The sequence below is a fragment of the Trachemys scripta genome, chromosome 2, assembly GCF_013100865.1.
Source record: "Trachemys scripta elegans isolate TJP31775 chromosome 2, CAS_Tse_1.0, whole genome shotgun sequence".
Classification (NCBI taxonomy): Eukaryota; Metazoa; Chordata; order Testudines; family Emydidae; genus Trachemys; species Trachemys scripta.
This window is the reverse complement of record NC_048299.1, coordinates 197311529-197383617: the sequence shown is the minus strand read 5'-3', so window position 1 is coordinate 197383617 and position 72089 is coordinate 197311529. Positions and strand designations below refer to the sequence as shown.

The window sequence follows — 72089 nt, the reverse complement described above, 5'->3', positions numbered from 1 at the left end:
ACCAATGTGATATATGCCATCATGTGCCAGCAATGCCCCTCTGCCATGTACATTGGCCAAACCGGACAGTCTCTACGCAAAAGAATTAATGGACACAAATCTGACATCAGGAATCAAAATACTCAAAAACCAGTGGGAGAACACTTTAACCTGTCTGGTCATTCAGTGACAGACCTGCGGGTGGCTATATTACAACAGAAAAACTTCAAAAACAGACTCCAAAGAGAGACTGCAGAGCTAGAATTGATATGCAAACTAGACACAATCAACTCCGGTTTGAATAAGGACTGGGAATGGCTGAGCCATTACAAACGTTGACTCTATCTCCCCTTGTAAGTACTCTCACACTTCTTATCACACTGTCTGTACTCGGCTAGCTTGATTATCACTTCAAAAGTTTTTTTTCTCTTAATTAATTGGCCTCTCAGAGTTGGTAAGACAACTCCCACCTGTTCATGCTCTCTGTATGTGTGTATATATATCTCCTCATTATATGTTCCATTCTATATGCATCCGAAGAAGTGGGCTGTAGTCCACAAAAGCTTATGCTCTAATAAATTTGTTAGTCTCTAAGGTGCCACAAGTACTCCTGTTCTTCTTTTTGCGGATACAGACTAACACGGCTGTTACTCTGAAACTTGTCATTATTTCCTGAGCACTCAGGAAAGAGGGGCAGTTGAGGACATCTGATGATGAATCAAAATGGCATTTTGACCTTGGTATTTTACACCTTGATCTGAACACCATCAAGATGGAGCTTGCCAAATCTCTTCTGGAAAGGGGTTACCGCAGTCCCAACGTCCAGTATGATTGGTTCCCTGTGCCTGATAATCAGAACCTGGACCTGTCCAGCTGCATCGTCTCTGTGAAGCTGAATTGTCCCTGTGGACTATCCCTGTGCCACTGAAATCATCACCAAGATTAACTGTGTGTTACATTCTTCAGTTACAATTTGACATGTCTTGATGAAACTTCTCAGCTGTAAAAATATAAACCCTCATGGATAAAGCTGGGTCTTCAGTGCTACATCAGCTGCCTAGAAACATAACCTCTACCACGTGGAAAAAAATGCCACCTCTCCTAGTTGATCAGTGGTGCAACATCATGCTAGAAACAGCTAGAAATATTTGCTTTGACAATCCATGCATACATACATAACCAAGTATACAGCCTTTTGGTGAGGTGTATATGGATTAATAACATTGCTCCACCGACATGAAGTACATTGGCTGTTGCTTTGATGCCTTGAGAACATTATTCACTACTCGTATACTGAATAGGGGCTTGACTATATGGGGACATTTAGGAAAATTAATCTGAATTAACTAAAGCTGTAAATTTGAAGTGGATTTTTCAAACCACATTAAATCTCGGTGTGAGTGCTGTTATTCAGAATTAAAGTGGCCTTAATTTGGTTTAGTTTAATTTAAAGTGAATTAAGCTAAACCAAATTAAGGCCACTTTACTTCTGAATGAGGATATTCATGCAGGGTTTTAATGCAGTTTTACTAATCCCCTTCAAATTCACATCTTTAGCTATTTAGGATTAAATTTCCTGGATGCCACCATGAAGACAAGCCCTCAGTCAATAGAAAAGACCAAAAAAGTACATTTTTTTAAAATCAAACATATCATCTCTGTAAGCAATGGAATGCATATAGGGTGACCAGACAGCAAGTGTGAAAAATTGGGACAGGGGGTGGGAGGGATTTTGGCACCTATGTAAGACAAATCCCCAAATATCAGGACTGTCCCTATAAAATCAGGACATCTGGTCACCCTAAATGCATATATTGTTTTATTTCCTGCGCTCTCATCTTGTGATATTAAATGTTGTATCTTTTTTGTGTCATTTCCATATAGAATAATGGCCAATCATTAGTGCTTTATAATCAAATTAAGTTAAGAATATCAATGATGAATCCATGTAAATTACAAATCTCATGATATGTTGATATGTCTGGATCCCTAGAAAGGCACTCCTATTGGTTTATTTTAATTCATGTGATATTATTATTATTATTATTTATTTTAATTCACTAAAATTACTAATTTTTGAGCACCTCCAATTTGTATTGTAATATTGCTGTTCACTTTGTATTATTATTTATTATTATTTTGTGATTCATTCAATCACAAATCAATCTATAAAAGATACCGGTCCTCTAATTTGACCTGCAAAGATTTGGGCAGCATAACCTAGCATGCGATCATTACACCTGTACTATGCACTAACCTCTTCCAACAGCCTCATTGACATACCAGATATAATGAAAACTTGGCAGTCCAGAAACATCTCTCCCTTAAGGGGAAATTAGTGGATTAATATGCTGACTGGACAATTCAGGCTATACAGATTTAAGTGTAAATATATGTTGTCCAATATTGTAGCAAATATTATTTTATTTACATAATGGAAACCTTTGTTATTCTCCTTGAAAATTAAATGTGGTATTTACAGTCCAGTAGCAAGAACTTGTGCACCCTGAGATGCACAGTTTGTAGTTTGCTGTGCAGGGAGATGGGGTGGTATTTCTATAGAAATGTGTGTCTATTAGCTTTTACCCTAGGGAAATTTTTCAACAACCTCCCACTCTTACCAACACACTGGTTCAGCTCCATTGGCAGTTGCATTGTTGAGAGCTTTAGTGTTGACAGGCCACCAGTGTTTAAGCACTATGTCAATCAGACCTGCTCTGAGCAGAGTTCAGTGACACACTAGCAGCAGTCCTTATACACTAGAGCTCCCCATTGGAGCTGACCAAGTATTAGCAGTAAAATTTTTGTAAAATTAGACAAAGCTTTTGCACATATTGCTACTTAGGTTAGGAAGGAGCACTGTATTGAGCCCAAAACCTTCTAGCATGCAGGTATTGTTGTGTCCTCTCCTGAGATTGCTGCTGCCAAGGAATGACCATAAGGAGGAGCTGGTGCCAGCGACAACAGTGCTTATCATGGGGTGTGGGTGAAAAGAGAAACAGTCCCATCTCCTTATCTTCACACTCAAAATGGGGTCTAATGGAAAGGAACTTGCACAGGCTAAAGAATCCCACTCATCTTCTGAATGTGTGGTGAAACTATTTCAGCAGGCACAAGGTTCTAGGTGCAGGGGTCACCCCAGTATGAGGTTGCACTGACAGCCATGGGACCTGTTGAGAAGGAAGTAGACAGAACCTATCACCTGATTTCTTACAGGCTACCAAACAGCCAACAGGTAGTTACAAATATCAGGCATTACCTACCTGATGGCAAATGTCTGTAACCTCAGTTTCATGATTCTATATCTTTAACATAAATAATTTACAGTAATCAGAGATACGCCCAAACCAAAACACCTGATCCAAACACCCTAAATTTTGGAGAAATCCAAATCCAAACGTTTTGCAGCTTCTCCACTAGAAGTGAGAAGACCAGTTATAAATCTGAGTCTAAGGCAATGATCCTCTTGTGTAGTCCATTACCAGTAATATGAGCCATTAAGAGTGGTGTACATTAGATCAATGGCTCCCAAGAAATGACTGCACAGTTCTAATGATGAGGAACTAAAATCTGAAAACTGACGTATGCTTTTAAACTTTGATACAGGTATTTCCCCGGAAATGCTGAGCCCTGTTGTCATGCTACTTGCTAATAATCTGTTAGGTGAAGGACTAAAGATGTTTTGGAAAGTTAAAAAGTTTGTGATTAATCCCCAGAATGTCTAATGCACGCCTCTTGAGAGACCACCTTTATTTAATTGGGAAAGCAGAAGCAGGGCCTATTGAACATGTACTGTGGACCACATTTTTATTGGGCTTATTTTGTGCACATGCAAATTCTATCCCCACACTTATGCACGCATGCGAAACCTGCATTTGTGCGTGTAAATCTGGACGTTAAGCACAAACTAATAGATTTCCATGCATGAGTGTGGGTTTGGAACGTGCTTATAGTTCTTCCAACCTGAAAGTATAGAACAAGAAATATATAAACAAAATCTGGAAGTTAAGGACATAATTAACAGATTTCTGTGCACAAATGTGGGTTTGGAACATGCCAAAGTTCCTTTCAAACTTGTAGTAGATAGCAAGAAATGTATAAACAAGGAGCAATTACTCAATAGCTTCTTGACATTTACTGGATACAGATTACTCCAGAACGCTGGTTTGGCTATAAATTTCAGAAAGAGTCACTTATAGTATCACTCTGCAATTTAAACAAAATTCATATAACATGTCCTGTAAAGTACAGGTAGCTGTGACTAGTTAATGTTGCACCTTTATAAGGAACTGTTTTACATTCTAGTTTCTCCCTTAACTAGGGTGACCAGACAGCAAGTGTAAAAAATCGGGATGGGGATGGGGAAGGTAATAGGTGCCTATATAAGAAAAAGCCCCCAAAATCATGACTGTCCCTCTAAAATCGGGACATCTGGTCACCCTACTCTTAATGTAGTAGCATTATCCAGTGATATACCTGGTACTATGAAGATATCTGAGATGAGTCAAATTCTCTTCAGTTCCAACAGCACCACGTGCTGGTCTCTGTGTGAACTATTTCCAACTACATTTTTCAGTGACTTATTTTATCAGCTATAGAACTAACTGCACCAGTATATTTGTTGTTAGAGAGCCATCTTGTGGTACAATATGTTCATACACATCATTAAAGTACAAAGCTGCTGCTCAATAATTGCAGGTTTATCAATGGGGCTCTGGTCTCTATATCCTATATATAGGTGTTCTTCACAAAGCCCCTTGAAAAATTGAGTTTTAAACAGAACACCAAGACACATCTCAGAATTCCAGCTGATTATGGAGATCACTGGAGCTTTATGATAGCTGGAATTTTTAAAATGTGTTTAAAATAAGTCCCATGAGTAACATGAGTTTTTGTCAGCAGAACAATTCAGGCAGTAGTATTATTTATCTGGGACAGATTTCCCTTCCCAAAAAGCATGAATCCATATTGCAGTAAAAATACATAAATAACACACAGTGTAAAATCTTCACAGCCTTTGGAGGTCTGGTTTCTAGAGGAAAAACAAATCTTTTTCATAAACCAAGATGAATCTTCATCTTTAAATATTTTTTTCCCTAAAGGTTAAAATAATCCCCTAATATTTTTTTCTTCAACATGCATATTACCATTCTCCTGTCCTTTTCTAAGCTATAATTATCTATTGTCCTTTTATTGAAAAGAAAAAGAACAGCATGTAGCCAAAGGATCATAATTGATCCATTCTCTGCCATCAGTTGAGTCAGAGAATATGAAAATGTAATTATAGGGGGTCCTTAGAGAAGCATATAATAATTAACATCTTTTCTTAAAAGTTCAGTTTTATATTTAAAATCATTTTATTTTTCAGCACAGTGTTATCCAAGTGAGTTCTGCTGGACTCGCGAGGTAAATTGTAGCTTGTCTTTCTTACCTGAGATTTGCTCTATAGAATCATAGAATATCAGGGTTGGAAGGGACCTCAGGAGGTCATCTAGTCCAACCCCCTGCTTAAAGCAGGACCAATCCCCAACTAAATTATCCCAGCCAGGGCTTTGTCAAGCCTGACCTTAAAAACCTCTAAGGAAAGAGATTCCACCACCTCCCTAGGTAACCCATTCCAGTGCTTCACCACCCTTCTAGTGAAATAGTGTTTCCTAATATCCAACCTAAACCTCCCGCACTGCAACTTGAGACCATTACTCCTTGTTCTGTCATCTGCTACCACTGAGAACAGTCTAGATCCATCATCTTTAGAACCCCCTTTCAGGTAGTTGAAAGCAGCTATCAAATCCCCCCTCATTCTTCTCTTCTGCAGACTAAACAATCCCAGTTCCCTCAGCCTCTCCTCATAAGTCATGTGTTCCAGCCCCCTAATCATTTTTGTTGCCCTCTGCTGGACTCTTTCCAATTTTTCCACATCCTTCTTGTAGTGTGGGGCCCAAAACTGAACACAGTACTCCAGATGAGGCCTCACCAATGTCGAATAGAGGGGAATGATCATGTCCCTCGATCTGCTGGCAATGCCCCTACTTATACAGCCCAAAATGCTGTTAGCCTTCTTGGCAAGAAGGGCAAACTGTCGACTCATATCCAGCTTCCCATCCACTGTAACCCTAGGTCCTTTTCTGCAGAACTGCTGCCTAGTCATTCGGTCCCTAGTCTGTAGCAGTGCATGGGATTCTTCTGTCCTTAGTGCAGGACTCTGCACTTGTCCTTGTTGAACCTCATCAGATTTCTTTTGGCCCAATCCTCTAATTTGTCTAGGTCCCTCTGTATCCTATCTCTACACTCCAGCGTATCTACCACTCCTCCCAGTTTAGTGTCATCTGCAAACTTGCTGAGGGTACAGTCCATGCCATCCTAGATGGACAATAGGTTTTCATAACAAGAAAAGGGAGAGGATGCAGAGTTGCATATTGGGACCAGGTTTAAACCAACTGGGCAATGATTAAGATGGAAAAAAGACGAAGGAGGGGAAAGGGGAACTGTAGGAAGATGAGAAAAACTGTAGCGGAAGTAGAAAAACACTAGGACACAATGTGGGAGAATCAAATGATTTGCCAAAAATCGAAAACACTGCACAGAATTGGCTAATAAACTACTGCTGAATATTTTTAGCATAGATTTGTCCTAACCAGGTAATAAATTGTCCATCCTGAGGGGAGCCAGGATCACTAGTCAGTGCTCCTATTTTTATGCTGCCTGGCTTGAGCCACAACTAGTCAGGCATTATTCTCCTTTCCTCCATCCTCTGGGGAAGACAATAACCCAGGCATACATCTTGTGGCCCTCCTCACCACGAGGGCCGGCTCTAACTTTTTTGCTGCCCCAAGCAGCAAAAAAAAGTGCCGCCCCGCCGAGCCCCCCCTCCACACCCCCCGCCGAGCGCCGCACCACCGGAACCCCCCCCCAGGAGCGCTGCGCCCCGCACCGCCCCCCCGCCGAGCGCTGCGCTGCCGGAGCCCGCCCCCCCTGCCAAGCGCTGCGCCGCCGGAGCGCCCCCCGCTGAGCGCCGCGCCGCCGGAGCACCCCCCGCGGAATGCCGCGCCGTGCCACGCTGCCCCCCGCCACCCCAAGATTGGCCGCCCCTTACCAGGTGCCGCCCCAAGCATGTGCTTGGTTGCCTGGTGCCTGGAGCCGGCCCTGCTCATCACCAGAGCTTTAGGTGGTAATAGCACCCAAAACCCACATAAGAGCTGGGGGAAGAAGCAGCTGGCTTGGCTGGGAAGGCCTCTGAGCCTCTAAATGGGAGACCCTGGAGGAATAAGGGAGCTGGCTAGATGCTGACAGTATCAAACACTAGAGGATTTATCATCCTCCTCCTCCTCAAGGAGACAACTAAAAAGAAGGAGGAAAATCAAGGAACTGATGAGGGAAGAGAGGTCTTGTAGAGAGGGAGTAGTCTTTCAGGATGGATGATATTTGTATTTGTGGTTTTGAATAGCCAAATACAGTGATCCCCAAATACAGACATTACCGCAATCTGAATGCTGAGATATTTGTCCAGCATTACAAAGGGACTATTTGGGCCAAGAAAGAAGCTGTGAGGAAGTGGGGGATGTATGAAAAAATCTATGTATGAGCTACCTTTCTGGACAGCTTAGCAATGGCACAGGGCTAAGACCCTTCAGTAAGGAGCCTTTCTCCAGAAACAGAAATGGTGAGATTCCTGAGACAACTACCTTTCATTTGAGCTCAGGCACCACCCAGGACCTGCCATCAGCACAAGGAATATCAGAGTAAACCAAATTCAAGCAGTTCCCTGCCTCAGACTTCTACCATTCATACATGATCAGCTTAATGGTCAGAGGGTGGGGGTCTACTACATGAGCCATAAACAGGCACTTTGGTTTGGAAAAAAATTCTATTTCTTTGATTTGTTCAACTGTTCACACAGCTCATTTTTTTGTCTTAAGTGAAGCTCGGTGTATTAAAAACACCTTCACATGAAGGTACTCATAAACTCATAACCACAGATGGTACTTTGATGGGGTAATATAATAGCGCATATAGATTTTTCACCACAGGGTGATAGAAAAGAGCTTAACTCTTTCCTTCCGGCTAAGGGAACCATTACAGTTGCCTGCCCTCAGGGCAGGGATTAGCAGATTGCATAGCTGGACAAAAGGAATAAATTCATTTTCAATAGCAAAGGAATAGTGTTGGAGGGATTTGGGGATTGACCCTGGCAGACTGGAACCAGGGAAGAAGTCTGGAGTTGAGAGATGAACCAGGATGTTTTCCTCTTCCTCTGGAAATAGATTGAGTGAGTTTCAATTTAGAACACTGCTTTGTACTTGGCGGGAGCATGCCACCTTTTAAGAGCCTGAGCTCTTCGCTGGCCTCCATAGAGTGACAGGGAAGCTGGTCAGATGTGGAATTAGAGCACATAGTACTGATCCTCAGCCAGTGGAATGACCCCTCTGGGGCTGCTGCAGCTGGCATAATTTAGAGCAGAAGTTACACTGGCAGTCATTTTGGTCCCTGACAGCCCAAGCATCAGGACGTAGAGTTCCTTCCTTCATCCTCATTCAGCTGTCCCAGCTATATGAAGTGTGACCAGCTAAGTTCTATGAGCCTGCCAAGTGTGGCTATCTGCTGCCCTGATTTTTATATCAAGGCAAAGTATTTGAAGACTACAGCCCTACATACAATGTTCTATCATCACTTCAATAAAAGCAAGTCAGCTCAAGACGGAGCATTGCACATTAACATTTTGTCATCTCCTCAAATTGTACCTTCAGTAAGAGGTGGGTGCCTGCAATTTTGCTCCATTTTAATGCAAACTAAATGTAGCCCGGAGATTCCTGGGATGTTGTCAGTACAGTCCTCAGTTAGACAAAGTCTGGGCACCTTTGACATTGTGAAGCCTGTGTCTGAGGTTTAAGAAAAGAATGAATCAATCATGGTATGAGTGATTATGTGCGCTGTGTGTGTGTGTGTGTATGTGTGTGTGTGTGTGAGAGAGAGAGAGAGAGAGACATGGCTAGAAAGGGTTAAACATCCTGCAAAATAAATAACCCTCATAAGACATGTGGGGAGATAATGTTTGTGTATTTTGTGTATGAATAGGGTGGACAATGTAATCAACAGTCCCTGTCTGTGCTGTATTCTGATAATTCAGATGTCAAAAGAACATCCTAGCATTTAAATGAATTGTAAACACGGGATATCCTTCGGGATTGGTAGAACCTTTTTTTTTAATCTGTTGAAATAAGATTTACAGAAATTTTCATCATATTTGACATGGGTACCTGGATGGAGGCCTGAGGCTGGATCACTTTAAGGGAACTGTGTTGTTTGGACTTCTGAGTAACCAGTAAGGTAATAAAGAAGCTGTTTTATGCTGACTTGGTGAATCAAAGTATTGGAATATCCACCAGCTTTATGGGGATTGTCTGACCCATTCTTTGCAGTTCACCCTAATTGACTGACCATGGTTGGCTCCCCACTGGGACCCCAGTCACAGTGGCATAGTCGTGCTTGGATACACATTACCACAGGTTAATTGGGGTTTTGGATCAGAACCACATGCTTGTCAAAAAATTAATTTTGATATTGGAGAGTTTAAGGGTTAAAAATCAGTTACAGTGAGTGACCCATAATCAAGATCCTGACAGAAAAAGCCTGGAAGAATTGTGTTCACAGAAGGGGTTGTCTTTTAAGAAAAAGGCCCCAGAGCAGGAACTGAAAAATCTGTTAATTGCCAGTGATAAGGAAGCAAAATGCTTGCAGTAAGAAACTTGCAGCAGTCTGAACATGAACAAAAAATAGCTGATATGGAAAGAGAAGCCACTGAAAGAGAATGCCTGTGTTTTGAACATGAACAAAGAATGGCATATATTTGATTGCAGGAACTAGAAGCTAAGGCAAAAGTGGATAGACTTAAGCTCCAACTCAAAAGAATAAAGGAACAACAGGAAATGTATCATCCTGAAAAGCCAGCTTCATTGAACAGCAAGGATGGGGATAAAATCTATTCAGTTTGTAACAATGTTGGTATGTTGTTTGACTCTAAGCAGTTGTCTGTGTGTAACCAAATTTACCCCAACACTGCCACCTTTTATGTAAATGCTTTTACTGTAAGCTCGGATGAAGGTAACCCCATAACTTGTGCAGAGAATGAAAAAGTCAATGGTAAAACCTGTTTAGGGCAAATTACAGCTTCTAACATCACTCTTGTTAAAGCAGATCTTGTCAAAGAGGAAGATTATTTACCAGATAAGAGTGTGAATATTGTAATCCTCTATGAGTTTACTGTAAGTGTGCCTTTAGCCAGAATCAATCTTGAATGGAACGGTGTTAAACATGAAGTTATAGCTGGTGTAAGGAAACTATTGCCTAAGGATCTTTTGATTCGGGATGATATTAAAGCTTTGTTCAGTCAGGTTGACATAAATCAGTCACAGGAAAGAAATAATCCTGAACCTGTGTCTACTAGGGGCAAGGATTTGCCTGTGGAGGGTCTCTCCAAATATTTGTCTGAGGAAGATAGCTGTTTATCTGTGCAAAGAAGCAGTGAATATGTGTAAGAAATTTCTGAGTGTCTGTCTGGTATCTCAGAAGTGAATCTGGTATTAGATAGGGCTCAGGGAAATGTTTCTCTAGAGCAAATTAAAGTTGGTGATCAGTTTGAAGCCCTAATTGAGGAAGAAAAGGGTAGATTTTTTATGGGTGATTAATTGTTGGCAAGTAAAGTTTGTGAACGTAAGCCTGAAAAAAGTAGAAATGATTTGTTTAAAGCAGCTCAGTGTAGTGAGGCACTATTTGTGGAAAGCAACAGTTTATCTGTTGAAGGAAAAACTGTTTCCAATTGTTTGCTGCAAATAGCAGTGTGCCTAATGAAGGAGAATGTACTTCCAGTCTTTTGTCTGCGGAGCAGACAGAAAGCGCTTCTCAGTTTATGCTACTTAAGAATTTGTAGCAGAGTTGGTTCTGGATAAACTAAGGCCCAGGAAAGGAATGTTCCTAATTTTGTGTCTGCTAGGAATGATGACATTGCAACTAGGTTGCGTCCAGTTGATGTCATAAATAGCTCCCAGAGACCCAGCAATTCTGGTGCTTCTATTTTGCCTGTTGCTAGTGTGTTGCTGGGTAAAGATATGACAACCTTGTCTGATCAGGTTGACGTAGCCAGGGCACAAGGAAAGCATGAAGGTGATTTGACTATGTTACCTGCTGACAGTGAGGGAACCAGAAACATTTTCTTCCTTGTTACAAATCTTTTGATTATGAAGTCTAGCAATATACCTGAAAGGCGGTTGTGTAAAAATTCTCCTGTTGGACCAGGGGTGATTCTGGATGTAACTGTAAGTGAAACTCAGAAGAAGTTTGGTGATTTGTCTGTTGTGCCAAAGTCTGTTCTGGACATAAATAAAGCTCAGAAAGAATCTGTTGCGGTGCAGGATATTGCAAAGGAAAGGAATTTCTTGGTGAAGTCTTGAAAGTCTGTGAGAAGGAATTGTTTCCATTGACTCTTCCATTGTTGATAGTAAACTGTCTCTCTTCTGAGGAAAGTGTGTTGGTGCCTAATGGCCAAAGTCTTTCAAATGTGTATGAATCCACTGGCCTTGGTTTAGAAAGACCCAGTGTGGATAGCTTTGAAAAGATTTCAGATGAAAAAAAATTGTTAGCGAGTTTAAACAGACCTATAAGCTTAACCAGCTTGTTGGGGAGACAACGTTGTTGGAACATTAATGTCTCCATGTTGATTCTTTAAGTAAGCAGTCTGTGACTCAGGTACTGTGGAAAGATCAGGTTACTGGTTTTTCAGACAGAACAACCTTATAACTCAACCCACAAGAATACAGGGGAGAGCAGGCAAACTCTCATCTCTAGATATTTTGGATATAACTTGTAGTCTCTTAGTGGACTTGACATCTGATTCCATGTGGAAGCAGAGGTTGGTAGAAGGACAAAAGAACCTTGAGACTAACATGCTAGTGAAAACGGATGGTATCTCTTTAAGACAGAGTCCAGCCTTGGAATTGGTAAAGCTTGAGGATCTGAAAACTAGTAAACAAGCTAGTGTCTGTGTTGATGCAAATTACCTGACTGGGGAGAAACAGACTTGCCTGTAGCTGTCAGCAGAAAGGCCACACCCAGCCAATCAATGGATTCTGTTAAGCAAAAGAGCTCGGATTTTGACTGTCCAGAACAGGAAGGAAGGGAATAAGTTTATTATGCTAATGGAAGCTACAGGTTAACCCTAAAATACCAAAACACCAAGAAAGTGGTTAAACTAAAATCCTATGTTAAGGAAGACCCTAAGGTCAAGAAAAAGCTATAAAGGTTCAAAAGGGGTATTGAACAAGCTGATCTAAAGAATGTTTTATCTCAGGGGTCGGCAACCTTTCAGAAGTTGTGTGCCGAGTCTTCATTTATTCACTCTAATTTAAGGTTTTGCGTGCCAGTCATACATTTTAACGTTTTTAGACGGTCTCTTTCTATAAGTCTATAATATATAACTAAACTATTGTTGTATGTAAAGTAAATAAGGTTTTTAAAATGTTTAAGAAGCTTCATTTAAAATTAAATTAAAATGCAAAGCTCCCCGGACCAGTGGCCAGGACCCGGGCAGTGTGAGTGCCACTGAAAATCAGCTCGGGTGCTACCTTTGGCATGCGTACCATAGGTTGCTTACCCCTGTTTTATCTAAACCAAACACTTGGCATGACAAAAATGATTGTAAGTGTACACTTGTGATAAAACTGATGCTATTGCTAATGATTGTAACTAACGTTGCTGATACCAAAAACTGTAAAAATGTACAATATGCATGGTCTTTTGGAAAAGCCCTTGAACATGTTAAAAGTGGTACATAATAGAAACCCTTCTGATTATTCAACAAGAACACACTTTGTGTTAAAAAACCTAATAATGTTAACGTTTCATAGCTAATGCATAGACACATTTCTAAAACTTTCCATAGCAGAAAAACCACTACAAGCTTTAACTGCTGTGCAAAAGGGGAAACTGAGGTACAACACCTCACAGCCTTCATGGCTGAACGCCAGAATAAGTGCTCTTTGAAGAACGTTAATGGCTATGTTAAGTCAACACATAGCCCAAACCCTGGAATCACTAAAGTGTTTCACAAAGTATGGACTAAATTTCTGGCTGGGACCAAAGCCTGCATCAATAATTTGGCCTTACAAAGAATTCCACATAAACAGAGCTCATATCAATGTTGGAAGGTCCTAAAGGTGTATCCAGGAGCTCTAATTTTGCCCTTCGACGCCAGTTTCACGTTGAGGGTGGGACGCATGGCTAGAAAGGGTTAAATATCCTGCAAAATAAATAACCCTCATAAGACATGTGGGGAGATAATGTTTGTGTTGTTGTTTATTTACATATGTATGAGTAGAGTGGACAATGTAATCAACAGTCCCTGTCTATGCTATATTCTGATAATTCAGAGGTCAAAAGAACATCCTAGCATTTAAATGAATTGTAAACACGGGATATCTTGGTATTTATCTCTCTTTGAAATGTACTATGAATGGTGGAGGAACAAGCAAATTGCCTTATGTTAATTCTATAGCTAAAGTACCGGTGATGGACCTCCTTCAAAGTCATGCTAATTACCTTTTGAACTCCCAACTTGTCAAAATACATGAAATTGTATAAAAGATCCTTGGGTCCTGATTCTGTCATCTCAGATCTGCTTAGGCTTCATCAGGGGAAGTTTGAGTCACAAGACTGAGGTCCCAGTTATGCTGGTACGCCCTGAATAGGATATCTGGACATTGAACTATAATCTATGAACTATTTCTGAAAGAACTCTTTGCAACTGCCAAGCTCACCATCTCTGCTATGAATCTGAACCTCAATGAATTGAACTCTGTCTGTATGTATATTGATCTTTTAACCATACTCTCTCTCTTTTGTTTTTTAATAAATTTTAGTTTAGTTAATAAGAATTGACTGTAGCATGTATTTGGGCGAGATCTGAAATATGCATTAACCTGGGAGGTAATGTGTCCGATACTTTGGGATTGGTAGAACCTTTTCTTTTCTTTTACAGAAATTTTCATCATATTTGATGTGGGTACCTGGATGGAGGCCTGAGACTGGATCACTTTAAGGGAACTGGACTTTTAAGTGACCAGTAAGTTAATAAAGAAGCTGTTTTATGCTGGCTTGGTGAATCTAAGTATTGGAATATCCACCAGCTTTATGGGCATTGTCTGCCCCACTCTTTGCAGTTCACCCTAATTGAGTGACTATAACTGGCTCCCCATTAGGACCTGGTCACGGTGTGAAATAAGGAATTGTAGAACTTCTGTTTTGCTTCAAGAAAAAAGAAGAACAGGAGTACTTGTGGCACCTTAGAGACTAACAAATTTATTAGAGCATAAGCTTTCGTGGACTACAGCCCACTTCTTCGGATGCATCCGAAGAAGTGGGCTGTAGTCCACGAAAGCTTATGCTCTAATAAATTTGTTAGTCTCTAAGGTGCCACAAGTACTCCTGTTCTTCTTTTTTCTTGAAGCAAAACAGAAGTTCTACAATTCCTTATTTCACACCGTGACCAGGTCCTAATGGGGAGCCAGTTATAGTCACTCAATTAGGGTGAACTGCAAAGAGTGGGGCAGACAATGCCCATAAAGCTGGTGGATATTCCAATACTTAGATTCACCAAGCCAGCATAAAACAGCTTCTTTATTAACTTACTGGTCACTTAAAAGTCCAGTTCCCTTANCAGGTTTCAGAGTAGCAGCTGTGTTAGTCTGTATCCGCAAAAAGAAGAACAGGAGTACTTGTGGCACCTTAGAGACTAACAAATTTATTAGAGCATAAGCTTTCGTGGACTACAGCCCACTTCTTCGGATGCATCCGAAGAAGTGGGCTGTAGTCCACGAAAGCTTATGCTCTAATAAATTTGTTAGTCTCTAAGGTGCCACAAGTACTCCTGTTCTTCTTTTTGCGGATACAGACTAACACAGCTGCTACTCTGAAACCTGTTTTGCTTCAGTGACCTATTAGAGGCACAGATCGTAAGCTAGTGAGGCAGCCATAATTCAATGAAAAACTGAAAACGTGAAAGCAAGTAGAAAGTATAAACAATGTTTTTCAGCAAAAGCAAATTAAATAATTCACAGAGTTATCTAAATTATTAGATGGGTTGCTTGTCCTTTTGCATGCTAAATTGGAACTTTTCTCCAGATCTGTAACCATTCTCGCTTTCCTTCATCATGATAAGTAGGTTTCATGCACCATTAGTTATCAGGCTTATTTCTCAGAGAATGAATATAGAATTAATATGGGTACAGTGATTCCACACTGATATTTTAAATAATTAATTTTCTAAAATGCAACCAAAATGGAGAAGAAAATTTCATTTACAAATGGGATAGTTTAAAAAAACTAAGCATTTTCCTCAGCATACTAATCTCATGTGTGAGCTAACTGCACTGGAACAGGGCCCAACCCTTCTCCACTGAAAAGAATGGGCGCAGATCCAAGCACAACATTTGAAATTAAAGTGGTCATTTCTAAGCCTGCTGCCAATGCAGGCCACCTGGCACTTGGACACGCCCACCAAGCAGGTCCTGCTGTCGAACAAACTCCAATGAGTAATTGAAAAAAAATCATTCTATAGGTATAACCAAGATGCTTTCAAGCATTTGGAATTCTAGGTTTCCCGTCTGGCAGAAAATTTTCACTGCTAGCCACAACCAGATAATATCATTATTCAATGCATCCTCTGGGCAGCCTCTGTCACCAGGGCTCCTAGGTATGGTTTAAAGTTGTCTTTCCTGGTGTAAAAGCTGGAGAGGGCGGTGGTGCAGATAATTCTTGCCCTCCCCAAAGCATGAATTCCTTTTAATAATAAGCTGCCCCCACTGGTGATAGAAGTGGCTATTTGCACATCTCTGTGTATTTGGGGCAGGGGTGAACAGACCATTGTGTTAACTTGCCACCTTGGTTACTACACATCCAACATATGCCATTATCTGTTAGTCCACGTTTGTATAAATGTTGGAGGATCCAGTAGACCTGAGTGTTGGGATCTATTGCTCAAGCCCTGCACAGGGTGGGTACATCTGCAATGAGACCATGATAGGTGTGTGGTCCCTAGCCTGCCCCTAATTGTAGATAACAAATCTAAGAAACCAAAAGTTTCAGAAACACTAATATGAATGCTATGCTTGTTCCACATAACAGATACTTGCCATTGTTAACCACACAGCAATGAAACTGAAGGGACAGCTCACAGAGGCTGTGGTTAAATCCTGGACCCATGGAAATCAATGTCAAAGCTCTCAACAGCTTTAATGGAGTCAAGATTTCACACTGTAAGTGCCAACATGGCATGCTTTATTTTGAGTCAAGTGTCTTTCTCAGTTTGGATCATAGCCTCTTTTTTGGTATGTGTAAACTCCATGGCTTCCATCTTCTTGCTAAAGATGAGGGAGGCTGAAAGCTATATTGAATGCTTCAGTGGGCTGCATATAGACTCTGGTAACCATTGCTTTAGGGTTATACAAGGGCAGTTACTTACAAGAGAATATATCTCTTAAAGAGTTCCACCTTCCATACAGCCTTACTAGACTGATTTTTCCATGTCTGATTATCTCTACATGAAGACTACTAACCAACGTATTTTATCATTTGCTTCAATAGTTTTTAACATTTTAAGACAATATAGGGCCAGATTCTCCCCTTATGTAACTCCATGACATGGAATTACCCTGCAGATGAATTTGGTCCATTTGTTTTATAAAGATGTTTGACTGTGGATCCAGTGGGCTTAATTCTTAGTCAAAGTAAATGGGCTAAATTCTATTGAAGGCAATGGAGTCGTGCCCATTTACACTAGCAGATAGTTTGATCCAGAATCCAGGGAGAGAGATCGGAATTATAAATGTCTAAACTTTACTGTACAACCTCTCCTTCTGGATTGCAGTTTAATTTCTGTTTTTCCTGCAAATAGAAGCAAAGCATTGTTTCAATGCCTCCTTTAGCCAAACATTCTGTTGGTATAATCATGGGCTATACCATTAAAACCAGATTTACAAATGTATTTAGGTGCCTAAAGATTCAAATAGGTGACTATTGGGATTTACAAAAGCTCCCAAGCAAGTTAGGCCACCAACTCCCATTGATATTCGATGGACGATAGATGCCTAAATCTGAAGGGCCTAGTAGGATTTTAACAAGTGCCTAGCTGTATCTTCAGGTGTCTAAATATATCTGTAAATGTGGCCATTTGGTTCTCCATGTATAGAAGAGAGAGCTCAACTGTTTATGTCTAGATAATACACACCACACTGGGAATTTAATTAACTTGCAGATTGTTTTCAGACAACGTTTTTGTCAGAATAACAAGTCAGTTCTTCCTTACAAATAGGGCAAAAAAGTGGCATCAGAACAATCTTCAAATGCACCTAACAGTGGGAATGTTCCTCTGCTTATGCCACATTTTATTTTAATAACAGTTTTATTTATATCATACTACTACTACCACATTAGCTATATTCTGTGCTTCTAATATTGCCTGCCTGATTTCCATGCTTATCCTGCTCCATCTTTGAGGAAACAATAATACTGATTTGTCAATGGCATCACAACATCACAATTACCAAAAATGTCAACCCATTAAGAATAAGTTCTGCATTTCTGATGGTCTGTGGCTAGCTTATTTGCATGCAACATTTACTATTGGCATCTCTCTGCTGGGCACAGCTTACAACCGCTAAAGACAGACTTGTTTAAATCCGCATTTTTAATTGCTTCTTTCTATTGTAATCATGCAGAAGAATTTCTTCTTCCATTCCTGCTAGTCTTAATCTTTAGCTGCATGCACAGAATTAGCAGGTAATGAAATGTATTAAGAAGGGCTGAGTATTTAAGGTTCCAATTTCACTTGTTATTTAAAAAGCAATGAATGGCACATTTAAGATAATGATGAATGGGAAAGCTAAAGCTAGATTAAAAACTATCTTTTAAGTGACCCTTAATTTGATTTTTCAATTTTTGGTAATCACCCAACAATAAATCCCTTATATGACACTCAGACCAGGATATTATAAGTTATTTCTGTTTTTCTCTCTTTAAAATTGGAAGGGCTATTTGCAGAAGTTTGACTGATACCCTTTTTATTCTTTGTGTGAGTTGTTAAGGCCAAGCTGATAGGGTGACCAGATAGCAAGTGTGAAAAATCGGGACGGGGGTGGGGGGTAATAGGAGCCTTTGTAAGAAAAAGCCCCAAATATTGGGACTGTCCCTATAAAATCAGGCCATCTGGTCACCCTACAAGCTGATGTAGGAAACATTTCACCCAGTCACACAACTAAGTCCTCTATAATACTTTTAATTTTACTCCAAGTTCCTAACAAGTTGCATAAGGAGGCAAAGACTCCAAAAGTTAGCCTAGGATCTCTGAATATTTTCAGTCAATCTACTGCACAAATTCTACATGAGGCAGCACCTATGTTTCCCCTAGTGGCCATCCATTACCATTGTTTGGATCCTCACATAAAACAAAAAACTAAAAACACATACCAGATTTCATACCACAAAAGATATTTTTAAGTTCTTCATTTCTTGTTTTCTTCATCTCTACATATTAATGGGGCATTTAGAGAATGTGTCATTTAATATTTCTCAGTTATCTGTACAAAGTGCGGGAAAAAACCTTATGTTTTAAAGGCGGTTGATTACAATTGAGCAGAAAAATATAGCCATTCCAGATTTTATAAAAGGTCCATCACTTTTTGTTGGGGGAAAATAGTATGAATGCCAGCATCTAATTATGGTCCTAGATTTTTAAAATCGATAATAGTTGGTAATATTGCTTGTCAAAGCTTAGACCAGCTCTGGATATATTTGTTGAAATAGACTGCTCGGTCTAGCCACCCATGACCCAACCATGACAATGCATCTAGGAACAAGGAATGTATGCCATACTTACAGGATGAGGAAACTCTTCCCTGGGAAGTAGTGGTTCTGAAAAAGATTTGGGGGTTGTCATGGATAATCAGCTGAACATGAACTCCCAGTGCTATGCTGTAGCCAAAATGTCTAATGCAGTGGTTCTCAAACTTTTTATCGGTGACCCCTTTCACAGCAAGCCTCTGAGTACAACACCCCCTTATAAATTAAAACCACATTTTTTATATTAAATACTATTATAAATGCTGGAGGTAAAGCAGGGTTTGGGGGTGGAGGCTGACAGCTCGCAACCCCCACATAATAACCTCATGACCCCCTAAGGGGTCACGACCCCCAGTTTGAGAACCCCTGGTCTAATGCGATCCTTGGATGCATACACAAGGGAATCTCGAATAGGAGTTGAGAAGTTATTTTACCTCTGTATATGGCACTGGCACAACTGCTGCTGGAATACATTGTACAGTTCTGGTGTCAACAATTAAAGAAGGATGTTGTTAAATTGGAGAGAGTTCAGAGAAGAACCACAAGACCAATTAAAAGATTAGAAAACATACCTGAAAGTGATAGACTCAAGGAGCTCAATCTATTTAGCTTAACAAAGAGAAGGCGAAGGGGTGACTTGATTACAGTGTATAAATACTTACATGGGGAACTTATATTTGACAATGGGCTCTTTAGTCTAGAAGGGAAAGATATAACAGGACCCAATAGCTGGAAAATGAGTCTAGACAAACTGAGACTGGAAATAAGGCATACATTTTTAACACTGAGGGTAATTAAACTTTCGAACAATTTTCCAAGGGTTGTGGTGGATTCTCCATCACTGACAATTTCAAAATGAAGATTGGATATTTTTCTAAAAGGTAAACTCTAGGAATTATTTTGGGGAAGTTCTATGGCCTGTGCTGTACAGGAAGTCAGACTAGATGATCACAATGGTCCCTCCTGTTCTTGAAATCTATGAATCTATAAATCGATAAATAAACCTAACTGTTGTATACCTTTAAGATACTGCTACCCCTTTTTGACCAGAGAGGCTAGTCAAAATAATTTGGGGCCCCTCAGGTGTTCCAGTTGGGAGTAGAAATTGATGATGGAGTCTGCTATTTTTGTTGACGCAGTTCAATTATTTACAAGGAATGTACAAAGTCCTCCTCCAAATGCAGGAGGAATCAAAACCAGGGAATAACGTCTTTGCTTATAGCCCCAAATCTCTTTTGACAGCACCTGACCCAGAAGCTTTATCTCCAGCTTCTTCCAGAGTCACACACTGTGCTTGAGATGTACGTCTGTCTCTCCCAGTCTGCTTTCCTCCAGCTTGTCCTCTCTCTCTCTCTCTCTCTCTCTCTCTCTATCTCTCCAGTTCCACCAATCCAAGACCCAGCCCCTGTATTTTAGAACCCTTGAGTTACGTGATTTAGCTTCCACTCTGTGTTTCCAAGTGTCTGTGTCTTTGGGTGCTACTGCCATTGTTTCAGACACCTAAGTATAATGGCTTATTTCCATTTATTCTGAATGAAGGGTGACAGCCACACCTGATCCATAAGAACATTTAGCCCAACCCATACCAACATGAATGATGTTTCATCAAATAAATGTAGTCAAAGATTGTATGATAATTAGTTTTAATATTCTTTCAAGAATTTGCTTGCAGATCCATTTGTTTTGGGGATGTTTTCCCCCTCTGATCCCAATAGGAAAGAGGTTATTTCTGAGTCTATTTCAAACTCTGCTAGAAATAGGATTGAGGCAAATATGGTTACATCAACAAAATCGCTCTTTAGAGTATTTAGTGCTTTTCTATCTGTTATAGGGCTCAGATCCAGACTCAACAATAGCTTGGGCCAGATTCTGATCTCAGTTACACCAGTATAAATCCAGGCTGACTCCACTGATGCCATTGGCAAGTGTTTCTATGCTATCCCACATAGGCTAGCATGAAAGGCCATGATATGGATGGCCCAGGAAAGGGCCATGAGATCCACATTTAAAGCTGGTACATACAAAATTGGAAAGTTCAGTTTAAAGCATGACTACAGAGTTAAGGCACCAGATCTGGCCCAATTCTGATCTCATTTATACCAGTGTAAATGTGAAACAATTCCCTTACATTAATGGAAGGGTAAAGTGTGCTCCTACATGCTAACATCTGCACAGAGGATTCAGCAAAATCCCCTTCAAAGAGATCCCTCTTGGTCCATTCATTAAGAGGCACAGTTAGTGCCCCCACCAAAGCAAGTAGAGCTCCAGCACACAGCTCCTTTGAGCTCCAGGGATCTTTTGTGCATATGGAGTTATCTGCATCTCTAGACCTCCTGCAGCTCTTCCCAACCTCCCTGGAAGAGTATCTCCAATGGAGGCGGCCTGCCAGGGCTTGTTTGTAGGAAGGAAGATAAGGCGTTCCCCAGCATGCAGGCAGCTATTGTGTTTGTGCTTGAATTGGCGGGGGAAGGAGGGAGACACACAATATGCAGGGCTGGCTCTAGGTTTTTTGCAGCCCCAAGCAAAACAAAAAACAAAAAACTCAGAGAGCGCAACCGCCGAAGCAAAAAAATGCCGGAATGCCGCTCCTGGAATTGTGCCGCCCCAAGCACGTACTTGGTTTGCTGGTACCTAGAGCCGATCCTGACAATATGTGTGTCCGTTTCCCCTCTTGCTGTAGCTTGGCCTACTCAATCCCCTTCCCCAGCCCGCCTGCTCTTTACTCATGGATCCCTGAATGCATGGAAATCCCTCCATGGTCACAGGGAAGGTGTGGAATGCTGCCATGTTGGCTGCTGATCTCCCCCCACCTTCTACATAATGAAAGTGTTTTATACACAAGGTCTGTTTTGCATACGGATCTGCAAGATGTGATGTGGCCAAAGGTACAGGTGTGACTGAGATCAGAATATGGGGCACTCCCTCACACACCAACAGCATTGATAAAGGGCTCCTACTCATTTCATTGTATTTGCACACTTTTTTAAAAAGTGCAGTGAAGGAGCCACCTCTTGGCATCAATTTTTTAAGCAGAACTCCCCACTGAAATCAATGAGGAATTGTGCTTAAAAATCAATAGCCTATTTTAAAAAGTCTGTTTTCTAATTTTTTGTTTTTTTATTTAATCCTACTTGATCTGACATGTTACAATTGGATGATGAATGTTCCATATGTGTACAGAAATGTGAACATAATGTTAGTATTGGATTTGAAAAAGAAAAAAGATATTAAAAACAAATATGATGGTTTGATATAATCCAAGATTATTATCCCTTCAGGTCTGGATATGGGAGCTGCTGATGCTACTGGCTCAGGAAACTAGTTCTTTCTGATACAATAAGCAAAATATTCATGTCTGGAAACAAACCAATTAAAGTTGTGGTTTTATTGCTCAGAATAAACACCAGTCAGAAAAAAACAGTCTCAAATTTACAAGGAAACAGTATTTAATAACTGCAAAAGAAGAAAAAATATAGTATTAATGCAGCAGATGAAACAGATATTTGTTTGTCCAGTGTATCCACCCAAGTACAATTGTGAAGGCATCTAGTATTTCATAAAAAAAACGAGGAGTACTTGTGGCACATTAGAGACTAACAAATTTATTTGGGCATAAGCTTTCATGGGCTAAAGCCCACTTCATCAGATGCATGCTACAATACAATACAGTATTTCATATTTTCTGGTATAATACATAGCATAGAAATGGGAGAAATCCAGTAAATGATACCCAAAGACTATATTTCAGAAAATAAACAGTGAACTTCATTTACTTTTGGGGAGCAATTTTCGGCTATTCAGAATGTAGAGGTTTCAGCTCATGCTGGAAATGTGTTACATAGTAGTCATGGCCGTCCTCCAGTGTGAAAATATCTTAATCAAATCCAAAATCAAACTGACACATTAGGATGAAGTATATTTGAAAAATCTTATCAGTAAAACTGGACAATATACACTAAGCCAGCTCTGTAAGAAAGCACTATTTGCCATATAAAAATAGTCTGCAAGGAAGATCTTTCTGCAGCTAGAGATTACCTGTGCAGCATGTAGAAATGGGGAATTGACAATATCATAACTGAAGAATATTTGCTTCAGAAGACATATTTGAAATACCATTTAAGTGAGGAAATATGTATCTAGTGGAAGAGATACCAAAAAGAAGGAAATATCTATTAAAGATCATTTCCAATCCATTTACACAGTAACTATACTGATTTTAGACTTCAATGGCTAAATATTAATATTCTTAAAAGGATTTTTCCATGATGCACAGTATTTATAATACCCACCCTCTGATGAAAGAAACCTCCATCATCTCACACAGAAAAAGTAGAAATGATAATCTGAAACTTTTAAAATCAATGTAACATTATGCATGATCAAATATTTCTGAGCCAGCTCCTCTCATATGTAAAGCACTCATTGTGAAAGGTTAAACATGGCATGCAAGTGCTATATGCCAAACTGAGGGGAAATGTGTGGGTAATTTCCCTTCCCACTAAAGCTCATAACAGCCCCATTTGTGGTTTTACAATTCTGGGGAGGCATAATGGAGGCTGAAACCAAAGGCTTGCCACTCTCCACACAATCATCTCTCTCTCTGATAGTGTGGCATACATCATAGAATGTCCTATGAGGCCAACTTTTTGCTTAGTGGAGATCTAGAAAGGGGAAAAAGGGGTTCATTTAAGCAATAATGAGCAATCTACCCAACTGGTATTTAACTAGCGAGCAATGTATGGGCATGTAGTAAACTCTGGATGCATACTACTTTAGCTGTTCTACATCTTATTTTTCTGTTGTTATAGGTCTCAAACTGCAGGAATTGGTATCATTGCAGTTAAAGCACTAAACTTGAGCTCAAGAGATCTATGTTCCATTCTCAGTTCCACCACTGACTTCCTGCATGACCTTGGGCAAGTTACTGTGCTGGAGTTTCCCATCTGTAAAATGGGGCTGATAATACCACTTTACTGTTTCACAGGGGTGTTGAAAGAGAAATCCATTAATGTTTGTGAGGAGCTCAAATACAAGGGTGAGGAGAGTCACAGAAAAGTCTTAGCATATAAACCAAGTGCTATAATTGCCCTGGGAAGGCATGTGACTGCAAGGATGGTTGGGGAATTGAACCCTGACAGGATTTCTGCCTTAAGGAATGGTCTATAATAGGAGAACGTAGGAAAGCTGTCGTATGTCTGTTCCTTTTCAAAAATTCTGTTGGCATTTTAAAAGTTCAATAGTCCTTGTTCTGCTCTTCCAAGCTGCTGTGCAAATGTTGTCAACTCTGCCCCCAAGCTCTTATCTGCTGTCCAGTACTGATTTGATTTGTAATGACAATAGTGCTACTCGCAGTGTAAGACCCACTAATTTATTGATTTCCTCCCCCCAGCAAATAATTACAAAGAAATCAAAATTCCATCCCTTCCTCTGCATTTATTTAGTTTTGGTCTCATATTTTTTTCAGGGCCTGGTATTTTGGTTATTGTATATATGAAATGTTTTAGGATTTTAAAGTGTAAATTATTGTCCTTGTCTACACAAAAGTTCAACCACATTACCTAAATTAGTATACTTAAAGTGGTACAACTACCCTAGTATGGCTGCAGTTCTACCAGTATAAAAGTGCTTATACCGGTTGCAGCTTGTTCCTATATGGAAAGGGGGGAAAGCTATACCGGTGTAAGGCTCCTTTATACCAATGTAGCTATGTACACACTAGGGGTTGAACTGGTATAACTATTTTGATTAAACAAATTACACCCTTAACTGAAATAGTTACAATGCGTGCAGATCAGACCTTAGTCCTTCATTCCTCCCATCAAGACAAATTTTAAAATTCTTAAAAGTCAGAGAAACTTGCCTTAGCTAACATGAACCGATTTAAACTCTAACCAGAAATGAGTTCTAATCCAGATTAATCTATCTTCTGGAGACTAGCTTTATAGTTCCCTAGCTCCATCTAAATTTGGCTCGGACAACCATTCCATATCTTTTTGTAATCATTGTAAATTCCCTGCTACATTCCTGGTGACAGATGGTGCACTGTGAGGATAAAAAGGCAGTAGCATGCAAAGTCCCCTGCTTCTCCTGATCCAAAACGGTTTCCACAGCAAGTACTGACAGCTTCTTCTAGTTTCAAAAAAACCCAAACAAAAAAAAAAAACCTCACAACAGGGACATAAAGACAATTCCACTTCTGAGGTAAGAGTGCGTGTTCTGTTTTGTAGTATAAGGAAGGATGAAGCCACATCTGCAGTGTACCTTCTCCAGATGCTTTCTCCTTCTGGCTTTACCTGGGGGTTTGAGGCTACTGATTTTAACATGAGTGGGATACCTTACTATGTTACTCCTTTAACAGCTTTCCCTATGGGGCTCACTCACCTGCAGTGTTGGATTGTTCCATCATATATTAAACCACACATGTGGTCTTGACAGCTGTTTGCTGTTATCTTGCCATTGGGCAGCTCCATCCCTGACAATATTCAGCACTGGAGATAATCAAAAATTCAGAAAATTTTCATAATTATTTGTTAAACACTTCCATTAAAATATCATATGTTTGAAAGATTTCGTCCACTGTATAACCTGGATGCAAAACAGCAATATTTTTTTTCTTTTTCGAGTTCCATTAACTTCCTTTGTTCACCTCAGCCTAGCCCATCTATCAGGACTATCACTATACTTTCCAAGAATGCTGGCTCTCGACTGGCATGTTTCCTTCTCTGTCAGCTATCTCATTATTGTATTCAGTGTTGTTGTAGCTGTGTCGGGCACAGGATTTTAGAGAGACAAGGCGGGTGAGGTAATATATTTTATTGGACCAACTTCTGTTGGTGAGAGAGACAAGCTTTCGAGCTACACAGAGCTCTTCCTCATGTTTTGGAAGTTCTCGGAGCATCATAGTTAAATACAAGGTTGAACAGATAGTTTAGCATGTGTGCTAACTTCTTATGCTAAACTATCTGTTCGGCCTTATATTTAGCTGTGACACACTGAGTACATTTCCCAGACATGAAGAAGAGCTCTGTGTATCTTGAAAGCTTGTCTCTCTTGTGACGTTGTGCAGTCTATATGGTTTTATAAAAACATGATAATAAGTGAATATAATGTAACTGGGATAGTTTTAAAAAATTTGGTAATAAATAAATAAATATAACGTAACTGGGATATGCTTCATGCAAAAGGTCTCTTGTAAGGTATCATTACAAAGCTTATAATCTACTGAGTGTGATCATCCAATTTGTATAAATGTACCACTCTTGTATCTAAAACTAGAAATATAAAATATAACTCTGAGGGCCTATTGTAATTATGTAAAGTGTGGGCCATTAATGATGGTTTGGAATCTTGATGACTCCCATTGTCTGCAGATTGCTGTGTTTACCTGTGAGTCTTCCTGTATATGTGTGTGCTGGCAAGTGGGTAATGAAGTCTTGCAGTGACATGTGATCATGTCACCTGAACTGGAATCCATCTTTAACCTGGTTCTTTTAGAGTGAGGGGGGGTGGAAACCCAGAGGGACAAAGGGTTCCCGCCTTATGCAAAAGATATATAAAGGGGTGGAACAGAACAAAGGAGGGAGAGGAGCCATCATGAAGAATCCCCTAGCTATCACCTGAGCTGGAACAAGAGCTGTACCAGGGGAAAGAATTGTGCCCAGGCCTGGAAGGTGTCCAGCCTGAGAAAAAAAACTTACTGAAGCATCTCTGAGGGTGAGATTATCTGTATTCAGTTTGATTAGGCATAGATTTGCACATTTTATTTTATTTTGCTTGGTGACTTACTTTGTTCTGTCTGTTACTACTTGGAACCACTTAAATCCTACTTTCTGTATTTAATAAAATCACTTTTTATTTAAAGCAACAGAGGGTCCTGTGGCACCTTTAAGACTAACAGAAGTATTGGGAGCATAAGCTTTCGTGGGTAAGAACCTCACTTCTTCAGATGCAAGTAATGGAAATCTCCAGAGGCAGATATAAATCATTATGGAGATAACGAGGTTAGTTCAATCAGGGAGGGTGAGGTGCTCTGCTAGCAGTTGAGGGGTGAACACCAAGGGAGGAGAAACTGCTTCTGTAGTTGGATAGCCATTCACAGTCTTTGTTTAATCGTGATCTGATGGTGTCAAATTTGCAAATGGACTGGAGCTCAGCAGTTTCTCTTTGGAGTCTGGTCCTGAAGTTTTTTTGCTGTAAGATGGCTACCTTTACATCTGCTATTGTGTGGCTAGGGAGGTTGAAGTGTTCTCCTACAGGTTTTTGTATATTGCCATTCCTGATATCTGACTTGTGTCCATTTATCCTGGAGGGATAGCACAGTGGTTTGAGCATTGGCCTGCTAAACCCAGGGTTGTGAGTTCAATNGGAGGGATAGCTCAGTGGTTTGAGCATTGGCCTGCTAAACCCAGGGTTGTGAGTTCAATCCTTGAGGGGGCCACTTGGGAATCTGGGGCAAAATCAGTACTTGGTCCTGCTAGTGAAGGCAGGGGGCTGGACTTGATGACCTTTCAAGGTCCCTTCCAGTTCTAGGAGATGGGATATCCTCTTGCGTAGTGACTGTCCAGTTTGGCCAATGTACATAGCAGAGGGGCATTGCTGGCATATGATAGCATATATAACATTGGTGGACGTGCAGGTGAATGAGCCGGTGATGTTGTAGTTGATCTGGTTAGGTCCTGTGATGGTGTTGCTGGTGTAGATATGTGGGCAGAGTTGGCATCAAGGTTTGTTGCATGGGTTGGTTCCTGAGTTAGAGTTGTTATGGTGCGGAGCGTGGTTGCTGGTGAGGATATGCTTAAGGTTGGCAGGTTGTCTGTGGGCGAGGACTGGCCTGCCTCCCAAGGTCTGTGAAAGTGAGGGATCATTGTCCAGGATGGGTTGTAGATCACTGATGATGCATTGGAGAGGTTTAAGCTGAGGACTGTAGGTGATGGCCAGTGGAGTTCTGTTGGTTTCTCTTTTGGGCCTGTCTTGTAGCAGGAGGCTTCTGGGTACACGTCTGGCTCTGTTGATTTGTTTATTTCCTTGTGTGGGTATCGTAGTTTTGAGAATGCTTGGTGAAGATCTTGTAGGTGTTGGCCAGCTTCATTTACATGAACTATAATATTGCTTACCCATCTACTCAGTTCTGTTGCTTTAGCTGGAATTTTTTTATGTTTTGATTGTATAAATAATAGATTCCTGTTACTGATCCCATGGAAGGGCATAGCAATTGTGTAGGATATGTCCTAGTGCGAGAGGGTCACCCTAATGTATGGGTAGACTTTGATTTGGTAACAAAATCCAAATTCAACAGAGAAGGCTGTGTGTGATGGATTCTTGGGGTACCCAGGACTGTGAATCACCTAATTACCCCTCCCCCGTCCCCTCGCTTGCCTTAGCAAGACAGACACTTGCCTGAGCTTAACTGGGTGTCATCTCCCTGATACCACTAGTGTGTTAGCTACCCAATCTTCTCAGGGCTTTGACAGCCCTCAGTTTGCCTTGCAGGTTAACAATAGGTACCCAGCCCCCTGAGCCCCTCTAAAAATGTCCCCCTGTAGTATCAAGCCCAGGTAAGCTGTCCTCATAGGAACAGTGTACACACAGCTTGACTGGTACAACTCAGGATCAGATCCTTTATAACATCACACCATGGATCTATAGTGAAGCAATCATATGTTTATTATCAAATATTAAGATTTAAGAGATAGTGAGTAAGAATAATAGGAACGATAGGTTACATACAAAACAAAAACATAAGATGCAAAAAACTTATCGATAGCGACCTTTCCTTTAAATAAAGTACTACAAAAGATCCAATCTCTTGCAAAGCTGGTTGGTTTTCTGTCAACTAGGATCCAAATATTCATGAACAACACCGCTCTTCAAGGGCTTCCCTCGATGAATGGATCACAAAAATGTCTTTCTACTTATATTTCCCAAAATTCATTGTTTTTGTCCCCGGAGTGAGGATGATCCCCTGTAATTCCCTTCCTGGTGCCCGGGCTCCAAGTTATCTTCACATCCTCAAGTTGACTCCATATGAAAAAAGAGACTGCCCTTGTGCTGGCTTCCAGTGCTTAGTCTACATATAAATCAAAGCAGACAAGTGAATCTACATCCCTTTGTCTGGCAAAACTTGTTTGTCCACTCTGCCTGGGACACAGATTTTAACACATCTTTTCAGTACATCTACACAACTCCTTAAATATCATCCATACACACATCTCACAAGGATTATAAGGATCAGGGTGACATAAGTTCTTATTAGATACATCTCACTTGCCTCTCGCTGGATAAATACTATGAAAGCAATATTTTGGCTGTAGTGAGTTTGTCAGGCATGTCAGAGAACAGTGAACACTTTATCAGTTGGCATTGAGGGTTTCTTAGGGTCACAGAGGTGCAGGGGGCAAAGGATGTGATCTATAGACTAGGAGTGCTTTCTAAGGAGCAGAGACTTTCTCCAAAGGTCCTATTTTGTTCTGGTTCCACACCTAAAGTTTCTGCACCTTGTATTGCATCAACTGGTGGGATGATGCCAGAATGGACCAATGGTGGTGGCAGTGCAGAGACGGACTTTGCAGTGAGACCTGACCTGACCCAACTAGCAGCAATTCATAGCTAAATTGTGCACTGCCCTAAAAGAGAGCAGCAGCACTGAGCTAATTTTGCAGCACCAGACCAGTGTAAGCTGAGTTTGTATCACAGCACTGAACCATGTAGCCCGCACATCAGCCTGGCACCTGGCACAGCAGTTCTCTCTGTACTGGGGTAGGCCAGTGGAGCAGAGCCAACCTTGATGCTTCTCTACCACTGAGTTTAATAGGACTTATAAGTTGGGTTTTAGGTGGGTGACATTTGTGGTGAACTAAGAGTCTGGATGTTATTAAGCCAGACAATTTGGAACCAAACTCCCGATGCATTGCTTTGGGTTGCTCATTTTCTTGTATGTAACTATATAGAGAAATTTCTCATGTTTCTCTTGATTGTCTTTCCCTTTCCCCTAAATACTTGCAGTTCCATGTTCCCAAAGTATTGAGTGCTTGTGAGTGGGGAAGAACCATCTAAAAACATGACTGGGGAGGTTCATTTTAATTTCCCAGAGCATGACATAGAAGTGTGGCACTGGGTGGGGGGGGGTGAGTGGTTGTTTTATTGATTTTTAGAAAAGAACCACTAGACAGATTGAACCCAACCCTTGCAGTTGCCATTGGTACCTGGCAGAGGGGTTATACTTCTATTCCTGATTAGATCACAGGCAGATAGAATGAAGGAAAGCTATGGAAGCTGCATTAGAGCTAGTTGACTGTGCTCTGATATCTTCAGGTGGTGGAACACCTTTTAAGTCCTAATAATTGTATATACATACTCTGTCCATTTGGCAAGCCTTTGAGCTGGGACAGACTGACCCCTAGTTTTGCCCCCATTCCCACAGACTTTTTGTGGTGAATATACAAATTATGTGATGTATCAGCTGAGCTGCAATGGGTTCTCAGAGGGCAGCAGGAGGAAATAGGCTAAGGATGAATCTGCTGTTGCTCTTGTCCTGCTCAGGAAGGATGCTGGTAACTATGAGAAGAGAGGGTCCATTGCACTTGGCTAGAAGTTGTCAAGGACTGGATCACAGAGGCAGAACATCGGGGGGGAGGGTCGGGGGGCCCTGGGAAGAGTGGGGTGGTTGCAGACTACTGGCAAAGTGCTCTTTGGGACCTAACAGCTGCTAGAAGAGGAAGTGAATGCAATACAGATGAGACATCTGGCAAGCAACTAGGGACTGTTTCAAGACAAAGTTTGGCAATCACAACACTACAGAGACCCCATAAAGGGACTACAATTATCATGGCTTAAAACTGCAGACTGACATCTCTGGATGTGAATGAAGCTTGGGGACAGAAGAATTGCCTGATCAAGTTGGAACGAGGAATTTGGAATGAGGCTACAGGACCATCTTATCTTTATAAAACAGAATGTAGGGAAGACTGGCCACCAGGAATGCTGTCTTCACAAGGATTGGTATGAAGATCAATATGACAGAAACCCCCAGTAGCTTTGGGAAAACAAGTTTAAAATGGTGGAGATGCTTCATGCACCAGAGACAATACATAAACAAACTCTTTCATAAACTTGATCGCAGTGGGGTAAGTTCCAACTGCATCAGCCTGACAGAACTTTGAAACAGTTTTGAGTGCTCCAAGATAAAAGTGATGGAGGATCAACTCAGGTCTGTTTTCTTTCCAATTGCCTAGTTGGAGAATTTCTACCACTTTGCTGAATAGGTTTTAGTGTTCAATGGCTGTGCACTGCAACCTTAATACCATCCCACTAGGAATGACATCCTTCCATCATCACCTTTAAAAAACTATATTCTCCACCACAATAATATTCTGCAGCAAATAGCCACAACTGCTAGTATTGGAAGGGAGGGAGCTTGGTAAGTGTGGATAGACTGGACCAGAGTTAAGGTTACAGTGTTCATGGTAAGTGGTGTACAATAGTTGTGAGAAAATTAAGTAAAGAGTAGGTACTTTAAAGTGGCTTTTCACTTGGTTGTTTTTGTGGGTTTGTGCCACATATGTTGTGTGTAGCAATCCTAACTGATTCACAACCATAGTTTTAGTGTATTAATTAAATTAAGAACTATGAAGGCACAATTAAGGATTCTACAGGGGGCTGGGAACACTGATTGGAGAAGATGAAGACAGGAATTGAGAGCTCAGAAGCCACACTGAGCACTCTGGTTCAAAAAAAGCATCTTTACCAAGAAAAAAAAAATCCCCAACTCACCCTGGCCCTTTTGAAATACAATTCTCCTGCTAGAAGAGAGTGGGCTAGATGTGGGAGGGGCAGATCCCAGGTGCTGTATGCTGCAGCCCGTTTTATGTAGCAGGTCACACCAAATAATCATTGTGCCCCCTGTGCCCTTAAAATCTGTGAATCAGCCAGGGACTCAGTGATGTGATTTCCAAAGTTAGTCATGTGCAAAGAGTTGTGTGCACTTAAAGAGACAAGGTGGGTGAGGTAATATCTTTTACTGGATCACCTTCTGTTGGTGAAAGAGGCAAGCTGTCCAGCTACACACAGCTCTTCTTCAGGTCTGAGGAAGGTGGAACAGATTGTTTACCATAAGTAAGGGCCCATTCATGGTAGGCTAACACTGCAGTACTGCTGCAGTTATAGGACAAAAAGGGGGTTAGTGGGTTATAGGCTGTTGTAATAAGCCATAAATCCAAGGTGTGGATTTAAGAGCTGGTGGTTCCAAAGTTTGTCTCTCCCCAAAAGAAGTCGTTCCTATAAAACTTCACCTACCTCCTTTCTCTAATATCCTGGGAGCCACATGGCTAAAACTACACTGCAAGTGCACTTAGACTACATGGCACATGCTGATCCCCATATCTGGCTGCTGCACTTCCAGCCAGGGGCAGGAGGAGGACCCCTGGGGCTAGCTGAGCTGAGCACAGGTAGCACCAGAGGTTAAGTGCAGGCCTGGTCTAGGGTGACCAGATGTCCCAATTGTATAGGGATAGTCCCGATATTTGGGGCTTTTTCTTATATAGCCTCCTATTACCTGTCCTGATTTTTTACACTTGCTGTCTGGTCACCCTAGCGTGTCCCCAGGCGTGCCCTACGCTCCTAGCTACACACAGGCCTTGGCTACACTCGTGGATTCACAGCGCTGTGAAGCGCGAGTGTAGTCTCTCGCAGCGCTGCAAGTACTCCACCTCTCCAAGGGGAGTAGCTTGCAGCGCTGCAGGTGCTGATTACACTGGCGCTTTACAGCGCTGCACTCGGGGGTGTTTTTTCACACCCCTGAGCGCAGCAAGTGCAGCGCTGTGAATTGCCAGTGTAGCCAAGGCCACATAGAGCGGCGTGTTTATTTCTTTCAGCCCCCGCGGGCACTCAGTGTCTGTGTGTGGGGACAGGGGCGGTTTCCCAGCTCGGCCCTCCCGCGCTCTAGGGGGCGCTGCTCCCCCGGCGGCGGGCCCCGCTCGCTGCGGCGCGGGCCGCTCGTTGTCCGGGCGGCCGCGGAGTTCCCGTTCCCCTCAGGCCCGGGGCAGCGGCGCGCGCGCGGGGAGCCGGGTCGCGCAGGAGCCGCCTGCGGTCATGGAGCCGGGCTCCGGGCTGCAGCGCAGGGGCGGCGCGGGGCGGGAGTTCGCGGCGGGGGGCTCCCCGGCGCTCTCGGGGCCGCAGTCCCGCCGCAGGAAGCAGCCGCCGCGCCCGGCCGACTTCAAGCTGCAGGTCATCATCATCGGCTCGCGGGGCGTGGGCAAGACCAGCCTGATGGAGCGCTTCACCGACGACACCTTCTGCGAGGCCTGCAAGTCCACCGTGGGTAAGAGCCCCGGGCGGGCGGGCGCCGGGCTCCCCCTCAGGCCCGCCCCCGCTTCCCGGGAGAGCGGCCTGGCCGGGCCGGAGCTAGCGCCGCGCCTCGCCTCCTGCGTTGCCCCCGTGCCAGCTGGGGCCGGGCTCTGGCAGTGCTCCGCCCCTCGGCCCGGTGCCCTGGGGCTAAACACCCCCCACCAGCCACCTGTCGTGCCCCCTCGCTGCTCCCCACCGGCCCTCTCCGCGCCCCTGCAGCAGCCGCAGCCCTCCTCAGCCACCGCACGTACAGGCCTCCGCCGACCTTCGCATCGCGGGGGGATAGACACTAGTTCCCTCCTCCTGCTCCCAGCCTCACTCCTCTAACTCAGGCGCGTCACCTTCGGCCCCAACAGCCCCTGGAAACGTAACGTGAGCCCCGATCAGAGGAGAAAGGCGAGTAACACGTTAGAAAACGCCCAGAGAGCCTCTTCCCGGGGAGTGGGGTGGGCGGGGGTCAGGGTGTTGAGAGAAGCTTAGAGCCGTTGCTCCTCAGGATAAGTCTGGCACATGTTGCGATCAATTCCAGACCCTTCAACTGTATTCTTAAAAGGGACGCTCAACCCCTTAATGATGCTCTTACAATAGGAGATGGATGTCAGGGTCTTCCATGTGTCATGTTAAAAATGCAAGTATTTTAAATGTCAAAAATAAAAGGGTGCCTGAGTACCTAGGAAATTGAATGTGGATTCAAATATTGGTTTAAGGTTTTACAGCATTTCCCTGGGCGCTCGGCATATGGTTCTAGATCTGTGGAAAGCTTTAGTTTGAGATTGACAATTAGTAACATCTCTTATGTTGTGTATGTAGTTCACTGTCTTGGACAGCAAATAGAGCAAACAATGTGTTTTATAGCAAATCTTTCTATAAAGTTTAGTCATCAGTAGGCACCCCCTTCAGTTGGATTATTTTTTGGTACAGGAGGGTGAAGGATTATGGGAAGGAAGGAAGAATCAATCCTAGAGCAACCTGAAAACAAATTTTAGTCTGCCTTGTTATTACAGGCCTATTTTTGGAGCTGAACTTTCAGTGTTGTGACAAGGTGATTGTTAGGCGAAGGCTATCTTTCTGTAAAATGTGTGCTTAATTGCAGCTTGGAGCCTGAAGAGTTCTAAACATCTGATGGAAAGTAATAGTGCTGCTTTTTAGAAATAGAGAGGTATCTTCCTCTGACAAATTAATTCTAAAATGGTTGCTGTTACAGTTTTAGTGTTTATTTTGACAGTTTTAATGTTTATTTTGACAGCTCTTTTATTCCTTCCTGGTTTCTTTGAAAAGCTGAACTTGGTAGTGCATATGGTTTTCTGTTAACAACTGTTAATATATATGTATAAAATACATTGTTCTGAAGTTAGGAGCACAGGTTCTGCTTTTTGTTACAAAACCTTGTATAAAAGTGCCAGAGAGGTATCATAATCTAAAGAGATGTTAATATAGATTTGATTTTGGTGGTGTTATGAAGAACCACTGATAGCTTCCATAACCCATGGCAAGCTTATTTAAGGTTAAGGAAATGGGACTAGGATTAGAATTTATCCTCTGTAAGGTGGTGCCTGCACTGCCACTTTCAGTGCTAAAACTTTAGTTGTTCAGGGGGGTGAAAAAACACCCCCCTGAGCGATAAAAGTTTTAGAACTGAAAAGCGCCAGTATAGATAGCGCTTTATAAAGCTACCACTGCTCGTTCAGGGTGGGGTTTTTTTATCGCTGGGAGAGCTCTCCCATGGCAATAAAGCATGTCTGTACTGCCCACGTCACAGTGCTGCAACGTGAGCAGTGTAGACATACCCTTAATCTCCTCCAGTGATGAACAAGGTGTATGCAAGAAAACTTGTTGACCTGTGTTAAGCACTCTTTCTGTATGGGATTAACAATAAAACCCTGTTGATCTTCCATGATGAGTAAGGGCGGGCAAAAAGTACTGGAGGGAAGTGTGCTTTGGAAACTGGTCAGTTTTTATCTGAGTAGTGAGCAAATCTGATTTGCTAGATAAACCAGTGATTCAAGCACAAAAGCTTCCTAATTTTAGCAAATCAGGAAATAAATAATGGTGTGGTTACAAAAGATTACAAAATATTTGATCTAAAAAGCATAGCAACATCTAAGGAGCATAGGAAATCTACTTGCACCAAACTACATGTAGAAATACTTGAAAATAAAAGCATTATTTTGAGCCTCCATGACTAAAGTTTTAAAGTTGAGAGCTGTTGAGAACTCTAAAGTTAGTAGAACACAAAGAGCTTTTCATAGCCCCAAATTACGTACTAAAGTTGCCCCTTAATTCTTCGTACCATATAGCATCGAGTCTTCAAGTTGGGAAGAAAATACAGGATAGAATAAACTCTACTTTTATACTGATGGTGTAAATCCAAAGTAACCTCATACTGAAGTTACACTGAGATCAGAACATGGTCCTCAATTGTAATCCTCAAGCACCTCCCTATTTTTTCCTGTTATCACCTCTCCAGGGAGAATGATTTTCTGAAAATCTTGTGACTGATCCAGCAGGACTCGCTTCCCTGTTTTGGAGGGAGTTGGGAGAGAAGTTCTGTAAATCGAATGTGCTTTGAGCTTAAATTTGGGAGGAGAAAGCTAGATGTAACTGAAGGAACAGATATGCATGGGGGAAGGAATTTAGTGATGATTTGTAAATCTGTATTTAAAATAGTTTGAACTCTAGAATAAAAATTCCCTCCTTTTTTACTTGATATTGACTGTCTCAGCTCAGCTATACAGTAATGTTTATATTTAGCTGTACCAGTGTAAGCCAAACAGACCAAAGTTCAAAATGTTTTCTTTAGCTGCTTAATAATTTCTTAAGTGAAACTTGTAGGCTGTTCAGGGCACCAGGCTGACACAAAGGATTTCAAATGCGATTGATAAAATGGTTGGGTGTCTCAGGTCTGTAGGAGCCAATGGCTGCTCTCTGCCCCTACTGAGTGATGTTATGGGCACACTGGGCTGGTGCATTTGGAGGGGAGGAAGTGATTCATTTGAAAAGATACGGCATTTTAATACTTGTTTACATATTCCACAATGGAGAATTAGTTAACTAAATTATAAATTTCTATTGGATAAATTATACAACAAATCTCACCTCAAAAGCACACTACTTTTGTGAAGACTTTCAAAAATGACCTGTCAGATTTCAACAGCACATCCTTATAGCAGCACATACATGGTGTAATATATATCTATAGTGCTTCGCTGTTTTGAATACACCTCTACCCTGATATAACGCGACCCGATATAACACGGTAAAGCAGCGCTCCGGAGGGGGCGGGGCTGCGTGGTCCGGCGGATCAAAGCAAGTTCGATATAACGCGGTTTCACCTATAACGCGGTAAGACTTTTTGGCTCCCGTGGACAGCGTTTTATCAGGGTAGAGGTATAATAAACTCCTTGGATAGAGCATTGTTTCCTTAATTTTATATTTACATAGCAGGAGCGTACTGGATCTAAAATATTTACTAATTTTGGATACTGTTGCCAAATGAGTAACAAAACGTTGCTATGTAGAGTTTTGTATGCCAGACTTGAAGATAGTGACTCTTAGTTGGTCTGTAGTCTTATTATTAGTACTTGTATTTGTACTTTTAGGTATTTTGACAAAGATACTATTTTGTTTAGAAAATTCCATTCTCTTTATATATGCACAAACTGATAGTATAGTTCTTGTTATCCTTTTAGGGATAGCATTGCCACTTTCCACTGACACCAGAGATTACTATAACTGAAAGAAAATAGAGAGTAAAAGTATTCATCTTTCATAATATTAGCACATTTGACAGCATGGTGTAATTCAGTTTTCATTGTTTCCCTGCATAGTCAGTGACTTCTTTAGGAGTTCCTCACACAGCAACAAGAGAGTTTGTGGGATTTTTTTAATAGGAAAATGTGATTGGAAAACAACAACTTGTCAGGATTCAGGGGTCTTTTAGGTCTTCTAAGTGAAACTACATTTAAGTTCTGTGTAGGTGGTTTTTAACTTAAAATCTAGTCCATTTTTTTTTAACATTTGTTCATTTTACTTATTAGTAATACTTGGTATTATCCTGAGCTGAAATCTTCAGACACTGGATAATTATGATAAAATATATTGATACCAAAAATGTTTTAAATATTAGCACATACAAGATTTATTCCCCCACCCCACCCCCAGCAATTTGAGGCAGCAGATGATGAAAGATTTGTACTTAAATCTCACTCCTGCCATTTGTCACCTCTATAAAACTCCATGCTTTCAGAGGCCTTCTGTCTGTGTAGCTTATGGGTTGGGGTTTTTTTTGTGTGTCTTGGGGTGGATGCAGAGGTCTAGAACACTTGCTCTCAAATGGAAATTGGTGAGTGGATTGAGTACAGTCTTGTGTGACTTGTTGCCATCTGACAGGCAGAAGTGCAAAGGGCTCTCCAATAACCGATGTGATTGTAGCTGTGAGCTAAGAAAGAAGACAGTAATTCTGTGCGTTCAGAGAAGACTTGCTGTAGATGAGGAGTCCCTTTTTAATGAAAAATCAGCTCAGTTTGCATATTAATACATTTATTCAGTTAAGCTTGATTCTAGAAATGCTTTCTATTACTATAATGTGTTTAATATTTAAGTAGTAAAATCAATCTGGGTGTGTAATAAACAAGTGGTGCACCTGGTAGTATTTTCAGGTAATGGTTAAAGAAGCCACTTGTATTTGCATGTTTAATGCCAGAAGAAACAGTGTTCTCAACTTTTCTTCTGGTAAAATCCAAAAATCCAACAGGACAATTGTTCACAAACAGAGCTGGTGGCATGCTTACTGCAGAAAGTTTAATCAATACTACCTGTTGTAACACTTTGCGATGTAAGTAATCTACAGACAGATGTTGTCATGGTATTTAGGAATATATAATGCAAGGGTTAAATGTGGGTCCCGTCCCCCCCCAAGTAAATACACAAAATAATTTGTTCTCTTTAAAAACCTTTCTTGTGTTGATTATATTGGCACCATGGGACAGTCTAAACAACTAGTAGCCCATGATTGGTACATAAATGAGAGCATGTAAGTAAACCAGCAAACCAAGTTTAGTGCTCATTTTAATGACCATAAATACAGGGGGCTCTAAGTTAGCAAGGAGTGTGGAATGCAGCTGTCAAACTCGGTCCAGGCTGTGAACAGCTGAGATAGTGTCAGAAGCAACAAAACATGCAGATGATACTCAATTATGGGTTTGTATTTTTATCTCTGGAAGCTGAGAATTATATATAGTGAAATTTTTTTACCCGTGACTGAAGTATAATAATCTCTGAGGTGAAACCTGGCTGCTGCTTAACATGGCAGCAATTCACAATTTAGGACAAGAAGTGAATAAGTATAACCAGTTGAAAGGAAAAATATAGGTACCCCCCCATCTGAATTTGGCCAGTGTTGGGGCAAGTCCTGTCCCCCATATTCTTGCGCAAAGTACCTTGAGATCATTTGTGACAAGTATTACCCAGTTAAAGAAAAGTGTATTTTAAATGTTAGATTTCAGATTCAAAGTATTGAGTTCATGGCATGAATAGTTTCCACTTTTTTAAAAGCTGGGCAATGCAGTTGGCTTAAAAGTGTCTTAACAAGTTTTCTGTTTGGTCTATGTATTGGGAACCCAGTAATTTATCACTGATGCAACTTCTTCCATCACAAGTCTTGGAAATACAAATATTCATTCAAGTTAACCCATAAATCTAAATTAATACAGGAAATCTGCAACTCATCTTTTCCTATTCCCATTGCCAAAATGTTGGTACACTTCTTAGTCTAAAGTACTGTAAATCTACTTCTGCCCACTGTTCTGCCATTGCAAGTTAAAAATGTATTTGAAGATTTACTTTATAAAAAGCTGTTTAATGATTAAAACATTTTGGAAATCAATTACAACTTTCTGTTTAGTGTGTAATGTCATAGTGGATATATTTACAAGGATGTTGGCCTAAATTTTCAAAAGTGACTAATGACTTTGGGCATCTCAATTTTTGGGTGCTGTATTTGACACCTTCTATTACTGTAGAGCATAAAGGCCCTGACCAAGATTGAATCCTCATTGTGCTAGGCGCTGCACAAACTTTTAAGGGCAGTTCATAATACCTGCCTCTAAACTGGTGCCAAAACTGGTGCAGATATAGTTAATACATTAGTTTTCATCCATGAATCATTCTTGATCTTTAACCTGTTTTGTGCTCTTTTAAGTGGGCGGTTTCACTTTAATTTATTTTAAAAATAACTAATTAAAAGAACTTTGATAAAGCAAATTAAAAAAAAATGGGCATACCATTTTACATTTTTTTAAAAAAGATTTCCATATAAGTTTTCTTCTCCTTTGATAATTACATGAGTCATTTCAGTAAGGAAAAAAGTAAGGGCCTGATTCAATGCTCATTTAAGTCAATGGTAGTCTTTCTATTGACCTCACTGCACATTGGATCAAAGCTTTAGTATGGTTAGTTTATAGGCTTTAAATTTAATCTGTTCAAATAATTTTGAATTCGCCTACTCTGTTTGTCTGTATTTGTTGCTGCTTTACTCTCCTCCTCAAAGTCACTTGTGTGCTGAAATGACTCCGACTGCCTTTTTCCTTCACTACACTTGTTACCTGCCCTTTTTTAAATTGTTTTCAGTAAATCTTAAATAGTAAACGTTTAACGAGAGGAGCTCCCCTTAGTCCTTTTAAAAAACTAAACGAATCGTTGTATGTTAACTAGGGGAACTATCCCAACTATATTTTTTCAACTGTATTTTTCAGTTTGTGCCTTGCTTGAGAATCCTCTTGTCCCAAAGCCAGAATAACACATTTTAATCTGCCCCGGGCCAGGCTTTGGCTCTAATCAATCTGTGTCATATGCAACAGTATCAAATGATTTTTCAATAACAAGATGCATCATACTAACCATACTCACTGATTTCCCTCATTTTGACTGTCACTAATGCACACAATATTTTTCAGCAAATTTCACACGCATGCTGTTACTTTTCTTGATCTATTCAGTCACTTTTTAAAAGGATACTGTCAGTTTTAATTCCACACATAACATGCCCATTAGAAGTTGTATATTGAGGTATCCTAAAACCTGATTAGTAGTAGTTAGAAATGTGATCATTGTGAAAGGTTGTATGGACTCTTGTAACGAAAGTGTGGTTTTTAAAAATGCACATGTTGATCATTTATAGGAATGACTTTAATACAGAGTTCACATGTTTATTCTATCAATAATAACCAGTATATTCTCTGTTAGGTTTTGAAGGTTTTAAAGCATGGCTTAATGCATAATCTTGTTGTTTTAATAAGGGATTGCTCAAGCTTTTAATCATATTTTGACAAACACATTAAATTTGCAGGAAAAATCACTTGATTAATAGAATTATCCAGGACAGCACGTTAGGCAAGTTTCCAGAAAGAAATACATTGAATCAATACAATGTGAGAACACTTAATAATTAATAAATATAAATCAGAGGCTCAAATCTGCACTTCTTACTCATGCAAATCTCCCTTTTGAAGCTCCTGGGAGTCTTGAATGTGTAGGCAATACAGATTTGGACCCCAACGGGAGGCTTTAAGATGGCAAACGTGGTGTTGGTGTTTGTAAAATAAGGGCATCCAAAACACACAGCCCTCAATTCCAATATGCGCACAAGGAAAAGACATTTCGGGATTCTTCATTTCAATTTTCACAGTGAGTAGCATGATTTTATATTAAACATATTTATTGCTTGTGGTACACTGAAGACTTGGTGAGGGAGGAGGGATTTTTTTTAAAAAAGGGAGGGGAATTATAAAAGCCTGTTGGCTCTTCCCAAAACATCACAAGCTGGCACAAAGTTCATGCCTCATTTCAAAGTCAGCATAAGCAGGTGCACCTGCTGTCTCCTAACATAGCTTGCGTACATTTGACCACTGGTTTATGATGACTAGCATGTTAGGCTTTTAAAATATAGATTGGGTAGAGTAAGGATCCTGACTCCATATCTGGGCACCTTCTTAGCATATGTGCAACATACCTCAGGTGTCATGTGACCAAGATTCATCACTGAATTTGGTCTGCTGGTTGGATCATTAGCTTTGCTGGGCCAGGTACTGACGGGGAGTGCAACGTGAACACTGATCCGTGCTACTCTTTGGGCACCTAAATAAGTATAAGTGGCCTCATTTTCAGTAGTGCTGACATGTGCCAAACAGTTCCCTCAGTGACATTTAGATGAGTATAGTTAGTAGCATAGAGAGCTTACATGAACTTTTCTTTTTTAAGGAGCTTGTTCAGATTTAATATACTTTTGAATACAAATAGTTATCAAGTGTTCTGTTTTATTAGATTATATCCTGTGCAGTTCAGTTTTTGCAGTGTGTTTGCCTAATTAAGCACCCAGATGCCAAGATGGCAGACTAAATTGAAGTTTTTGTTGATGTCTTTTGACGCAGGTCATGTTCTGATCTGTTGCTGCTATTTCCTCAGGTTTGGCTGCATTTGTCTCCTGTCTCTGCTCCTCCTCCTTCTTCAGTAATATTTTGATACTTAGGCTATAATTTAAAAAAAAAATTGGGTATAGCAGGGGTCGGCAACATTTGGCACGCGGCTTGCCAGGGTAAGCACCCCACATCGCTTGCCCACGCCACTTCTCGCCGCCCCCATTGGCCCAGGACGGCGAACCGCGGCCAGTGGGGGCCGCGATCAGCCGAACCTGCCACTTCAGCAGGTAAATAAAACTGGCCCGGCCTGCCAGGGTGCTTACCCTGGCGAGCTGCGTGCCGAATGTTGCCGACCCCTGGGGTATATATAGCATGCACCTTTTCATGTGTCAGTTATTTTATTTAAGGTTTGAAGAATTTTCTACCAAACTCAAAATCTGTGGTTAATTCTGCTCTCCTGAAAGTGTGTGATGGGGACATTAGAAGGAGCCTGTAGAAATCAGAAGTTTATATTTAAATTTTAATCACTGAAATATGGAATCAATTAGCAAAGATGTTTTGCATGATCTTTGAAGAGACTAGGAATGGTTTATGTTGTATGCTATCCTTGTTCCCTTACCGTCAAAATGAGATACACATACACTGACAAAAGATATTTTTAAACAACATTCTTGTAACAGTACTATTAATGTGGAAAGCAACCAAGAAATCACAGATCTGAATAGTCTTTCCCCTTTTTTAAGTTTGCTCATTCAGAAATTTTGTCTTTATTAATTAAATTGAAACTTGCTGTAGTCAGTGATTTAAGTCATGCAAAATTTGGTCAACATAAATGATTCCTGAGGTTTTAATACAATTAAATGTAGTTTTAAGATAGTGTTCAAATTAAGTGGCAAGCACTGGAGTTGGTTAGAAATGCCAAAAGTTCTGTGGGGGACAGCTAGATGTACTATTAGTAATACTGATGTTGCATTTCTGTGCTGTATAAAAACAAAAAATCAAGCCGACCAAAACAAGATGATTCACTGCACATGCTTCTCCCTCTAGGGAAAGAGAATGAGACAATAGACACATGATAGATATGTAGTCACTTTGCTTAATGCACTGCAGGATTGTGCTCATATACAACAGTAATGAGCGCGATATAAAAACCTATTTAGAATAGAGCAGAAATTGTGAATTAAGCTGATTCCAAATAGTTTTCTAAGGCCAAAATTATCTCGCCCTAATTTACATTGGCATACAGCCACCACAGTTATTAAAACACGTGCGTGTGTGTGTGCACACATACTTGACTCATTGTGTTGGAGGTGTACATCCTCACCAAAAGGGCTTGTATCAATTGTATTGTCAGTGTGGGGCATTGTGGGATGGCTTCTGAAAGCCGGTAACAGTTGACATAAGCAATGCATTGTTTGTTTGAACTGAATAGAGAGTTAACTTAAAATTTCTTTCCCTCTCAGTTGGTTTTCACTGGGGATCTCATCTTACTAAATTTTCCAATTTGAAGAGCCTTCGAGCAAAAACTGCTAAGCAGTGTCTAATATTTCTAATGTAAAAAACAATTCTCGCGTGGGGGGTGGGGGGAGAGACAGCTTAGGTTGTCTTTATACATCATGAAGAATCAGAGCACTTTCTCTTTTGCAAGGCACCTTTTAAATTAATATTAAGAGAAGTATTTTGAATAGTTCATGTTCCATGTGAGAGGAGTTATTTTACTCCTGCTTCAGTCAAATTTTTACCATTAAGGAATTTTAATTAAACATTCCTTGCTCTTTTTGATTTAAAAAAAAGTTAACCATATTTATAATGAACTCAGTCGACTTATCAACTTCATTTTTCACAAACCGTATTTTCTTAATTTATCAGTGGCAAAACATTAAGGGTATAGAACCCTGCCAAGAGTTAGGATATGTCTACACAGCAAATGAAGGTGGCGTAGTGTGGGTAGGCATAGCTGCGCTAGCATTAATTTAGCTTGATAGGTAATAGTAGTAGTGAAGATGTGATGGCATAGACTAGGGTTACCATACGTCCGTTTTTTCCCAGACATGTCCGGCTTTTTGGCAATCAAACCCCCGTCCGGGGGGAATTGCCAAAAAGCCAAACATGTCCGGGAAAATGCCGGCCGGGCACTTCCCCTCCCGCGGCGGCTCTACTCCTCCCCTGACTCTTCGGTTCTGTTTAAGAGCCGAGCTGCCCCAGCGCTATGGGCTTCAAGCAGCCCCCTTGCCTCCGGACCCTAGCCACTGGCCAGGCACTTCCCCTCCCAGGCTCCGGTGGCGCAGGGTCCGGAGACATGGAGGCTGCCCGAAGCCGGTAGCGCTCCTGCAGCTCGGCTCTTAAACAGAGCCGAAGAGTCAGGGGAGGAGCAGAGCCTCCGGCCGCGGCGGCTCTGCTCCTCCCCTGATTCTTCGGCTCTGTTTAAGAGCCGAGCGCTACGGGCTTTGGGCAGCCCCCATACCTCCGGACCCTGCGCCGCCGGAGCCCGGGAGGGGAAGTGCCCGGCCAGGGGCGCAGGGTCCGGAGGCATAGGGGCTGCCCGAAGCCCAAGCGCTACCAGCTTTACGGTTTGCCGGGCAGCCTCCAGACCCTGCACCCCCGGCTGGGCGCTTCCCCTCCCAGGCTCCAGCTGCGCTGGGGAAGCGCCGGCCGGGGGAGCAGGGTCTGGGGGCTGCCTGGCAAACCGTGGAGCCAGTAGCGCTCGGGCAGCCCTTTTCGCATGGCTGGGAGTGGGAGAGAGGAGGGTGAGGGGTTGGGGCAGGGAAGGGGCGGAGTTGGGGGGGCTGGAGGTGGCAAATGGGCGGGGCCAGGGTCTCGTGGAGGGTCCTCTTTTTTTTATTTGTTAAATATGGTAACCCTAGCATAGACTTCAGTGCACATTAGCAACCCAAGTACTTAAAGTGAGCCCCTGGGGGACTTAGTATTCAGATGGCTACAATGACACCTTCATTTGCTGTGTAGCTGTACCCTTCGACAGATAAACTGAGCAAGCATTGAGTGTCGGAGTCCAAACTCAGGCTTTGTCTACACTGGAACTTCGTTGGCAAAACTTTTGTCATTTTGGGATGTTAAACACACACACACCCAGAACGACAAAAGTTTTACCAACGAAAAGCCCCGGTGTGAACAGTGCTTTTTCGGCAGGAGCGCTCTTCTGCCGACAAAGCCATGGTTGCTCATTGGGAGTGGAAGTTTTTGTTGGCAGGAGAGCTCTCTTCTGCTGACAAATGGCAGCTACACTGCATGCCTTTTAGCGGCACAGCTGTAGTGGCAAGCCATGTCGCTAAAAGCTGCGCAGTGTAGACAAAGCCTCAGGATTAAAAGGCAGAGGAGATGCAATATTCCTACTCCGCAGAAAAGCTAATTTTAAATCCTCACCAATGACTTTAGGAAGGTACACGTTTTTGGAGCAAAGCTGTTAGGTTTATTGCATTTTTCTCATGAGAAATATCCATAGAGGGACACTTTTCTTTTCTTTTTTTTTTTTTAATTTTGAGTAAAATGCATTTCTTAAACTCTGCCTAAAATTGGTAGTCATGTTTTTATAGCACTGATCCATTTTAGGACCAACCACTGCATGAATGACTAAGAATAGTCTAACTATACCATCAGCCAGTGTTCAAATAGCCTAATCTAGTTTGTTTTGTAATAACCAGAGGCAAACTGACAATTTGTAAATTGGCACAATGTCAAGAATACTGTACCAATGGACACTTGGAAGTTTCAGTTGCTGCTTTTTAGATTTCAGAAGTCTAATGTGTTTTGCAAGTCATATTTTCCAGAGCTGATTACGCGAAGTAAATATTATTTGTATATGGCTTAATTAGTACTTGAAACAGATGGTTAGATTTTTTCTTTTACTCTGAAGGTGCTGTGTTTGATAGAAAATCATTTCTAGTGTGTGGCTTAAACATGCTGTACAGTTGGTTCAGATTTTTTGGTACCATATTTTCAGCAAATTTTCTATAAATAACTAGGCTGTCAATAAATTGCAGTTAACTCACGATTAACTAAAAAAAAATTAATTGCAATTAATTGCAGTTTTAGTTGCACTGTTAAACAATAGAATACAATTGAAATTTATTAAATATTTTGGATGTCTTTCTACATTTTCATATATCTAGTATTCTGTGTTGTAATTTAAATCTAAGTGTGTAATATTTTTATTACAAATATTTGCACTGTAAAAATGATAAAAGAAATGGTATTTTTCTGTTCACCTCATACAAGTACTGTAGTGCAATCTGTTGGTCTTGAAAGTGCAACTTACAAATGTAGAATTTGGGGGGGGGGGTTACATAACTGCATTCAAAAACAAAACAATGTAAAACTTCAGAGCCTACAAGTCCACTCAGTCCTACTTCATGTTCATCCAATTGCTAAGACAAACAAGTTTATTTACATTTATGGGAGATAATGCTGCTGGCTTCTTATTTACAACATCACCAGAAAGTGAAAAAAAGGCATTTGCATTGCACTTTTGTAGCTGGATTGCAAGATATTTACGTGCCAGATACTACACTTGGACCACAGCTCGTATGCCCCTTCATACTTCGGCCGCCATTCCATAGGACATGCTTCCATGCTGATGATGCTTGTTAAAAAAATGTGTTAATTAAATTTGTGACTGAACTCCTTGGGGGAGAATTGTATGTCCCCTGCTCTGTTTTACCCACATCCTGCCATATATTTCATGTTCTAGCAATCTCGGATGATGACCCAGCACATGTTCATTTTAAGAACCCTTTCACTGCAGATTTCACAAAACACAAAGAAGGTACCAATGTGAGGTTTCTAAAGATAGCTACAGCACTTGACCCAAGGTTTAAGAATCTGAGGTACTTTCCAAAATCTGAGAGGGACGAGGTGTGGAGCATACTTTCAGAAGTCTTAAAAGAGCAACTGTCAGATACGGAAACTACAGAATCTGAACCACCAAAAAAGAAAATCAACCTTTTGCTGGTGGCATCTGACTCAGATAATGAAAATGAACATGCATTGGTCTGCACTGCTTTGGATTGTTATCGAGCAGAGCCTGTCATCGGCATGGATGCATGTCTCCTGGAATGGTGGTTGAAGCATGAAGAGACGTATGAATCTTTAGCACATCTGGCACGTAAATATCTTGTGACGCCGGCTACAACAGTGCCATGAGAATGCCTGTTCTCACTTTCAGGAGACATTGTAAACAAGAAGCGGGCAGCATTATCTCCTGCAAATGTAAACAAACTTGTTTGTCTGAGCTATTGGCTGAACAAGAAGTAGGACTGAGTGGACTTGCAGGCTCTAAAAATTTTTACATGGTTTTATTTTTGAATGCAGTTTTTTTTATATAATTCTACATTTGTAAGTTCAACATTCATGATAGAGAGATTGCACTACAGTACTTGTGTTAGGTGTATTGAAAAAACTTTCTTTTGTTTTTTACAGTGCAAATACTTGTAATCAAAAATAAAGTGAGCATTGTACACTTTGTATTCTGTGTTGTAATTGAAATCAGTATATTTGAAAGTGTGGAAAATATCCATAAAATATTTAAATGATATTCTATTATTGTTTAACAGTGCAATTAATTGTGATTAATTTTTAATCACTTGACAGCCCTATAAATAACACTTTCTTATTGTAAAAACACTTGTAATAAGTATCATATTAACTTTTGAATTTGAGAAACAGATGAGGTTGCAAAAATTAAAACTGGAATCAAATGACTCGGAAACTTCCATTGGCTTTCAGAACGTTCATTTTTATGTAGAAGTAAATTCCACATTGTACAGAAGCAGCAGCATAATCTGGGGGAGATAGTTTTGCATGTTTGTGGCCTTGCATATACCTTTAGAGTTTGTCTACACATCATTTTGTAGCCTGCAGGAGTGGGTGTGCTAGCCCAAGTTGGGTGAACAAACTTGGGGGCTAGCAGGGCTCCCATTGGCTCTCTAAAAACAGCTGCAGAGATAATGCTTGGAAGTTGCAGCTCAGGCTGGAGCTTTAGCTTTGAAGCCTATTGAGGGGGCCCAACTAACTTTTAAATGTTAAATCACTGGAATAATTCTGTAGAAGAATTCACTCCTCCACTGAGCACTTCTGCATCCTGTCACTTGTTTCCTTTAAGACATCAACTTACAAAGCTCCTGTTTGGAAAATATGATGCACTTCAGCAAACCAGCAGCACTGTGTTCTTTCTGCTGCCTTTGTGATTTAGAATGTTAAATGCTAATCTAGCATTTGGCCCCCCACTCTGAGCTCTCTGCTCTCCTTTTCTACTCAAGCAAATGGGTAGATTCTTGTAGTGTTAGGCAAAAATGTTGACATACTGTTACATTTCTCAGGATTGGAAAACACTGAATGTTGAAATTAAGAACTCAATTTAAAGAAAATTCACTAAATAGAAAGTCGTGAATAGAATGTTACATATTAGACATCATGGTTAGATTGGGAGTTGTGTTCTAGATAAATTTAAGCCAAATTTTCTTGTTTCTTGAATTAGAGCTTTGTATGTTGATGTAATATTTTAAAATTATTATTTCTGTAGCACCTTAATTATCCTCTACAGACAAAATAATGATACTTTGGATGCTTACATTTTGCAGATTAAAGAGAACTGTCAAGAAATTATATTTTAAAAAACAACTTCTAGCTGTGTTACTAACACTATTTAAAAAAAAATTATCCTTTTGTACTTCACATACTTTGGACAGCATGTTCAGACTGATCAGTTTCATTTTCTTTTACTTAACTCTAGCATAATGTTATAATTAGGCTTCCAAGAATGCAGAAAAAAAACCATTAGTTTTTAATCATGTTTCATTAAAATATTCTGAATTTTATAGAATCCTTCATAACCCCCTTACTTTAGGTTTTTTTTTTTTTTAAAGGATTTGACAATGTCTGCTGAAATTTCAGGTTGCATATTATAATTCATCTTATTCCTTACTGCTTGTATTGCAGTAGCATCCTGAACCCACAAAGAAGATTTGGGGTCCATTTTGTTAGATGTAAACATGAGAAGTCACATTCTTTGCTTTGAAGAACTTTACAGTATACCTTTAAGATGCAGTGAGTGTGCTAAATATTTGGCGGGAGGTGGGAGGAAGTATAAGGGTAAAAGTAAAAGGTTCTTGGTTCTGTAGTCTAGCTGTGTGTACAGTTTTGATATGAATTCTTTTTTAAATGTACGTGTTCTTTATTTAAGCAAATAGATATCGTCTATCCCCCTGGTTCTCAGCCTAGCCAGACTAAAGTAGGGTAGATTAAAATAGAGTTGAGGGGATCCTTCTTGTTTCTTAAAATTTAACCTTGTATATTAAAATTTGGTCAAATAATTATATTTGGCCTCCCTGTTCTGCAGCAATATAGCTAAATCAGCTAAGGTAAACTGCTGTGTTGACGGAATAGCCTTTAAGCAAAGCTCTTAACTTTAGAATATATTCCAAATTTGCCATGTAACAGGTTTTAGACCATTAGTCATGAAAACCAATGTTAAAATATTTTGGTGTATATCAAAGTCAAGTGTTGTAAAACTGGCCAAATTCAGCTTTTTTTTTTTTTTTTTTTTTTTTTTTAAATAAAAGTTTTATAGTCCACTTCTCTTCCAAGCACTATTAGCTGGACACTTGGCAATTGGCCAACGCAGTCTTTAGAAAAACCGCTTACCAAAATATTTTATCTCCTCTATTTCTGTTGTTTTACCCTACTGGTTTACATTGTTATGTGAAATAATTGGGGTTGGGGGGGAAAGTTTCTGACACTGTATATGTCTTCATTTCTGTGTAAGTTTAATTGTATTAGTCTGAATCATCCCCTCCTATCTTTTCTTTCTCTTAAATGTAGTAGTATTTTGTGGGGGGTTTCAAGAATAAGATTTAAAGGAAAATATCTTCATACAAAATGACATTAAGAGAATGGGACTGAAACTGACAAACACGAAAATGTATGTAAAATATCCTGGAACACTAAGCATATTGGCACTTCACGTAGTTGAGGAGGTATCCTTGTGTGCTTGGGTTTTATGGATTTATGGGACATTTTTATGTTGTCAATTGACTGTTATTTTTCTATCAACTTAAATTTTATTTTGAAATATTACTTTGCATATGACTGTCTTGCATGGATTTATCGTTAAGTAATATTTAGTATGCACTCTGTAACTTGGCAAATGTTTTGGATAATACTGGACCACAAGGTCATATAACAGGGTTTCTCAAGCTGGGGGTCAGGACCCCTCATGGGGTCGTGAGGTTATTACATGGGGGGTCGCGAGCTGTCAGCCCCCACCCCAGACCCTGCTTTGCAATCACCATTTATAATGGTGTTGAATAAATTAAAAGTGTTTTTAATTTATAAGGGGGGGTCACACTAAGAGGCTTGCTATGTGAAAAGGGTCACCAGTACAAAAGTTTGAGATTCACTGCCATATAACCACTATAATATCAAAGTACTGTTCTTTCTAGTTGATTTGTGAGAGATCACCCATAGAAACTGCTAATTAACCCTTCACAATATAACAACAAAAAAATTTAAACTGGAGTATTTTCACTCATAAGAAACAATATTTTTTGTATTTCACCCCCAGATATGTTCTTGCACAAAGAAAGTATGGGAAGCCATATTTCAGAGTTTAGCAACATCTACAGAATAGACAGCTGTCAAATTTATAACAGAAACACTGATGTAAAAGCCATTGATAATATTTTAAACCAGGTACAACTCCAGGATAAAAACATAGAGCACTTTCATCTTCAGAGTGCTTTACAAATACTAACCATCAACACCTAGAAATAGCTATATATTATTCCCATTTTACAGATAGCAAAATTGAGGCGCAGAGGTTGACTCTGTTCATGACATGGGAGGAGTCTGTGACAGAATCATAATTAGAGCTTGGTTGTTCCTGGCAATCACTATAAAACATCAATAGAGGGGAAGGAAGTGATCATACCCTATTTTTTTCCTATTCTGTCATTAAAGCTGCTAGTGACAATATTGCATAGCTTGAAAAACATTTTCAACAGTGGTTGGGCTGAATAGCTCAGATTATATGAAATAACTCTATTCCCTCCCCCTGCTGACCCATAGTGGTGTAAATCCCTGTTTGTTCAAAGTGTTGTGAGTGTATTAGTATAACACATGCACAGGTACAAAAAAATTCATTTTAAATTACACCCTCATTGCTTTTGCTTCTTATTCCTCCTTTTCTTTTTGTTTACTGTATTTTATTTATAGGTGTTGATTTTAAAATCAAAACAGTAGAGCTAAGAGGAAAGAAAATTAGATTACAAATCTGGTAAGTAAAACAAAAATGTAACCAGCAGTATGTTTTAATTTTTGTGTTTCTAGCATGGATCAATATGCTTGTTTAATATGATTAATTGTTATAAGCTGGTTTAGCTCTTATCCTTCTGCTCCTTCCCTTACAAATCTGTTAGCCATTTATTTTTTTTCAAGAGCAAGAGGGGTGATGATGGATGATGTAATAAATGTAATATTACTGTGCTGACACAAATATGCTTGTGTTACAGAGGTGTCAAAGCCTTTCTTTAGACAAACAAAATAGCATAGGAGTAAACAAACCAACCAACCCCCAAATCCAAAAGTTATAAAGATGATCACCCACTTTCTTCATAGTAAACATGAGGAAGCTACTAGAAGGGAAGGAGGGGAAAAATATCTCTAGTTTCAATTTCATTCACTCGTATGGAAATCACCTCAGTTATAACTGCCGTCCTAGAGTAAATGAATCTATTTAGCCTTTTCTGAATTCTTTATCAGAAATTTCATATAGTAGGTGCTCTTTCTGTGACATTACATGTAACAATGTAATTACAAGTAAAATACTAATTTACAAACAAAAAAAGTGTGTGTTAACAGTTATGGTATTAATGACCTGTGAAAATTCAGTTTGGACTGCACATTTTTTCTGTTCAGGGCAAGGTTACATACATCTTGGTAAGAATTGCTCAAGTGACTTTATTTATCAATAATGATAATACAGTGCATTCAGTTAGAAATTGTTAGTCCTGAGAGATCCCTTATGATGCACAATAGCATGATACAAATCACAGTTAGGAGAGAGTAAACCAGCTATGTTAATGTAGATTCTAATCCTATAAATTATCTAATAGCTTTGGTGTATTAACAGTGCTTGATGCATAATTGGCATTAGAGATCAATTGTTATAGATGCTAACAACCCATAGAAAAAGCAAATCAAAGCACATAGGTTGTCGAAATGACACCAGTGGGATTTTCTGGTAGTATTTCATTTTTAATTACATAGATGAAGTGAGTTTAGCTTACTAACGCCTCTTGGCAGGTCACCATCAACTCTGTTTGTTGCACCATGTGTTTGTCTTGCTTCCCTCTGAGTTAACTGCTGCTGCATCTTTGGTATCATCAGTCATCTAACACTTGAATATTACTGGCATGTCTTCATCCCTCATCTGCGTCCCTGTTTGGAAACCTATGACTACAGAGCTGGTGGTTGAGCCACCACTGTTAGCCAGGGCCTACTGAAGCTGACAGAGGTAATGCAAATTTTTTATGTCAAGATGTTATTGTAGCACTGAATGTGAAATGTATATAGCTTGTCAGACATGTTCTTAATGTTGAATAAATGTTTTATAGCAACAGTTTTTTGTCAGAAAAGATATCCTTAAACTCTTTATCATTCACACTTATTAAGAATATCTTTGTAGACTTTTGTTTGAAAATATAATTAAAAAACAAAGATAGAGGGATATTAAAGTGTGGCCCTTACTCAGTTGCTGAGGCATGCCTAAAATGGTCATGTAGCATGTAATTTAATGTAGAAATGAAATACGTAAGAATTGGCTAAGTATCTGAATTTATACCAATATACGTCAGTTATTACAAGGAAGCATCAATACACATAGTCCCAAAGTGTCTTTCTCCTTGATTCTCACTATTAAAATGTCTTTGCTGTAATTAACCCTTACTTAAAAAAATAAAGCAATCTCTGAACATACATATAAAATCATGTTGGAAAACACTTGTTATATTAGCAAAGAGAAAAGATAAATTGACAGTTGTTTCCTACAACACATTCTTGAGTGCTTTGCCTGCCTGTTTATAAATTGCATTTAAAAAAAAGTACATTGCAAGAACATTAAGGTTGCAAAATCAAGCCCCCTTGTGTGTATGCATTATGATACAGTCTCTTACTATGTGATCACATACTATTTTTTTTCCTACAGGACCCTAGCCTTATTCAGTGAATTGGTAGCAGAGGCAACACATAACTATTGATTGGAGGGGTGGCACAATTTAAAGGGTTGGGAGGGGCACTGGATCTAGAACACCTTGTCTTTTTTGGTCTAGAACAGAGGTTTTCAAACTGGGGGTGTGCTCCCCTAGGGGGGCGTGGAGGAATATTCGAGGGAGCGAGCAATAAGTCCAGGTGGCTCAGGCCAGCCCCATGTGGTGGGGCTTAGGGAGGGATCGCTACCCGCCACCTCCGCCCCCTCACTCATCTTAGAAGTTGTAGCTAAATGGAAGACACGGCAACTCCCACTGCAGTGTGAGGGGGGCAGTTTACCCTGTGTAGAGCCCCTGCACTGCTATATGAGTGGGAGAGCGGCTCCTGCCCTGGAAACAGCCATGGGGAGTTCACCCCAGGGTGGTCTGCAAAGTAGGTAGTGGGAGGCACTGGGACTCCAGCAGCAGGGAAGGAGAAGCAGTCCTATGTAGCAGGGGGTGGAAAAGGTCAGCCCCTAGTCAGCTGTATGGATACATGGTGAGGGGGAGCTGCTGCTTCCTCACTGCTGGTCCTCCTGGCAAGAGGCAGCCCAAGGCCTTGCCCATTTCCCCCCCACCCTGTGGGGCAGAGTATGCAGCGGCCTCTCTGGATGGGTCCCCCTTGTAACATTTAGCTGTTGCTAAATGGAAGGCAGAATTCTGGGGGAGGGCATGGGACCTTGCGTGCCCCCACATGTGTTGTCTCTGGTAGTTGGTTGTGTGGTATTTTTTTTTTTTTTTTTATTCTCCTTGTATTGTGTGTGTGGCCACTATCCTTGTTAATGCAGTTTCCAAACCCTGCACTGACTAAAGAATTATTAATTTCATCCTGGATGTTTCTATGGTACTGTAAGTGTCTTAAATGCTTCACAAATATTAAAGAATTTTTCTTCACAATACCAGCAACCTAATTCTGCCAATTCCTAGCTTTTAAATGTTTGACTTTGTAACCTTAATGTTCTCTTAGCATAGGATTTTTTAATACCATTTCCTACATTTAAAAAAAACTGAAAAAACAAAAGTTTTATCATGTGGAATCATATTGATCTCCAACTTGGGTTATCAGTAGGTTCAGATCTTCAGATCTACAGCCATAGACCTCTGCCACTTGGCCTTATGGAGTAACTGGTAGCAGTAGTACGTTGAGTATGTGGATCAGGCATTAGAGGCAGATGACATACACCCTTTGCTAGTGGGTTTCACAGTTATTTGCTGACAGTAGAGGAATGTGGAGACTGAGAACTTCTTTATTTCTCCCTTCCTCTCATTTCTCACCCCCTGCATCCCACTCTGACTGCATCCTCCTTCTCTTCCTTCCTGCCTGGGCATGAGCAGAGTGCAGGAGAGAGTGTCTCCCTGGTCTCAATTCTGGTGCCTGAAACTATAGTGGCCCCCTCAGCTGCAGAGAGGAGCAGTTGCAGGGAAAATACTGCTCTGTCCATACAATCCTGAACTGGGACATGCTCAGTCTATGGAAATGGTGTTATATGTAGTCCAGTCAGTGCACAGATGCTGTGAGAAGATGGAGTGTGCCCACTGCAAATGGAATCTTCTGGGAATTTAGCTGTCAAATGCTATGACTATCTACTGAGCCATGTGCAAACCGTGATTTTTCAGATTTGGGCAGATTTTCATCCAGTCAGCAAAAGGCACATCCCTGACATCAGTGCGACCCCTCTGCCAAATTTCAAGTTTCTGCTCCAGTGGATTCTAGACCTGCTCAGTAAAATAGCTGTATGATTTTTTTTTTTTTTAACATGGGCAAACATTTTCCCTTAACCTTTTTTTTCTAGATGGCTGAACCATATTAGCTGAAATGTCCCCCAAAAAAGTTCAGCCTGGGCAGACACCCAGCCTGGGAAATGTTAGCCCAGATGGTTACTTTGGCAAAGTTATAAGCAACTGAAAATGGGGTCTTACTATGGGAAGGATCAGGCTACCTGCTCCACCTATAATGATCATAGGCTTTCATCACTTCCCTTGGAAGGCAAATCCAGAGGCTAAGATGTGGGGGACTGGAGGGGATTATGGTAGTCATGAAACCTTCAGAATCAGGGTCTCATGTACAAACATAAGTTCCCCACCTTGAAGAGCACATAATCTAAATTACTCTTACGAAACTTTTCTTGATATATAGTCTAAATTTTTATTTGCAGTTTCACCCATTACACCTATCTGTACATCTGCATGTGCCACACTGTACAGGTCCTTTTCATCCTAGGTGTAAATTTAAATAATTATCCTGTCTTTTCACACAGCCCCGGTATATGTATTTAGTGAAAATGAATCATTATTACACACTTGGTAACTAGCCATTTCATATTCCTTATCCTGTCCGCAAGTGTTGGGTTCAGCAGGTGAATGTGTGAAATAGACAGTAAGAGAAGTAGAGCTGGCTGAAAGGTGAAAATTAGAAACTCCTTCCCATGGAAAAAAAATTTTCATTATAAATCAGAAAAATAAACCTCAAATGTGTTGGGGTTTTGTTTTGTTTTTTGGGGGGGGGGGGAATTTAAGAAAAACTCCTTTTGGGAGAACTGAAATGTAATTTTTCAGCTTTCTGGCTGCACACATGAAGGGTGAGTTGCGGGCTTCCTGGGAACCAGCCAAGCAGGTTGCCAGGCAGCCCAAGAAGCAGGAAAGCCTGAGAGCTGGCCAGGGGTGGGTCAGGGTACTTAGGCAGCTGACAAGCCAGGTAGGTGGGCTAGCAAGCTGGCAGGAAACCAAGCAGTTTTCTAATAGGTCAGATTCCATACGTTTTTGATTGAATTGACATGGTCAGTGTTGCTTCTATTGAATCATCCTTTTTTGATTAGAAAACTGTTCCATCAGAAAACACGGCCAGCCCTAAAGAGAAATCATGTGCTGAAAATACTTCAAGATGCTCATAGAGTTATGTAGGTATGAAAATAAACAAGCTATGTAACATAATTAAAGCTTTTCACCCTATTCTGGGTTTTGAGGGGGAGGAGATGCTCATTTGAAAAAAAAAATGTTTTTCTTTGTTTTCATATGAACCCAATACACCACTTCAAAAATCTTCTCTAGCTAAAGATTTTTATTTTATTTTATTTTTCACTATCAGAAAAGCATGATGAAACCCATTTTTACTTTGGTTTAAATTACTTCCTCCTTCCACTGCCATCCCGTGCCACCCTCCAAAAAAATTTAGTTGGCTTCTGTGTGTGTGTGTGCGCGCGCGCGTATGTACACATGGAGTGCATTTGAATTAAAACAAAAATAGTTGTCTGACCTAAGCCATTAAATCCAAATTAAGACTTTCAGGGGTTTTCTGACAATATCTGATTTACACTTCTAAATCACTGTGTATGTTACAGTAATGAATATAGAGGGAAAGAAATCAGACTCTTAACAGCATTTGTACATTGCTTTTATGTTTTAAATTTTCCCTTGTATGACATCTCTTTTGCATGATGTCTCTCATTTTTTTGTCATTAAGCAGAAAGACAATGATGGGTGGATTCTTTATTTGCAAAATCATAAATAGTTAAGGAATAATATTACAATACATGTTTGTGGTTGCACATTGGAAAAGAAATGAAAACATTTTTCCCATTCTCACAACTTCTTAGTTTGGGATGAGGAGTTGGAAGTGGAGAAATAGCATTATTTAGACAAAACACAACATTTTAAAGTATAACTGAATTCCTTAAAAAAAAAAAAAAAAATAGGGACACCAGAGATTTTACTTAGCTAGCTGCAATAGCAATACGTGCTAGGTATAAAAGTACCATAGATGTAAAAGCAATATTTGACATCCAGAATGTCTCAGCATGTTCAACATATTAGACTTAATTCAAGACTCTACCCCGATATAACGTGGTCCTCGGGAGACAAAAAATCTCACCGCGTTATAGGTGAGACTGTGTTATATCAAACTTGCTTTGGCCCCCCCTGTTCCTTGTTCCCTGACTGCCCCTCCAGAGACCCCCATCCCTAATCACCCCCAGGACACCACCTCCTATCCAACCCCCCTGCTCCCTGTCCCCTGACTGCTCCGACCCCTATTCACACACCCCGTCCCCTGACAGGCACTCACCGCAGTAGTGGGAAGCGGAGCAATGTGGCACCAGCCCGCTCCACTCCGCCATCTCCCAGCCGCGGTGCTCCACTTCCTGCTGCCAGTGAGTGCGGGGAGGTTGGGGAAAGGACGCCCCCCGCACTCACCGGCGGCGGAAAGCGGAGCGCCGCGGCTGGGAGGTGGCGGAGTGGAGCGGGCTGGGGCCGGGCTGCTCCGCTTCCGCCGCTGCTGGAGTGCGGGGGAAATCCCTTCCTCCAAGCCCCTTCCCCCGAGCGACACGGCTGGGGCCGGGGCGAGGGAAGCGGAGCGGGCTGCTCCCGGCCCCCGCTAAACCCCCAGGCCACTCTGGGACTGCGGGGCCCCCCAAAGTGCCCCCCCCCACAGCCCCTGGCTCCTAGACCCTGGGTGGGGGAAGCCCCTGACCACCCCTGAGACCCTCTGCCCCTTATCCAACCCCTCGGCCCGGCCCAGCCCGGCACCCTTAACATGCTGCTCAGAGCAGCATGTCAGAACTTTACCGCGTTGTATGCGAACCCGCGTTATATGGGGTAGAGGTGTTCTTTGTAGTGTAAAAACTTTTGATTCCTGCCTCCATCACTCAAACTTACTACATTAGACTAGACTGTACATATGTGGCTGTTTGGACTTTTGTTTAACTTTAATGCCTGAACCCTAGTCTTACTCTGTTCGGAATTTTAAGAGGATACTGTAATTGAGGACTGGCAGTTCTTTTTATTGTTTATTACATTGCATAATATTACTAGATCAGTAATCTCATGAATTGGCAATAATGCTTATTGCCACTGCCCATGGATGGTTTGATAAGTCTTCAGACTAAAATAATAAATATCTTACTAATTATACCATGTGTTAATACTTCTTATGATTGGAGTATAATATGGATGAGAGCAGCAAAACAAAACTGAATTGCTCCAAAACAACATAACTGACTCATCGTAAAAGGTATCTCGATGGTAGACACACTATTCGTTATAAAGCAAGCACTGTGGGTTTTTTAATCACGCTTGCAGAATTTGTACACCCCGAACTTTTGGGTATATAGCGTATCCCTGATAGCTAGGGCCCTACTAAATTCATGGTCAGTTTTGGTCAATCTCATGGTCATATGATTTTAAAAATAGCTGAAATCATGACATTTACTATTGAAATCTGAAATTTCATGGTGTTGTAATTGTAGGGATCTGACCCAAAAAGGAGTTGTGGGGGGGGTCGCAGTACTTCTGCCCTTACTTCTGCGCCGCTAATGGCGGTGGCGCTGCCTTCAAAGCTGGGCAGTTGGAGAGTGGTGGCTGCTGGGCAGGAGCCCATCTCTGGAGGCAGAGCAGCAGCAGCACAGAAGTAAGGGTGGCATATATGGTATTGCCACCCTTACTTCTTCACTGCTGCTATCAGGGTGCTGCCTTCAGAGTTGGATACCTGGCCAGCTACCCAGCTCTGAAGGTTGTGCAAAAATAAGGGTGGCAATACTGCAGCCCCCGTAAAATAACCTTGCAACTCTCCTGCAGCTCCTTTTTGGATCAGGACCCCTAACTTGAGAAATGCTGGTCTCTTCTGTGAAGTCCTGTATTGTTGTAGGACGGCAGTTACTCACCACCGCAGTGCCTCCTGCTGGTTGTCCGGGAATTAGCTTTTTCCAGCCTTGGAGTGCCCCCTGCTGGCCAGTTTCTCCCTACTAGTACCTGCTTCCTTGTCTCCACCACCTCTGGCCCTGTGTCCCTCCCAGACCCCAGTGCCCCTTACCTTGGGTTGCTGCCCCACAGCAGTGCTCCCACACTCTGGGTCTCCTCTCCCAGGGAAACCCCCTTCCCCTATGCCCACCTTGCCTCAGTGACTACTGCCAGTAGTCATCTAGCCCCCTTTCTCTGGGGCAAACTGCAGTCTGTAATGGCCATTTATCATTGGCAAGGGGGTTGGACTTGCTGCCTTTCTAGCCCAGCTGTCTCCCTGCTGCCCCAGTACCTCCTTAGGCCTTCCTGCCAGGCCTCAGCATGGGAGGTAGCCAGGCCTGAGCTCCCCAGCTCAGCCTGCCCCTTCCCCAGCACTGCCGAAGGTACCCTGTCTCTCCCAGGCAGCTGGGTCCTTCTCACTCGGCTCCTTGCTCACAGCCCTCTTATCAGGGCCAGCCAGCCTCCCTCAGCTGCTCTCATTCCTTTTATCCCAAGAGTGGGGTAACCGCCCTGCTACAAAAGTATAGGATAAAAGCACAGAAAAGACCAGATTTCACAGTCTGTGATGCGTTTTTCATGGCCATGAATTTGGTAGGGCCTTACTGATAGAACATTACAACATACAGAAAATAATCTCTCCACCTGGCATTTGGGATCCCTCAGCATTTTGAAATAAGCTCTTTTGAACTTGAGATGCAGGGGACAATATTCTAAATTTATTGCTTCTTCAGGTTACATGAATTCTATTTTTATACAGTCTCACTTGTAGTAAGTGGGGAGAGCCCTGTTAATAGAAAACTTGGTAGATTTTTTTCATTAAGGGAACTGCAGAAATCCAGCACACTTTTGAAATCTGAATATCACTGAGCTCCATCATTTGCATGTAAACTTATTCAAAGTGCTATTACAGAGTAATTGTGTAACTGTGTTTCTCTTCCACTATACATGTTTTTCCTGCATGTGAATGGGTTCCCACCAATACTTCAGAAGCACCCCTGGTGAAACTTCCCTTTCTTTATGCTCAAATTATTAAACCTCTTTAGTGCTGTACATTATTAGACAGTCAAGTGAATACATTAGTTCACTTCTTTCTGTCCAGGGATGAGGGACACTAAAGGAAAAGGAGGAAAGAATTCTTTTGCAGCATGCTTTAGAGACAGTACCTACGGATATGTTACGAATGAATGTTCCATTTAGGCATAGTTTTGCTATACAGAGAAATAATGCTAGTTTTGAGTATTATTCTCTGCAAAATTAATAGATGTGGACATTGTTAGTTTCCTTCTCCTTTGTTGATATTTTAATATTGGCGTCAAATTTTGGCACTTGCATTCTTGCTAATTCATGGTACAATAACTGAAAATAGGACCAAAATTCAACAAATAATTAAATCACACAGTTTTTGAGTTTTATTTTTTTAAGCCTGATTCAGCAAGGGACTTACTTACATGGCTAACTTTAAACATATGGAACTATTTATGTGCTTAAAGTTAGATGTGTGTAAATACCTTGTTGATTCTGGGCCTTGGCACAGAATTGTGTTTGTGTTCCATCAGAGTGCTAATTTTTAGAATAACTGTTTCTCAGGGCTTTAGGGTTTTACTATTTCCACACTATATAACCTCCTTCCTTCCTCTTCCCATCATTTTAGCTCTTTGGAGCTTGGGCTTTTCTTTTAGGAGGAGGGGCTTATATTTATACGGTTGTTCTGGATCACCTTTCATTTAACTCCTGAATTTATTGAATTGAGGGATTGATAGAGCAGGAACTCAGTGTTCAATTAAGTGCCTTTTGAGATAGCTAGAAGAGAACATGCAACTACTTGGGTTAAGCGATTCAGAGTAGTTGTTCTACAGGCTATTATTTAAAGAAACCAAGAATATGTATTTTTAAAACCACTCAAGTCTAGCAGGACAGTGTTCTGCCACAAATACCATATCTTAACTGAGCAGAAAATCTTATCTTTTGACAGTTACTGTCAGCCACCAGCTCTAACCATATAGTAACAATAATATTTCTCTATAGCATTCCTGCCTTCCCACCTCTATCATGTCTGGCATTCAATGTGATGGAACTAAAGGGATTCCTGTGATGGGTTGGATCACAGAAACCCCCTTGGGGCTGCCAACTGATGTGCCAAGACTACTTCTGCCCCTGCTTTCCCTGCCAGCTTGGGAATCCAGCACCCTGACTTGTTGAACCAGACACGCCAGTCTGCTCCAACACAGATCCAGGGTCTGAACCATGTGCCCCAAAGCTGCAGACTTAACTGAAAGCAACTTAAGAAGTGTTCCTGTCTTTAACACTCAGATGTCCAACTCCCAATGGGGTCCAAACCCCAAATAAATCCGTTTTACCTTGTATAAAGCTTATACAGGATAAACTCATAAATTGCTCGCCCTCTATAACACTGATAGAGAGATATGCACAGCTGTTTGCTCCCTCCCCCTCCCCCCAGGTATTAATACATACTCTGGGTCAATTAATAAGTAAAAAGTGATTTTATTAAATACAGAAAGTAGGATTTAAGTGGTTCCAAATAGTAACAGACAGAACAAAGTGAATTACCAAGCAAAATAAAATAAAACACGCAAGTCTGTCTAATACAGTAATAAAACTGAATACAGATAAAAATCTCACCCTCAGAGATGTTTCAATAAGTTTCTTTCACAGACTGGATGCCTTCCTAGTCTGGGCATAATCCTTTCCTCTGGTACAGCCCTTGTTCCAGCTCAAGTGGTAGCTAGGGGATTTCTCATGACTGCAGCCCCCTTTGTTCTGTTCTACCCACTTATATAGCTTTGGCACAAGGCGGGAATCGTTTGTCTCCCTGGGTCTCCCACCCCCCTTCTAAATGGAAAAGCACCAGGTTAAAGATGGATTCCAGTTCAGGTGACATGATCACATGTCACTGTAAGACTTCATTATCCCCTTGCCAGCAATCTATACAGGAAGACTTACAAGTAAAACAGAGCCATCTACAGACAATTGTCCTGGTTAATGGGAGCCATCAAGATTCCAAATCACCATTAATGGCCCACACTTTGCATAATTACAATAGGCCCTCAGAGTTATATTTCATATTTCTAGTTTCAGATACAAGAGTGATACATTTATACCAGGGGTAGGCAACCTATGGCATGCATGCCGAAGGCAGCATGTGGGCATGTGAACTGATTTTCAGTGGCACTCACACTGCCGGGATCCTGGCCACCGGTCCGGGGGGGGGGGGGCGCTCTGCATTTTAATTTTAAATGAAGTTTCTTAAACATTTTAAAAACCTTATTTACTTTACAAACAACAATAGTTCAGTTATATATTATAGACTTATAGAAAGAGACCTTCTAAAAATGTTAAAATGTATTACTGGCACACGAAACCTTAAATTAAAGTGAATAAATGAAGACTCGGCACACCACTTCTGAAAGGTTGCTGATCCCTGATTTATACAAATAGGATGACCACGCTCAGTAGATTATAAGTTTTGTAGTGATACCTTACAAGAGACCTTTTGCATGAAGCATATTTGAGTTACATTATATTCACACTCATCAACATACTTTCATAAAATCATATAGAGTGCAATGTCACAATTCCCTTGTTTATTGACATGAAATGACAGATGCAATTCTACAAGAGAGTCATTTGGAGAAGTCTCTTCATAAGCATTGAGACGATGTTTTCCATATGTGGAGATTCAACAATCTTGACTGGTATTTTAAAGTGTTTCCCATATTGAAATGTCACAGGGACTTTGCGAAAAATAAATTTGACCCCGGTATAAAGATAGGTGAACTTAACATAGGAGAAAATAAACTGTTGTAATGGTGAGTAATAGCTGTATGTAATTTCAGCTGTAGAATATACAGCACTTGCATTGCTTTAATTAAAATTAGTGTCATTAGTGAAAAGAAAGCAACCAATTAAATATATAGAGGTAGTCTCATGTATCATTGGAACCAAACAGGTGATATGTTTTTGCTTCTTGCGGGGTATCAAAGTTTAGTGTGGGTAAATTTAGGTGTGGATTTTTTTTTTAAAAAAATCAGAAGATAGAAATAGTAGAAGACAGAACTGATTTTTCCCCCCCTCACCATTGTATGATCGTGCCATCCTCCAGCTGCAAAATACTGGTCATGATGATCTAGCAGTTCTATTTTTTCACAATTCTTGGTATAGCCTTTCTGAAGCTGAGGCTTTAGTGGACAATCATCTGCATCATGAAACTATCTGTACAGAGTTGATGCTAACTGGTATTGTGGCAGTTAGAAAAGAAAGGCCAAGGATTGACTTGACTGAGCATTAATGCTGAATTACCTGTCAGCCATAGGTGTGATCCATGGAGGTTTTGGTTGAGACTGGGCAGGGGAAAGGCAGTTTTCTCTACAAATGTATGTCCTGTGAATATGCTGTGGATAAATAAAAATTACTTTCTCTGAGACAGTCAATTTGATCTTGTGAACCTAACACTTTTTGAAATACTCCACAAAAAAAAAAAAATCCATCCATGTTATTAAAAATGTTTTGCTCTCTAAGGCTTCTCATAATGAAGTCATACAATGCCTAAGTACTAAATAGAGCTGGTCAAAGATTTTCATGCTGGAAGTTGCCCTCTCCCTCCTTGGAAAATACAATTGCATCAAAATTGAAATTTTTCACAGGGGAAAATGTACCTTGTTTTCCCATGGGAAATTTCTAAATGAAGTGACATTTTATAAATTAATTTTTGTATTTCAAATTTTTTCAAAACTTCTCATGGGAAAACTAAAACCTTGCTACAAAATTAATTCAAATAAATGTTTTTAATTAAGAAACGTCTCACAAGAAGTTTTCTGTTTTTGACCAGCTCTCATACTAAACTTTAAAAAGCATCCACTAATTTTGGAGGCCCCTGTTGAAACCCCTAAACCTTGAATCCATTAGAGCATTTTGTAACCTACTTTCTAGCAACAGCACTAACAACAGTGAAAGTTCTGGGGTAAACAAGCTTCAGGCATTTTTATTAACTTGTCATGAAAAATCTGCTCTAAGCAGGCTTTTTGGTGATATGGTTGAAAATGGCTCAGAGCAGGTTTTCATGATACGGTGAAAACACCTTGGGTCTTGACTACACAAGGACATAAACTTGCTAGAAGAAGTACAGCTGCTGGTAAATGCACCCTAATTGAAGCCCCCATCACTTTTGAGAGCCAGGCCATAGGTGTGTCCAGTTGGGCATCCTGTGGTGGGGTATTTAAACGCCACACTGGAGAGCAGGGTTTTAAGGACCAGCTTTGAGCCCAGGCAGTCCCGCCCAGACACGCCTGCGCAAGCTGGAGGCAGGGCTTTAAAAAGAGGAGTGGAGCAGCTCAGAAGCAGGCAGTGGAAGGGAGCAGGCAGCTGCTCTGAAGGGAAAGTACTGCCCAGGAGCCCAGTGCCCAGACCTGATAACACAGACCTGTGCAAAGCTACAAAGAAGAGTCAGGTGACTGAGTGTGCAGGTCAGAGACTAGAGTGAAGTGATTTATTCTGTGAAGCTAAAGATGACTGGGGTAGGAAGTGGTCCCAAAGGGGTGGGGCGGGGCTGTGTAGTACCAAGTGGTGCTGCCCACCATTGGGCCCTGGACTGAAGCCTAATGAAAAGGGTGGACCCAAGAGGACATTACAACAAGAGCCTTCATGTACAGTGAGAGGCCAGCTGGAAAAGATGTTGCCTGTTCAAGAGCCCAGTCCCCAAGATCCCCGTGCTAAAGGGGAGGACTGGAAACCCTTGGGGTGGAAGCGCTGAAGGACGTGACTGTGTTTCAATGGGGAGACGACCTGCCAACCTCGTCCTGACCACTAGGCAGCACTGTCGGTGAATGTGCACCGTCTCCACACTCAAAATAAGTGGACACTTCAGAATTTAGAACTGGATCTTCAAGCTCACACTGTACTCAGTCATATCTGTGCCTCAGAAAGTACTACCATACATCCTCATGTTATTGGCTTACTTTTATCAATAATTTCTGCAGTTATTTTCTGCACTGGTTTTAAAAACATGGCTTAATTTTTGTGGTTGATATGAAAGCTCTTAAATCTTGTTAATCTGTGAATTGCTGCTTTTATAGTATAAAGTCCAACAGTGTTAGCTGCTTGAGCATGCATCCTTTTATTTTTTCACTCTTCCAGGAAATATTGTTTGTAATTTTTTTTTTCATCTGTTGATCTGTTTTCATTGGACAACTCCATTCTCAAGGACATGTAAAACTGATTCATGGGCTTGCTTTTCTCAGTGAAGTTAGTGTGGGACAAATAGGACTGATATAGAATTGCTTACTTCTTCTGATCCAGTTGTTGTTAACCCGGCTTACCTGGTGATGTCTGAAATTAGTATTATAGAAGGAAACGAAAAATATGGAATATGCCTGTAGAATGCATGATGTGTTTTTTATTAAAATCCAGGTTAGCCTAGTCTATGCTTTGTGAACTGGTAAAATACTTCCACCAATGTTTGCTGCTACTCTTTAGGGACACAGCAGGTCAGGAGAGATTCAACAGCATTACCTCAGCTTATTACAGAAGTGCCAAGGGAATCATATTGGTGTATGATATCACCAAGAAGGAGACATTTGAGGATTTACCAAAATGGATGAAAATGATTGATAAGGTAGGCTTCAATTTCTCTAAAAATAGAAAATACAGTATATGTAATGCTTTATGAAAGGGACACTATTAAATTACATTTTTACAGTGTGGTTTTGTAATAAAACCTTAGAAGATTAAAAACTTAAATTCTTTTGCTATGGATTTCCACATCGTTCTTTTAGCAAGCATTTATTTTGTGTGCTTATTCTTCTGCTGACTTCTGTGAACTAAAATTGCTGTCGTCAATGTTGTCAGAAATGTGCATAGATTTGGGCACCCATCTGTGCACTCGAAAATCATGCATTCTGTTTACCTTCTTTGCATTAAGGCCACAATAGTCCCTCTATGGGAAACTCAGGTATATTTCTCGTGCGGTATTATGGAATGCGATTAGAAGCAGAACAGAGCTTTGATGATACAGAACTCATGCAGGTACATAAGTATTAGTTTTTACTAACAGTGTAAAAATCTTACGTTTGTGGATGTAGTTAACTAGAAATACCATATTTTTCTGTATTTAGTATGCCTCAGAAGATGCAGAGCTTCTACTGGTTGGAAATAAGTTGGACTGTGAAGTTGACAGAGAGATTACTCGACAACAGGGAGAAAAGGTAAGAGCAGGTGGAATCAAATCATTAACATTCTTTAGTGATGGTGAAAGAAGGTGGTTGTGAGCTCATATTGGAATTGTGAAGAATGTACAGCTGTAAGTTTGGGCTGTGCTGAATCTTTTGCAAGTCTGAGATAAATCTAATGATGGTTGAAATTCCAGGCCAGGCAAGCATTGAGTGGAATCACGTTGCCCCTTGAAAGATACGTGACTCTTTGAGGGGAGAGAGGGAGAAGTTAATTAGGTAAAAAGGAGAAACCTTTTTTTCTAACCTAGTGTTTGATTAAAAACAACAGTTATACTGACTTTGCTATAAACAAGTACCTACAGCAGGGACGCTGCTTTGATGTTGCATCTATGATACTACTCTCCTTCATACCCTTAGAGTTATAGAAGACATACAGTGTTTTAAGCATACATTATTTTACCAAAATCTGTTTTTAAGCTTATACCAGGTATTACAGAACATACCCAGGTATGTTTCTTTAATGTAAGGAATGTCATCTTGTCCTAAAGAAACAGAGGAAATTAGAAGGTACTAACTTGGGCTGGATCCTCAGAACCCCAAAGTAGCATGAAGTGTTGGAGAAATCAGCTGAAGAGTCCCCTCACATCCTCAGCTGGTGTAGAACTGACTATAGGCTGCCCTTTCCATTCCCTCGCAGAAGGGGAGGGAGGGAGGTTGTGGCACCTTGTGCTCAGGGCCAGCAAATGACCTCTGGGGATTTGTTACAGCTAGTGTAGGTTAAAGCATCCATTAAACTGCTCTAACTTATATGAGGGACCAGAGTAGCTCCTGACTGTCCCGAGATTAGTGAAGCACAAAATTGGCTTTAAGCGACTTCTGTACTGAGCACAGCTTGGGCTAGACTCGAGAATTGGCTCCTTGTCTGGATCATTACATACCTATGATTGAGTCAAAGTAATCTTGATCCATTTCTTCGTCACTGGCATGACGTCTCCAGGAATCTTAAACTCCAAAAAGGAAGAGCATTTTCTTCTGTAAAAAGAAGTATAGGTGAATGCATCTAGTTTCCACTGTAATAATTTTCCAAGGGGGACTTATCCATTGCTGGACTTCTGTTTAGGTTCAATCTGCTATTTCATCCTCTTCCAAATTGCTCCTGATCACTTCAAGCTGTGAGAAAACCAGACCATGAAATCAACCCCTGGCATCTCTTCCAGTCGGTTACTATCCAGGAGACTAACCATATGTACCCACAATGCTCAGGGTGTGTAAGGTTGGTTTTCTATGGAAGAGAATCGTTTGAATGTCTCCTGAAATTCTAGAGACATCAGACCAACCTGGGAAGATTTTGGAATGTGAAGACAGCTTTTCAAAATCCAGGCTTTGACAATGCACAAATTAAAGATTATGTATCCTGTCATGCTATCCGTGTGTTGGAAATGAGCACAGAGGTGCTGCTGAAAGCTGATGCACTGTTGACATTGGCTCTCCGTATTTGTTAATGAGGGGGAGGGAAGAGTTCTTGTTATAAGATGTAAAGTATTGTCATAGCATGACTTCTGGAGGATACTGTGGACAGAGCACTGGAGGGGGAGAGGTTTCTAAAACAGACTGCAGTAATCTTAGGGGAAATCCAAATAAATACTAGCTGATAGCTGTTTGATTTAAAAAAAACAAAAACAAAAAAACAGTTTTGTCTTGTGTTTTTACTTGATAAACTCCTCTTCTGATATTCTGGAATTATTTAGGGGCTAAGTATGTAAGTGCATGATGTGAAGACATAAAGGAACATGTGAATAATTTATCCTTTGGAAGAAGTTAAATATGTACCCAAATATTGTCTGAAAATTTGGTGAATTAATGCAGCAGACCATAAGTGCTGCTTAGCTCAAGGCACTAAGATTGAAAACCTCTTTGTAGTTCATTACCAACTTATATAAAAACAAAGTAAAAAGGGTACTCGTAACTGAGCGTCTTCTAACTGCAATTTTGAAAATGCTTTTTCTTGTGTTTGAACCTGTGTGTGTGTGTTTTCTACATGGATGTGTCATAGAATAAGAATTGATAGGCATGGTGTTCAGGTGAGATGATATTAAAGTTCTGGTGCATGGAGTCCCTGAGAGCTTTGCATTTTTCCTTTTGAATTTCTTAGAGCTGAGTAGAGGTATTCCACTTCAAAGAGGATTTTGCTATTTCCAAATCTGATTTCATTCCAATTCAGAACAAATTCCCACAATTTTGAAATCCTCCATGGAATGAGATGGTACCATAGCCCAGGGTTAAGTCTGCCTGGCAAGCTGTTCCAAAGCCATGGAGCATATATGCTTGCATTAATCCTGGCATTTTCTAGTGCTGCTAGTTACTCATTTTCAAGAGCATCAACTTCATCTAAAAGCAAATGAAAAGAAATAAAACAAAACAAACATAAATATATGAACTGAAATGTTCTCTGTATGAGCTGTGTATTCAGCACACTAAGTGTCACATTTTTATATGTCTGGTTTCATGGTTGAGCTAACATTTATCATTTCATTATTTGGTTTTCAGTTATTTCTTGATTTCGTTTTGACATGGTAAACTAACGGAATGTATTAAAGACAGCTTAAATTTTTACACATTGATTACACTCTTCAAAACAGAATGGGAAGAGAAAAAATATCTTGCAGAACTGAAGTTGACTCAAATGGATCTAATGTGACATTAGATTCAGTTTTGCTCATATTTTGTCAAGTGCGGTTTTTCTTTTAATCTCTTAAAAAAAAATCTAGCTTCATGTAGTTACTTTATTTATTTCCATCAGTTTGCACAGCAAATAACTGGGATGCGGTTCTGTGAAGCAAGTGCCAAGGATAATTTTAATGTGGATGAAATATTTCTGAAACTTGTAGATGACATCCTGAAAAAGGTAATATGTATGTACTGTGGAGATGGGGACTATATTTAACTACTGCTGGTACCAGTATTTGTTCAGAGCACATAATGGCAAGTAAAATTTTGACTTAGTTTGGAGGTGCCAGTATGCAGCTTGAGAACCATCTGCTATCCTTCAGCTCTTCAGTAGCAGCTAAACACTGCACGGTGGTTGAAATTTTTGTGTGTTCTTCTCTGCACGGTAACTTCATTTTAGACCATAGTTCAGTAGCTGACTGCATTTGCCTGCTTCCATTTGTTGCCATACGTTAATTGAGTGATTTGGGGAATTGACTTAGGACAAAGCAGAAATAAATGTTCATCCTTAAATTGAAATGAGAGATAAGAACTACAAAGGGCTGGAAAAACAAGTAGTCAGCAACTTATATGTCAACTAGCGAAAGAGAATCATCCCTGGTATGTTTGCAGACCAGAGCTTCTGTCTACAGCATAGTCCAGAGGCTAGAGCATCGGAGCAGAGAATAGAGACCCTGTCTTCTGTTTACTGCTGGCTTCAATATAGGATAGTCTTTCCCTATCTATACAATGGCTATAACTGTTATCCACCTTCGGAAAGGGCTGTACAATCCTGGCTGAGTTGTGTTATGTAAGTGATTATTATTAGTATCAGTGTAAATCATGGTGAGCTATATTTCAAAAAATTATGGTCACCTGATAGAAATGTTACTTTTTGTATTTTCAGACGCCCTAAAACAATGCAAGTGTTTAGTCTTTCTCTATGGAGAGAGCCTCATTTGTGTTAAACTATTCTTAAAGTCTGAACCACTACGTTAACACTAGAAGGCAACAACTTCATTTTATGTATATTACTTATTAGTGTACCTCTTTAAACTACAGGATTATTTGTGATCTTGAATCTTATCCATGCAATCTGCCATACACAGATCCTTATTAGGTGGTCTACAATACTACTTAGCACTTCTGAAAGAGCTATAAAAAAATTAATCCATATCCCAAGAGGCAGGCAAGTATTATCCCCATTTTACAGATATGGAAGCCAGGACACAGAGAAGACTGAATGATTTGTCCAAGGCCACCTAAATTTGAGGCAAAATTAGGAATTTCGCAGATTTAATTTGATCTCTTTGAAAGTGGTAATTGAAATATTTTGATGTTGGGGTCCTTATGTTAATATTTTAGCTGAGCATTAGTTCTGCAGCTTTTCTTTTCAATTGAAATAAACTAAAAAGTTCAGTGCAGGTAATCATTTATAGACTTTTTTTTTTTTTAAAAGATGCCTCTGGATATTATGAGGAATGAGTTGTCCAACAGTATACTGTCCCTGCAACCAGAGCCAGAAATCCCACCTGAACTGCCTCCGCCAAGACCACATGTCCGTTGCTGTTGACTTGTTGCTTCACACAGAGTGGGAGAGAGAAGACAGTGTCTGCACTACAATCATTTGGCAGTTTCGTGTTGCACTTTGTTTTTCAAGTCAGAACTACACACTTATTTGTAAATATGCAAATATGCAATCCTGTGTAAGATTCAGTTGCAACAGTTAAATATTGCCCCTCTTCCCCAAAACAGTATATTTCATTCATCACTGTAGTGTTATAAATATTGTACAGTATATGGAAACTGCCACACTCCAAGTCTAGGAGGAGGAGAAATTAAATCTATACTTATTCTTGACATAAATATTGTAATAGTCCTTGTTATTATAAACAGGCAAGCAGAAGCTCTTCTTGTATGAAGATAAGTATATGGTGCTTTGCTAACTATTTTAAAGATGAATTTTTTTAAAACTGAAAACTTTATGTACAAAGCTTCCATAACCGTCATTGTTTCCTTTAATATATTCAGATGATTTTTTTTTTTTTTTTTTTTAGGGAGTGGGGTGGAGCTGTAGCATCTTCAGCTGACTAGATCTACAGCAATGCTACTTGTAATTTCCAGCAATCTGTCTTATTTATTATGTTTAATAGTAGACCATTGCTTTGTGTATTAAGACATCACATTTGGTGCAATTCTAAGGGTGCAGTGTCAACTCACACATTTAATTTCTGCTTAAACATAAGCTAGGTTGCAAGAAAAGTGGAGATGTATTTTGAATTCTAAAAGATGGTATGAAAAGCAATGCTGCTGTCCTAGACAAATTCTTTTTAAAAGGAATTTAATACATTTTCCTGTGTTGAGGGAATATATATGTGTATTTGTCTGAATGGGTGGGTGGGAGGGGTTTATGGAAAACCATTTTTTTTCCCCTAATGGTGGAAATTATTTCCATCAAGCATATACTGTGTTAGGTTTTTGTCTGATAATGACTTTGTGAACTATATCTTTGGTATATCTTTTATTACAATGCACTGTTTAGTTTAGTCGTGGTAAATCAGTAGTTACATATTCGAATAACTTGGTGTGTCCTGAATGTTGTGGTATTGAAAAGCATTGTGGTCTTTCTAAACTAATGAAATGCAAATAAAATTTTGTATTTATGAATGACAGCGGAGCTGCACCTGTTATTAGAATGGCAAATATACCTGATGGTGGACAAAAGGTAAAATCAGTGTTATAGAACAGTTTTTAAAAAAAAATTCCTTATAAAGATCTGATTCTCAGCCTTTACATTTATTTTTCAAGATAGGAAAAACAAGGCGCATTAATAGCTTGCCTTGAATACTGCACTATTGGGATGATCTAGTCAAATTAGTATTCTGTCATGGCATGTGACTGCTTTTCGTGACATCTTGGGAGGCAGTAGCAAAACTATTTATGACCCATGGGGACACAAATGTAAACCAGTCTTTTGCAAAATATAGCTTATCACTACTTTTTTTTATTCTCTGGTGTCTGAAATATCTTACCAATTTTGCCATTGTTCCACCCTAAACATTTACACAGACATAATAATGTATACCCCGGACTTCTCTGGTTTCTCGTGAGTTTTCTGGAAGGAACAAAGCATTCAAAATAATTGGTGGTAATTTATACTTTGCCCAAAGGATCTTAGAGCTGTAGGGCTGCTGAATAAGTTATTACATTCTGCACACAATACTGTGCAGGGAACACATCTTTGGCACATACAGTTTCAACTAACAAACTAAGGAAGCCTGGTTGAAAATTGTACTTATGTCTTCTGCCACCTTGTGCCTAAATGGTTAGCTGTTTTTACATAGTGAACTCGTGGTTTATTCTAATACTAACCGATGAAATCCACCATTTTCTAGCATTTGTGGGATTTCTGAAAGTACTGTGGGCAATAGCAAGGAAGGGAAAGTTATGGAAAAATAAGTTTTAACTTGACAACAATTATTTCAGCTGACTTGTTTTTACCTGTATTTAGAAATTTGTTGTGAATTTTTTCTGCAATTTTTGAATTTAATAAAAATTAAGAAAACTGACTTAGTTAATTTTTTTTATCGTGTAATTAT

General features: G+C 40.5%; 1 protein-coding gene across 1 annotated transcript; it reads left to right on the top strand.

Annotated features, from left to right (window-relative positions):
- The first annotated feature begins 32912 nt into the window (after positions 1-32912).
- RAB12 (RAB12, member RAS oncogene family) lies at positions 32913-71162 on the top strand. Its single transcript, XM_034762631.1, has 6 exons — positions 32913-33175; positions 50841-50901; positions 65090-65228; positions 65728-65817; positions 68585-68689; positions 69950-71162. The coding sequence occupies exons 1-6, from the start codon at positions 32947-32949 to the stop codon at positions 70061-70063; spliced, it is 738 nt and encodes a 245-aa protein (XP_034618522.1). The 5' UTR covers positions 32913-32946; the 3' UTR covers positions 70064-71162.
- The last annotated feature ends 927 nt before the right edge of the window (positions 71163-72089 follow it).

Bases quoted from the DNA above. Each gene is read 5' to 3' on its own strand.
- RAB12 (XM_034762631.1), top strand. From the start codon at position 32,947: ATGGAGCCGGGCTCCGGGCTGCAGCGCAGGGGCGGCGCGGGGCGGGAG. The intron at 50,902-65,089 runs GTAAGTAAAACA...GCTACTCTTTAG, and splicing joins AAAATTAGATTACAAATCTG to GGACACAGCAGGTCAGGAGA. The intron at 68,690-69,949 runs GTAATATGTATG...TTTTTTTAAAAG, and splicing joins TAGATGACATCCTGAAAAAG to ATGCCTCTGGATATTATGAG.